The sequence below is a fragment of the Crinia signifera genome, chromosome 5 (assembly GCF_055691185.1).
Source record: "Crinia signifera chromosome 5, ASM5569118v1, whole genome shotgun sequence".
Lineage (NCBI taxonomy): Eukaryota > Metazoa > Chordata > Amphibia > Anura > Myobatrachidae > Crinia > Crinia signifera.
Genome location: NC_139221.1, coordinates 149,043,869 through 149,115,957, shown reverse-complemented (window position 1 = coordinate 149,115,957; position 72,089 = coordinate 149,043,869). Strand labels below are relative to the sequence as shown.

Sequence of the window (72,089 nt, the reverse complement as noted above, 5' to 3'; positions counted from 1 at the left end):
AACCCGCAGGGGTTTCACCAATTGTGGTACAACTGGGCAGTGAAAATGAAAAATTATTTTTTTTACACAAAAATGCAGTTCTGGCTCCAAATTTGTCATTTTCAGAAGGTATGAAGGAGACAAAGCACCCCAAAATCTGTGCCCCAATTTCTCCCGAGTACGGCAATGCCTCACATGTGACCAAAAAATACCAGTTGGGTGCATGGCAGGACTCAAAAGGGAAGGAGTGATTTTTGGATTTTGCAGCTCAGATTCTGGTGGAATTTTGGTGGGTGCTATGTCGCATTAGCAAGACCCCCCAAGCACCAATACAGTGGAACCCCCCCACAAGTCACCCCATTTTGAAAACTACACCCCTCAGGGAATTCATCTAGGGGTATAGTGTACATTTCAAACCCCCAGGGGTTTCACCAATTTTGATACAAGTGGGCAGTGAAAATGAAAAATTACATTTTTTTACACAAAAATGCAGTTCTGGCTCAAAATTTTTCATTTTCAGAAGGTATGAAGGAGAAAAAGCACCCCAAAATCTGTGCCCCAATTTCTCCCGAGTACGGCAATGCCTCACATGTGACCAAAAAATACCAGTTGGGTGCATGGCAGGACTCAGAAGGGAAGGAGTGATTTTTGGATTTTGCAGCACAGATTCTGGTGGAATGAATGGTGGGTGCTATGTTGCACCAATACAGTGGAACCCCCCCACAAGTCACCCCATTTTGCAAACTACACCCCTCAGGGAATTCATCTAGGGGTATAGTGTACATTTCAAACCCCCAGGGGTTTCACCAATTTTGATACAAGTGGGCAGTGAAAATGAAAAATTACATTTTTTTACACAAAAATGCAGTTCTGGCTCACAATTTTTCATTTTCAGAAGGTATGAAGGAGAAAAAGCACCCCAAAATATGTGCCCCAATTTCTTCCGAGTACGGCAATGCCTCACATGTGACCAAAAAATACCAGTTGGGTGCATGGCAGGACTCAGAACGGAAGGAGTGATTTTTGGATTTTGCGGCTCAGATTCTGGTGGAATTTTGGTGGGTGCTATGTCGCATTAGCAAGACCCCCCAAGCACCAATACAGTGGAACCCCCCCACAAGTCACCCCATTTTGCAAACTACACCCCTCAGGGAATTCATCTAGGGGTATAGTGTACATTTAAAACCCCCAGGGGTTTCACCAATTTTGATACAAGTGGGCAGTGAACATGAAAAATTACATTTTTTACACAAAAATGCAGTTCTGGCTCAAAATTTTTCATTTTCAGAAGATATGAAGGAGAAAAAGCACCCCAAAATCTGTGCCCCAATTTCTCCCGAGTACGGCAATGCCTCACATGTGACCAAAAAATACCAGTTGGGTGCATGGCAGGACTCAAAAGGGAAGGAGTGATTTTTGGATTTTGCAGCTCAGATTCTGGTGGAATTTTGGTGGGTGCTATGTCGCATTAGCAAGACCCCCCAAGCACCAATACAGTGGAACCCCCCCACAAGTCACCCCATTTTGCAAACTACACCCCTCAGGGAATTCATCTAGGGGTATAGTGTACATTTCAAACCCCCAGGGGTTTCACCAATTTTGATACAAGTGGGCAGTGAAAATGAAAAATTACATTTTTTTACACAAAAATGCAGTTCTGGCTCAAAATTTTTCATTTTCAGAAGGTATGAAGGAGAAAAAGCACCCCAAAATCTGTGCCCCAATTTCTCCCGAGTACGGCAATGCCTCACATGTGACCAAAAAATACCAGTTGGGTGCATGGCAGGACTCAGAACGGAAGGAGTGATTTTTGGATTTTGCGGCTCAGATTCTGGTGGAATTTTGGTGGGTGCTATGTCGCATTAGCAAGACCCCCCAAGCACCAATACAGTGGAACCCCCCCACAAGTCACCCCATTTTGCAAACTACACCCCTCAGGGAATTCATCTAGGGGTATAGTGTACATTTAAAACCCCCAGGGGTTTCACCAATTTTGATACAAGTGGGCAGTGAACATGAAAAATTACATTTTTTACACAAAAATGCAGTTCTGGCTCAAAATTTTTCATTTTCAGAAGATATGAAGGAGAAAAAGCACCCCAAAATCTGTGCCCCAATTTCTCCCGAGTACGGCAATGCCTCACATGTGACCAAAAAATACCAGTTGGGTGCATGGCAGGACTCAAAAGGGAAGGAGTGATTTTTGGATTTTGCAGCTCAGATTCTGGTGGAATTTTGGTGGGTGCTATGTCGCATTAGCAAGACCCCCCAAGCACCAATACAGTGGAACCCCCCCACAAGTCACCCCATTTTGCAAACTACACCCCTCAGGGAATTCATCTAGGGGTATAGTGTACATTTAAAACCCCCAGGGGTTTCACCAATTTTGATACAAGTGGGCAGTGAAAAAGAAAAATTACATTTTTTACACAAAAATGCAGTTCTGGCTCAAAATTTTTCATTTTCAGAAGGTATGAAGGAGAAAAAGCACCCCAAAATCTGTGCCCCAATTTCTCCCGAGTACGGCAATGCCTCACATGTGACCAAAAAATACCAGTTGGGTGCATGGCAGGACTCAGAAGGGAAGGAGTGATTTTTGGATTTTGCAGCACAGATTCTGGTGGAATGAATGGTGGGTGCTATGTTGCACCAATACAGTGGAACCCCCCCACAAGTCACCCCATTTTGCAAACTACACCCCTCAGGGAATTCATCTAGGGGTATAGTGTACATTTCAAACCCCCAGGGGTTTCACCAATTTTGATACAAGTGGGCAGTGAAAATGAAAAATTACATTTTTTTACACAAAAATGCAGTTCTGGCTCAAAATATTTCATTTTCAGAAGGTATGAAGGAGAAAAAGCACCCCAAAATCTGTGCCCCAATTTCTCCCGAGTACGGCAATGCCTCATGTGTGACCAAAAAGTGGCAGGACTCAGAAGGGAAGGAGTGATATTTGGAGTTTGCAGCACAAATTCTGGTGGAATGATGGTGGGTGCTATGTCGCATTAGCAAGACCCCCCAAGCACCAATACAGTGGACCCCCCCCACAAGTGACCCCATTTTGCAAACTACACCCCTCAGGGAATTCATCTAGGGGTATAGTGTACATTTCAAACCCCCAGGGGTTTCACCAATTTTGATAAAACTGGGCAGTGAACATGAAAAATTACATTTTTTTACACAAAAATGCAGTTCTGGCTCAAAATTTTTCATTTTCACAAGGAATGAAGGAGAAAAAGCACCCCAAAATCTGTGCCCCAATATCTCCCGAGTACGGCAATGCCTCACATGTGACCAAAAAATACCAGTTGGGTGCATGGCAGGACTCAGAAGGGAAGGAGTGATTTTTGGATTTTGCGGCTCAGATTCTGGTGGAATGAATGGTGGGTGCTATGTGGCATTAGCAAGACCCCCGAAGCACGGTGAAATGATGAACCTAATATTCCATAGATGTGTGGTATATTTTAAAACACTCCTTTATACATAGGCCGGGTTTGTCGGGGCAAGTGTCACACTGGAAAATAGTTTGCTTTCTTATTCCCTTTTTATAGCAAACTTTGCACCTTTTTTGTGTCCTGCCCTTTTTTCCAGTGGAGGGGATTTCATCAGGAAAATGCTGCCCTGGTACAATACGGGGGCCAGTACTAGAAGTACTGGGGCCCTCTGCCTGCTGGTTCCCAAATATTAGGCCCTTTATGACTTCCTCTTGAAAGTGCATAAATGTCCCCCTCTGGCCGGTAGAACGGAATAGCACGTAAGCGTTATACAGTGCCATCTGGATGATATACACGGCCACCTTCTTGTACCAGATTTTTGTTTTCCGCAGGGCACTGTACGGCTTCAGTACCTGATCTGAAAGATCCACTCCGCCCATGTACCTATTGTAATCCAGGATACAATTAGGTTTGGAGGTGTGGGTACTGGTACCTCGTACAGGGACGGAGGTGGTACTGTCTCCGTGAATTGTTGTCAGTATAAGGACATCCCTCTTGTCCTTATATTTGACCAACAACATATTTTCGGTGCATATTCCCCTGCTTTCACCCCTTCTCATTACTTGGGCAATGTGCGTTTTTGGGAGGCCTCTTTGGTTCTTGCGCACAGTACCGCAAGCTGCTGTACGTCTTGAACCAAGGGCCTTAAACAGGGGGATGCTGGTGTAAAAGTTATCCACATAGAGGTGATAACCTTTATCCAGGAAGGGGTGCACTAAATCCCAGACAATTTTCCCACTAACACCTACGAGGGAGGGGGGGCATTCTGGCGGTAGAATTCTTGAATCCTTCCCTTCATAAACCCTAAACCTGTGGGTGTACCCTGAGGTGCTTTCACACAGCTTATACATTTTTATGCCATACCTTGCCCTCTTACTGGGAAGGTACTGGCGGAATTTAACCCTTCCTTTAAAATGTATAAGGGACTCGTCGATACAAATAAATTTTTCAGGGATGTACACCTCTTCAAATTTGGCACTGAAATGATCAATGACCGGCCTGACTTTGAATAGCCGGTCAAAGGTGGGATCATCTCTGGGTGGGCACTGTGCATTATCGGTGTAATGTATAAATTTAAGAATTGTCTCAAATCGAGTCCGGGGCATGGCCATACGGTAAAATGGAGTACTGTACAGAACATCTGTACTCCAATATTGCCTAATTTCTGGCTTTTTTACTATGCCCATATGAAACACCAGACCCCAAAACGTCATCATCTCTACTGCATCTACAGGGGTCCACCTAGCAAATGATGACGTGGGGTTTTGAGCAATAAACTGCTGGGCATATAAATTAGTTTGGTCCACCATTAAATTTATAAAATCATCAGAGAAAAATAATTTGAAAAAGTCAATTTCTCTGAGACCTGTGGAATCAAATTGGATTCCTGGCATGGCCAAAAACTCAGGAACCTGGGGCTCAAAATTGTCTGGTGGTGGGGTCCATACTAGATCAATTATTGGGGGGGGAATCTCAGCTGATCTACGGGGGCGTCTTTGAGGGGGTCCCTCATCAGCAGAGGAGGAAGAGGAGCTTAAGGCAAATCCTTCAAATTCCCCGCTTGCATCACTGCCTGTGTCAGAGTCAGAAGCAAGCATGGCATATGCCTCCTCCACTGAATACATTCTCCTGGATGATTGGGAGGACATTTGGGAGGACATTTGGGAGGACATTTGGGATGCCATTTTTATTTTTGTGTTACCGGTAGTGAAATGTTTCAACACGTGTATAGTGTAGGGGGGGGCACAAACTTTATTTCAATCCGGGGGGTATGTAGTGTGTAGTGTGTATGTGGTGCAGAAAAAAAAAAAAATGCTTTATACCAATAAAAAAAAAAAAAATGAAGGGGTTAAAAAAAAAAAAAATTGAAGGGGTTAAAAAAAAAAAAAAGGAAGGGGTTAAAAAAAAAAAAGGTCCTGCGCCAAAAATTGAGCACAGATGTTGGTCAGTAACGTCTGTCACTGAACAGCGCTCAAAGGCAACAGGAATTTGATCAAAAAAAAAATAAAAATAGATCAACCCTGTGCCGAAAAAGATGATCAGTGATGTACGTCACTGATCAGCGCACAGCGGCCACAGGACACCCACAAAATCACAGTGTGTGTAAAAAAAAAAATTAAAAAAATACCCCACAGCACACACACAAAAAAAAAGGTGATCAGTGATGCGACACTGATTACCAGTGAGGTGCAGCAGGTGCACAACCTTTGGTGCAACTGACAGGTATATATAAAAAAAAAAAAACCTCTGTACCCCCAAAAAAGTTGCTGATCACCTCAGATATAGTGATCAGCACAAAAGGCGGGGACAGCAGACACAAAATTTAGCACTCTCTATCACTATCTCTCTCTATCTCTCACTATCTAACACTATCTAACACTCTATGACACTGCAGCAGCAGCACTCACAGGTATATCTATATATAAAAAAAAACCTGCGCCCCCAAAAAGTTACTGATCAGTTAATTTATACTGATCAGCACAAAAGGAGGGGGCAGCAGTCAGTTATATAAAAAATATATAGCACAATCTGTCACTATCTCTCTCTATCTCTCTCTCTCTATCTCTCTCTATCTCTCTATAACTATCACACTGCAGCAGCACAAAATATAGCACTCTGTCAGTAGGCCTCTCTCTCTATCTCTCTCTCTCTATCTCTCTCTCTCTATCTATAACTATATCACACTGCAGCAGCACAAAATATAGCACTCTCTGACACTATCTCTCTCTCTATCTCTCTCTATCTCTCTCTATCTCTCTCTATCTCTCTCTTTCTATCTCTCTCTATCTCTCTCTCTCTATCTATCTCTATCTATCTCTCTATCTATCTAGCTAATACTAATACAGTGCAGCAGCACAATATCACAGTATGGCACAATTAAAGCACAGGATCCAGGATCCAGGAAGCAATCAGCAATCAGCAGCGATCAGGTAAGTATTGCAGCAAGTATTTCTGGTCAGTATGGCGGCAGGGGGGTACGGTGACCGCACTGCACGCTTTCCAGACCGGAATGGCGTCTGCAGTGCAGTCACCGTTAGTTTAAATCTCCCTCCTTGGCTGTGATTGGTCCGTCGGTCCGACGGACCAATCACGGCCTTTGGGGGCGGGCGGGGTGAGGTGGGGTGACACCAGTGTCACCCTTACACCCCGCGGTGATTGGTGCTGTACTTTACAGCACCAATCACCTCTGATCCCGTGTCACCGGCGAACGTTATTCGCCGGTGACACAGGAAAACGCTGTGAATGGCTGTTCACACTGAACAGCCAATCACAGCGATCGCCGACGGGGGGGCGGCATCGCAGCCCCCCCGGGGCATGCACGGACATGTCTGCTGTCAGGGACAGCAGACATGTTGAAACTGTCACCGCGTCTATAGACGCGGTGACAGTTTAAATCCATGACGTACATTTACGCCATGTGTCGGGAAGTGCTTCCCGACCATGACGTAAATGTACGTCAAATGTCGGGAAGGGGTTAACAAGTAACTGCTACGTGTATGCGTGGCAGAACTATAAAGTAAGTGTCTCATGATTGTGCGTTTTACAGACGTGGATGTTTGCAGTGGTATTTCAGATAAAGAAACCATTACATGCACGCGGGGCAGAACCTATAAGTGTCTGCCAATTAAGGGTCAATTAGACCCCAGCCCTTCCATACGATCCTCCGTATCCATCTCCACGCCTGTAGAATAATTTGATTATATAGAAGTAGGAGCTGGATATGCTTGACACTTCAGTTGCTATATTATCACATTGAAGCTAATTGGACCACAGCGCTGGTGTTTTCCTACATTCTTTTATTGTATTTTCCCGTGTATTATATTGGGGAGATTGATGGTCCCCCAGGAAATATCCAACTGCCTGTTATTTAATTAACATCACCTTTGCGCCTGATTAAGAGTATCTGTGTATTTTTCAACGAACTCCTCAGCTACTGCACCAAGTGCTGCACCTCTTATATATCCCATCTAGACAGATACCATTCAGGCTCATTATGTTTTTCCCTTAATGCAGTGGTTCCCAAACTTTTTTGCATCACGGCACGCTAGATTATCAGAACATTTGTCAAGGCACCCATAGGTGCAAAGTTTGCTACAGAGAATTTCAGAAAACAATATTAAATTAAATAAGTTGTGCTTATATGTCATCCTTAGGTCCAGTTATGTGGTGAGGGACAGAATTTACTTCTGTTTATCCACATATTTAAAAACTGGAAGCCACAAGCACTGATTTTGCCTATTACATTGACCATAAATACTTTGAATCGGTTCTGGACAACCAAACCAAGGCACCCCTGCAAGTGCTCCGAGGCACCCCAGGGAGCCTAGGCGCACAGTTTGGGAACCACTGCCATAATGGATCCGTCAGTTCACGTACCTTCTGTATATGTGCTGCTATAGGGTTAGTAAAATAACAGCAGGCTGGTCCTACTATTTGACACATTCCTCCTTGAGCAGCAGTAAAGTAACCGAATATTTGGTGTATTTTAGCATGATATTTTAAGGTTTTTTAAATAATCTCTTGTACATCCAATACTTCATTGATCGGTGACATTGTCAAGCAGCTTAGTAAAAGCTTTAATAATGTAATACTTTAAAGAAACATGTATGTTTCTGTGTCCACATACAAAATACCACTCCTGAAAGTAACAAAACAATTGTCCCATTCTTTTTTTTTATTATACTTTATTGAGAAAATTGTATAAAAAAAAAAAATACATATACTTTTTTTTTAAATAAATACAATATAAAAATAGTCAAGATTTTTTTTTGTTACATACAAATATTTTTGCTATATATTTCTTGTTACCATGTTTTTCATTTTGTCTCATAAACAAATGTATCCTTTAATCCACAAATATTTGCCCTACACCAACCCTCTCTAACCCTGCTTCCCATGACCCCCTGCACCAACCTTCTCACACCCTGCATCCTCCACCCCCCTTCACCAAACCCCTCTCACCCTGCACCAACCCTCCTCACCCTGCATACTCCGCCCCCCTGCACCAAACCCCTCTCACCCTGCATCATCTGCCCCCCTGCACCAACCCCCTCTCACCCTGCATCTTCCCTCACCCTGAACCAACCCTCTCTAACTCTGCATTCCACGCTCCCTGCACCAACCCCCTCTCACCCTGCACCCCCCTCTTACCCCGTGTCTTCTCTCACCCTGCATTTTTTCACCCTACACCACCCACCTCTCACCCTGCAAACTCCAGAACCTAAATTCATCAAGCTATAAACATAATGTAAGGTAGAGTCTATAGCAAACATACATATTTCATAAATATGCATGTATGCCAGGAAGATATTATCGCGCCTCCTTACCTGTTGTTTGTAGCTGCTCCTGCCTTTGGACCTTTAGAAAATGACATCACAGTAGTCCAGAGATGTAGGTGACTAAGTTGTTGACATTACAATTCCTTTGTGGAGAAGTCCTACCTGAAAAAAATAGAAAAGGGGCGCGATAATATGTTCATATATGCATATTTATTTTTACTGTGTCTTACATCTATCTCATCCCTGCACCCTCCCTCACCGTGTGTCTTCCATCACCCTCTCTAACCCTGCATCCCACACCCCCACGCACCAACCCCTCTCACCCTGCATCCTTCACCCCCCTTGAGGAAATCCCTCTCACCCTGCACCAAGACTCTCTCACCCTGTATCCTCTGCCCCCCCCTGCACCAACCCACTCTCACTCTGCGTCCTCCACCCCCTGCATCAACCCCATCTCACCCTGCATCTTCCCTCACCCTGCACCAACCCACTTTCACCCTGTGTCCTCTCACCCTGCATCCTACGCCCCCCTGCATCAACCACCTCTCACCTTGCATCCTCAGCCCCCCTTCACCAAACCACTATTGCCCTGCACCAACCCTTTCTCACCCTGCATCCTCCGCCTCCCTGCACCAACCCCTCTCACCCTGCTTCCCATATCACCCAGCATCTTCTCTCCCTGCACAAACCCCTTCTCGCCCTGTGCAAACCCCCTCTCTCCTTGCATCCTCTGCACCATCCCTCTCACAACCTGCATCCTCCACCCCCCTTTACCAAACCCCTCTCACCCTGCACCAACCCTTTCTCATCCTGCATACTCCGCCCCCCTGCACCAAACCCCTCTGACCCTGCACCAACCCCATCTCACCCTGCATCCTCTGCCCCCCCTGCACCAACCCCCTCTCACCGTATGTCCTCCGCCCCCTTCACTTAACCGCTCTCACCCTGAACCAACCCCCTCTCACCCTACACCAACTCAATCTCACCTTGTGTCTTCCCTCACCCTGCACCAACCCTCTCTAACCCTGCATTCCACGCCCCCCTGCACCAACCCCCTCTCACCCTGCACCAACCCCTGCTCACCCTACACCAACCCACTCTCACCCTGTCTCTTTAATCACCCAGAGTCCTCTCACCCTGCACCAACCCTCTCTAACCCTGAATCCCATGCCCCCCTGCACAAACCACCTCTCACCCTGCATCTTTCACCCCCATTCACAAAATTCCTCTCACCCTGCACCAACCCTCTCTCACCCTGCATCCTCTGCCCCCCCTTGCACCAACACCCTCTCACCCTGCATCCTCAAACCCCTTCATCAACCCCCTATCGCCCTGCATCTTTAATCACCCTGCACCAACATACTTCCACCCAGTGTCTTCCCTCACCCTGCACCAACCCTCTCAAACCCTGCATCCCATGCCCCCTGCACCAACCCACTCTCACCCTGCATCCTCCACCCCCTTTACCAACCCCCTCTAACCCTGCATTTTTCTGCCCCCCTTGACCAAACCCCTCTAACCCTGCATTTCCCTCAATGTGCACCAACCCCCTCTCACCCTACACCAACCCACTCTCATCGTGTCTTCCCTCACCCTATGTCCTCTCACCCTGCACCAACCCTCTCAAACCCTGCATTCTATGCCCCCCTGCACCAACCCTCTCACCCTGCATCCTCCAACCCCTTCAACAAACCTCTCTCACCTGCATTCTCTGCTTCCTTTCACCAACCCCATCTCACCCAGCATTTTCCATCAACCTGCACCAACCCCCTCTAACCCTGCATTTTTCTGCCCCTCTTGACCAACCCCCTCTAACCCTGCAATCTACTGTATGCCCCCCTTCACCAACCCCCTCACACCCTACACCAACCCACTCTCACCCTGTGTCTTCTGTCACCCTGCATCAACCCCCTCTCACCTTGCATCCACAGCCCCCCTTCACCAAACCCCTATCACCCTGCACCAACCCTTTCTCACCCTGCATCCTCCGCCTCCCTGCACCAACCCCTGTTTCCCATATCACCCTGCATCTTCTATCCCTGCACAAACCCCTTCTCGTCTTGTGCCAACCCCCTCTTTCCTTGCATCCTCTGCCACCCTGCATAAACCACCATTCACCCTGTGTACTCCACCCCCTTCATCAACCCTCTCTCACCCTGACCCCCATCTCACCCTGAGTCTTCCCTCATCCTGTGTCCTCTCACCCTGCACCAACCCTCTCTAACCCTGCTTCCCATGCCCCTCTGCACCAACCCTCTCTCACCCTGCATCCTCCACCCCCCTGCACCAAACCCCTCTCACCCTGCACCAACCCCCTCTCACCCTATGTCCTCCGCCTCTTCACTTACCCGCTCTCACCCTGCATCTTCCCTCACCCTACACCAACCCAATCTAACCCCATGTCTTCCCTCACCCTGCACCAACCCTCTCTAACCGTGCATTCCACTCCCCCCCACACACCATCCCACTCTCACCCTGTGTCTTCAATCACCCCATGTCCTCTCACCCTGCTCCAACCCCCACTAACACTGCATCCAACACCCCCCTGCACCAACCACCTCTCACCCTGTATCCTCCACCCCCTTTACTAAACCCCTCTCACCCTGCATCAACCCCCTCAACCTACGTCCTACGATTCCCTTCACCAGCCCCATATCACCCAGCATTTTCCCTCATACTGCACAAACCACCTATCACCCTGCATCCTCGCCCCCCCCCCCCCCCTGCACCAACCCCCTTTCACCCTATGTCCTCCGCCCCCTCTCAACCTGCATTGTCCCTCAGCTTGCACCAACCACATCTCACCCTACACCAACCCACTCTCACCATGTGTCTTCCCGCTACCTGAACCAACCCTCTCAAACCCTGCATCCCATCTCTCACCCTATGTCCTCCGCCCCCTTCACTTAACCGCTCTCACCCTGCATCTTCCCTCACCCTACACCAACCCCCTCTCACCTGAATCGGTACATCTGTCAGATCAGACTTAGGTCTACAGTCATTAGGTCGACCCCGGAAGGTTGACTGGCCCCAAGGTCGACAGGGATAAAGGTCGACGTGGGTTAAGGTCGACATGGGTTTAGGTCGACACTCATTAGGTCGACATGGACACAGTTGGAGTTGAACCGCAGCCTCTCGCTTCGCTCGCAATGCTTCGGGCAAGGTGCCTCGCTACACTCGGCACTCTATTTTAATCTCCCACCCCGCCCTAGTGGATGGTAGGGCATGAAATACTGCCTGTCGGCATATGTCGGCTCAAAAACAGTGAAAAATGCATGTCGACCTAATGACTGTCGACCTAAACCCATGTTGACCTTGGCCCATGTCGACATTGACCCATGTCGACTTTTAACCCTGTCGACCTTCCGGGGTCGACCTAAGTGTGGTCTGACAGATGACCGTTTCCCATCTCACCCCATGTCTTCCCTCACCCTACACCAGCCCTCTCTAGCCCTGTATCCCACGCCCCCCTGCACCAACTCCCTCTAACCCTGCATCCTCCACCCCCCTTCACCAACCCCCTCTCACCCTACACCTTCCCTCACCCTGCACCAATCCTCTCTCACCCTGCGTCCTCCGCCCTCCTGCATAACCCTTTCTCACCCTGTGTCCTGTCTCACCCTGCATCTTCTCTCCCTGCTCCAACTCCTTCTTGCCCAGTGCCAATCCCCTCTCCTCTTGTGTCCTCCGTCACCCTGCATCCATCGCCACCCTGTACCATGCCATCTCACCCCGCATCTTCTCGCACCCTGCACCCCGCCCCTTATCCCTCTGTCTTGTCTCACCCTGCATCTTCTTACTCTGCACCACCCCCTCTCACCCAGTGTCGTCTCTCACAATGCATCAACCCACTCTCACCCAGTATCCTCTCTCCCTGCACCAACCCCATCTCACCCTGCGCCAACCCCCTCTCACCATGTGTTCTCCTTCCCCCTGCATAAACCCCTTCTCACCCTGTGTTCTCCGCCCCCCTTCACCAACTCCTTCACTCCCTTCACCAACCCTCTCACCCTGAGTCTTCCCTCATCATGTGTATTCTCACCCTGCACCAACCACTTCACCATGCGTCCTCCGCCCTCCTTCATCAACCCCATCTAACCCAGCATTTTCCCTCAACCTGCACCAACCCCTCTCCCCCTGCGTTCTCCGCTCCCCTGCACCACCCACTCTCACCCTGCATCTTCTCTCCCTGCACCAACCCGTTCTCACCCTATGCCAACCTCCTAACATCACCCTGCATCCACCGCCACCCTGCACCACGCCATCTCCTCCCCATCTTCTCTCACCCTGCACCCCCCTCTTACCCGTGTCTTCTCTCACCCTGCACCAACCCACTTTCACCCTGCGTCCTCCACCCCCCTTCACCAACACTCTCTCACCCTGCATTCTAAGCGTCCCTTCACCAACCCCATCTCACCCAGCATTTTCCCTCACCCTGCAGCAACCACCTCTAACCCTGCATTCTCCGCCCCCTTCACCAACCCCCTCTCACCCTACACCAACCCACTCTCACCCTGTGTCTTCCCTCACCCTGTGTCCTCTCACCCTGCACCAACCCCCTCTAACCCTGCATCCCACGCCCCCCTACACCAACCCTCTCTCACCCTGCATCCTCCACCCCCCTTCACCAGACCCCTCTCACTCTGCATCCACCCCCTCAACCTGTGTCCTACGATTTCCTTCACCAGCCCCATCTCACCCAGCATTTTTCCTCACACTGCACCAACCACCTCTCACCCTGCATCCTCTGCCCCCCTGCACCAACCCCATTTCACCCTATGTCCTCCCTCAACCTGCACCCTCTCTGACCCTGCATCCTCCACACCCTTCACTAAACCCCTCTCACCCTCCAAAAACCCTCTTCACCCTGCATCCTCTGCCCCCCTATAACAACCCCACCCTGCATCTTCCCTCAGCCTGAAAGAATCCCCTCTCACCCTACACCAACATAATCTAACCCTGTGTCTTCCCTCACCCTTTGTCCTCTCACCCTGCACCAACCCTCTCTAACCCTGCATTCCACGACCCCCTGCACCAACCTCCTCTCACCCTGCATCTTCCCTCAACCTGCACAGACCCCCTCTCACCCTACACCAGCCCAATCTCACCCTGTATCTTCGCTCACCCTGTGTCCTCTCAACCTGCACCAGCCCTCTCTAACCCTGCATCCTCCACCCCCTTTCACCCTACACCTTCCCTCACCCTGCACCAATCCTCTCTCACCCTGCGTCCTCCGCCCTCCTGCATAACCCTTTCTCACCCTGTGTACCGTCTCACCCTGCATCTTCTCTCCCTGCACCAACTCCTTCTTGCCCTGTGCCAATCAACCTCTCCTCTTGTGTCCTCCATCACCCTGCATCCATCGCCACCTCACACCGCATCTTCTCTCACCCTGCACCCCCCTCTTACCCCCCGTCTTGTCTCACCCTGCATCTTCTTACTCTGCACCACCCCCTCTAACCCGGTGTCGTCTCTCACCATGCATCAACCCACTCTCACCCAGTATCCTCTCTCCCTGCACCAACCCCCTCTCACCCTGCGCCAAACCCCTCTCACCCTGTGTCCTCCGTCCCCCTGCATAAACCCCTTCTCACCCTGTTTTCTAAGTCCCCCTTCACCAACTCCTTCACACCATGCACCAACCCTCTCTCACCCGGAGTCTTCCCTCATCATGTGTATTCTCACCCTGCACCAACCACTTCACCCTGCGTCCTCCGCCCCCCTTCACCATCCCCATCTCACCCAGCATTTTCCCTCACCCTGCACAACCCCCTCTCCCCCTGCGTTCTCCGCTCCCCTGTACCAATCATCTCTCACCCTGCATCTTCCCTCATCCTGCACCAACCCTCTCTCACCCTGCATCCTCTGCCCCTCTGCACCACCCACTCTCAACCTGGATCTTATCTCCCTGCACCAACCCTTTCTCACCCTGTGCCAACCCCCTCTATCCTTGTGTACTCCATCACCCTGCATCCACCGCCACCCTGCACCACGCCATCTCCTCCCCATATTCTCTCACCCTGCACCCCCCTCTTACCCCGTGTCTTCTCTCACCCTGCATCTTCTCACCGTACACCACCCACTTCTCACCCTGCAAACTCCAGAACCTAAATTCATCAAGCTATAAACATAATGTAAGGAAGAGAGTCTATAACAAACATACATATTTCATAAATATGCATGTATGCCAGGAAGATATTATAGCGCTGACTTACCTGTTGTTTGTAGCTGCTCCTGCCTTTGGACCTTTAGAAAATGACATCACAGTAGTCCAGAGATGTAGCTGGCTAAGTTGTTGACATTACAATTCCTTTGTGGAGAAGTCCTACCTGAAAAAAAATAGAAAAGGGGCGCGATAATATGTTCATGACATACATGCATATTTATTGATACTGTGTCTTACATCTATCTCATCCCTGCACCCTCCCTCACCATGCGTCTTCCATGCCACCCTGCGTCCTCCCTCATCCTGAACCACCTCCCTCTCAGCCTGCATCTTCCCTCAATCTGCACCCCCCCTCATTTTGCATCTTCCCTCACCCAGTGTCCTTTAAACCTGCACCAATCCCCTCTAACCCTGAATCCTCCGACCCCCTGACCAAAACCCCTTCTCACCCTGTTTCCTCCGTCCCCATTCACCATGCATCTTCCCTCACCCTGCACCAAACCCCTCTAACCATACACCCACCCACTCAACCTGTGACCTCTCACCCCCCATGCACCAACCCTCACACCCTGCATCCTCCACCCCTTCACCAAACCCCTCTCACCCTGCCCCAACCCTCTCTCACCCTGCATACTCCGCCCCCCTGTACCAAACCCCTCTCACCCTGCACCAATCACATCTCACCCTATGTCCTCCGCCCCCCTTCACTTACCCCCTCTCACCCTGCACCAAACCCCTTTCACCCTACACCAACCCAATCTCAACCTGTGTCTTCCCTCACCCTGTGTCCTCTCAACCTGCACCAACCCTCTCTAACCCTGCATTCCACACACCCCCTCTCACCCTGCACCAACCCCTGCTCACCCTACACCAACCCACTTTCTCCCTATGTCTTCCATCACCCCGTGTCCTCTCACCCTGCACCAACCCCCTCTCACCCTGCATCCCACGCCCCCTTGCACCAACCCCCTCTCACCCTGCATCCTTCATCCACCTTCACGAAATCTCTCACCCTGCATCCTCTGCCCCCCCCCCCCCTCACAAACCCCCTCTCACCCTGCGTCCTCCACCCCCTTCATCAACTCACTCTGCATCTTCCCTCACCCTGCACCAACCCACTTTCATCCTGTGTCTTCCCTCACCCTGTGTCCTCTCACCCAGCACCAACCCTCTCAAACCTGGCATCCCATGCCCCCCTGCACCAACCCACTCTCACCCTGCATCCTCCACCCCCCTTCACCAACCCTCTCTCACCCTGCATTCTCCCTCACCCTGTACCAACCCCTCTAACCCTGCATTCTCCGCCCCTATTGACCAACCCCCTCTGACCCTGCATCTTCCCTCAACCTGCACCAACCCCCTCTCACCCTACACCAACCCACTCTCAGGGTGTCTTCCCTCACCCTGTGTCCTCTCACCCTGCACCAACCCTCTAAAACCCTGCATCCTATGCCCCCCTGCAACAACCCACTCTCACCCTGTATCCTCCACCCCCCCCCCCTTCACCAACCCTCTCTCACCCTGCATTCTCTGCTTCCCTTCACCAACCCCATCTCACCCAGCATTTTCCCTCACCCTGCACCAGCCCCCTCTAACCCTGCATTCTCCGCCCCCCTTCAACAACCCCCTCACACCATACACCAACCAACTCTCACCATATCTTCCCTCATCCTGTGTCCTCTCACCCTGCACCAACCCTCTCTAACACTGCTTCCCATGCCCCCCTGCACCAACCCTCACACCCTACATCCTCCACCCCCTTCCCCAAACCCCTCTCACCCTGCCCCAACCCAATCTCAACCTGTGTCTTCCATCACCCCGTGTCCTCTCACCCTGCACCAACCCTCTCTAACCCTTCATCCCACGCCCTCTTGCACCAACCCCCTCTCACCCTGCATTCTTCACTCCCCTTCACGAAATCTCTCTCACCCTGCACCAACTCTCTCTCACCCTGCATCCTCTGCCCACTCCTGCACAAACCCCTCTCACCCTGCGTCCTCCACCCCCTTCATCAACCCCCTCTCACCCTATATCTTCCCTCACCCTGCACCAACCCACTTTCATCCTGTGTCTCTGCCCTCACCCTTTGTCCTCTCACCCAGCACCACCCTTATCAAACCCGGCATCCCATGCCCCCCTTCACCAACAAACTCTCACCCTGCATCCTCCACCCCCCTTCACCAACCCTCTCTCACCCTGCATTCTCCGCTTCCCTTCACCAACCACATCTCACCCAGCATTTTCCCTCACTCTGCACCAACCCCCTCTAACCCTGCATTCTCCGCCCCCCTTCACCAACCCCCTCACACCCTACACCAACCCACTCTCACCCTGTGTCTTCTTTCACCTTGCATCCCACGCCCCCCTGCATCAACCCCCTCTCACCTTGCATCCTCAGCCCCCCTTCACCAAACTCGTATTGCCCTGCACCAACTCCTTCTCACCCTGCATCCTCCGCCTCCCAGCACCAACCCCTGTCACCGTGTTTCCCATATCACCCTGCATCTTCTCTCCCTGCACCAACCCTCTCTCACCCTGCATTCTCCACTTCCCTTCACCAACCCCATCTCACTCAGCATTTTACCTCACCATGCACCAACCCCCTCTAACCCTGCAATCTATGCCCCCCTTCACCAACCCCCTCACACCCTACACCGACCCACTCTCACCCTGTGTCTTCTCTCACCCTGCATCCCACGCCCCCCTTCATTAACCCCCTTTCACCTTGCATCCTCAGCCCCCCTTCACCAAACCCATATCACCCTGAACCCAACCCTTTCTCACCCTGCATCCTCCGCCTCCCTGCACCAACCCCTGTCACCCTGTTACCCATATCAACCTGCATCTTCTCTCCCTTCTCGCCCTGTGCCAACCCCCTCTCTCCTTGCATCCTCTGCCACCCTGCATAAACCACCTCTCACCCTGCGTACTCCACCCCCTTCATCAACCCCCTCTCACCCTACACCAACCCAATCTCAACCTGTGTCTTCCCTCACCCTGTGTCCTCTCACCCTGCACCAACCCTCTCTAACCCTGCATTCCACACACCCTTGCACCAACCCCCTCTCACCCTGCACCAACCCCTGCTCACCCTACACCAACCCACTCTCTCCCTATGTTTTCCAAAACCCCGTGTCCTCTCACCCTGCACCAACCCTCTCTAACCCTGCATCCCACGCCCCCTTGCACCAACTCCCTCTCACTCTGCATCTTCCCTCACCCTGCACCAACCCATTTTCATCCTGTGTCTTCCCTCACCCTGTGTCCTCTCACCCAGCACCAACCCTCTCAAACCCTGCATCCCATGCCTCCCTGCACCAACCCACTCTCACCCTGCATCCTCCACACCCCCTTCACCAACCCCAGTTCACCCAGCATTTTCCCTCACCCTGTACCAACCCCCTCTAACCCTGCATTCTCCGCCCCCCTTTACCAACCCCCTCTGACCCTGCATCTTCCCTCAACCTGCACCAACCCCCTCTCACCCTGCACCAACCCTCTCAAACCCTGCATCCTATGCCCCCCTGCACCAACCCACTCTCACCCTGCATCCTCCACCCCCCTACTTCACCAACCCTCTCTCACCCTGCATTCTCCGCTTCCCTTCATCAACCCCATCTCACCCAGCATTTTCCCTCACCCTACACCAACCTCCTCTAACCCTGCATTCTCTGCCCCCCTTCACCAAAACCCTCACACCCTGCACCAACCACCTATCACCCTGAACATCCTCCGCCCCTGCCTGCACCAAACCCTTTTCACCCTATGTGCTCCGCCTCCTCTCACCCTGCATTGTCCCTCACCCTGCAGGAACCACCTCTCACCCTGCACCAACCCACTCTCACCCTGTGTCTTCCCTCAACCTGTACCAACCCTCTCTGACCTTGCATCCTCCACCCCCCTTCACCAAACCCCTCTCACCCTCCACCAACCCTCTTCACCCTGCAAGAACCCCCTCTCACCCTACACCAACCCAATCTCACCCCGTGTCCTCTCACCCTACACCAACCCTCTCTCACCCTGCATCTTCTGCCCCCCATGCACCAACCCCCTCTCACCCTGCATCCTCCACCCCCTTCATCAACCCCTTCTCACCCTGCATCTTCCCTCACCCTACACCAACCCACTTTCCCCCTGTGTCTTCACTCACCCTGTATCCTCTCACCGTGTGCCAACCCTCTCAAACCCTGCATCCCATGCCCCCCCCCTGCACAACCCCACTCTAACCCTGCATTTTTCCGCCCCCCTTGACCAACCCCCTCTAACCCTGCATTTTCCCTCAACCTCCACCAACCCCCTCTCACCCTACACCAACCCACTCTCACCGTGTCTTTCCCCACCCTGTGTCCTCTCACCCTGCACCAACCCTCTCAAACATTGCATCCTATGCCCCCCTGCACCAACCCACTCTCACCCTGCAACCTCCGCCCCCTTCACCAAACCTCTCTTACCCTGCATTCTCCACTTCCCTTCACCAACCCCATCTCACTCAGAATTTTCCCTCACCCTGCACCAACCCCCTGTAACCCTGCAATCTATGCCCCCCTTCACCAACCCCCTCACACCCTACACCAACCCACTCTCACCCTGTGTCTTCTCTCACCCTGCATCCCAACGCCCCCTGCATTATATCCCTTTCACCTTGCATCCTCAGCCCCGCTTCACCAAACCCCTATCACCCTGAACCCTACTCTTTCTCACCCTGCATCCTCCGCCTCCCTGCACCAACCCCTGTCACCCTGTTTCCCATATCACCCTGCATCTTCTCTCCCTTCTAGCCCTGTGCCAACCCCCTCTCTCCTTGCATCCTCTGCCACCCTGCATAAACCACCTCTCACCCTGTGTACTCCACCCCCTTCACCAACCCCCTATCACCCTGCACCAACCCCCATCTCACCCTGAGTCTTCCCTCATCCTTTGTCCTCTCACCCTGCACCAACCCTCTCTAACCCTGCTTCCCATGCCCCCCCTGCACCAACCCTTTCTCACCCTGCATCCTCCACCCCCCTTCACCAAACCCCTCTCACCCTGCACCAACCCTCACTCATCCTGCAAATTCTGCCCCCCCCTGCACCAAACTCCTCTCACCCTGCACCAACTACATCTCACCCTGCATCCTCTGCCCCCCTGCACCAGCCCCCTCTCACCCTATGTCCTCCGTCCCCTTCACTTACCCACTCTCACCCTGCATCTTCCCTCACCCTGAACCAACCCCCTCTCACCCTACACCAACCCAATCTTACCCTGTGTCTTCCCTCACCCTGCACTAACCCTCTCTAACCCTGCATTCCACACACCCCTGCACCAACCCCCTCTCACCCTGCACCAACCCCTGCTCACCCTGCACCAACCCTCTCTAACCCTGCATCCCACGCCCTCCTGCACAAACCACCTCTCACCCTGCATCCTTCACCCCCATTCATAAAATCCCTCTCACCCTGCACCAACCCTCTCTCACCCTGCATCCTCTGCCCCCCCCTGCATCAGCTCCCTCTCACCCTGCATCCTCCACCCCCTTCATCAACCCCCTCTCTCCCCCCGCATCTTCCCTCACCCTGCACCAACCCACTTTCACCCTGTGTCTTCCCTCACCGTGTCCTCTCACCCTGTACCAACGCTCTCAAACCCTGCATCCCATGCCCCCCTACACCAACCCACTCTCACCCTGCATCCTCCACCTCCGTTCACCAACTCCCTCTAACCCTGCATTTTTTTGCCCCCCTTGACCAATCCCCTCTAACCCAGCAATCTATTTCCCCCTTTACCAACCCCCTCACACCCTACACCAACCCACTTTCACCCTGTGTCTTCTCTCACCCTGCATCCCACGCCCCCCTGCACCAAACCCCTCTCACCCTGCATCCTCCAACCCTCTCTCACCCTGCATCCTCTGCCCCCCTTCACCAACCCACTCTCACCCTGCAACAACCCCCTCTTACCCTGAGTCTTCCCATATCCTGTGTCCTCTCACCCAGCATCAACCCCCTCACCCTGCGTCCTCCGCTTCCCTTCACAAGCCTCCTCTCACACAGCATTTTCCCCCACCCTGCACCAACCCCCTCTCACCCTGCATTCTCCACGCCCCCCTGCACCAACCCCCTTTCACCCTATGTCCTCTGCCCCCTCTCACCCTGCACCAACCACCTCTCACCCCTACACCAACCCACACACCTGCACCAACCACCTCTCACCCCTACACCTTCCCACACCAACCAACTCTAACCCTGCATGCCACGCCCCCCTGCACCAACCCCCTCTCACCCTGCATCCTTCACCAAACCCTCTCACCCTACACCAACCCATTTTCACCCTGTGTCTTCCCTCACCCTGTGTCCTCTCGCCCTGCACCAACTCTCTCTAACCCTGTATTCCATGCCCACCTACACCACCCCCCCTCTCACCCTTTATCTTCCCTCAACCTGCACCAACCCTCTTTGACCCTGCATCCCATGCCCCCTGCACCAACCCCCTCTCACCCTCCATCCTCCACCCCCCTTCACCAAACCCCTCTCACCCTATACCAACCCATTCTCACCCTGTGTCTTCCGTCCCCCTGTGTCCTCTCACCCTGCACCAACCCTCTCTAACCCTACATCCCACGCCCCTCTGCACCAACCCCCTCTCATCCTCCGCTTTCCTTCACCAACCCCTCTCACCCTGCATCTTCCCTCACCCTGCACCAACCCTCTCTGACCCTGTATCGCATGCCCCCTGCACCAACCCCCTCTCACCCTCCATCCCCCTTCACCAATCCCCTCTCACCCTACACCAACCCATTCTCACCCTGTGTCTTCCCTCACCCCGTGTCCTCTCACCCTGCACCAACCCTCTCTAACCCTACAACTCATGCCCCCTGCACATACCCCCTCTCACCCAGCATTTTCCCTCACTATGCACCAACCCTCTTTAACCCTGCATTGTCCGCCCCCCCTGCACCAAACCCATCTCACTCTGCATCCTCCGTCACCTTCACCAACCCCCTCTCACCCTGCATCTTCCCTCACCCTGCACCAACCCACTCTCACCATCTGTCTTCCCTCACCCTGTGTCCTCTCACCCTGCATCTTCCCTCACCCTGTACCAACCCCCTCTCAGCCTACCAACCCACTCTCAACCTGTGTCTTCCCTCAACCTGTGTCCTCTCACCCTGCACCAACCTCCTCTCGCCCTGCACCCCCCCGCGCGCACCAACCCCCTATCACCCTGAGTCCTCCGCCCCCTCTCACCCTGCGTCTTTCCTCACCCTACACCAAACCCCTCTCACCCTGCATCAACCCTCTCAAACCCTGCATCCCAAGCCCCCCTGTACCAACCCTCTCTCACCCTGCATCCTCCACCCTCTTTCAACATACCCCTCACACCTCTGCCTTCCCTGCACCAACCCCCTCTTACCCTGCATCCCACGGCCCCCTGCACCAATCCCCTCTCACCCTGCATCTTCCTTTACCCTTCACCAACCCTCTCTCACCCTGTGTCCTCTGCCCCCCTGCACCATCCACTCTCACCCTGCATCTTCTCTCCCTGCACCCCCTTCTTACCCCACGTTTTCTTTAATCCTGCATCTTCTCTCAACCTGCACCTCCCCCCTCTCACCCTGCAAACTCCAGAACCTAAATTCATCAAGCTATAAACACAATGTAAGGAAGAGAGTCTATAGCAAACATACATATTGATAAATATGCATGTATGCCAGGAAGATATTATCGCGCCTCCTAACCTGTTGTTTGTAGCTGCTCCTGCCTTTGGACCTTTAGAAAATGACATCACAGTAGTCCAGAGATGTAGCTGACTAAGTTGTTGATATTACAATTCCTTTGTGGAGAAGTCCTACCTGAAAAAAAAAACCATAAGAAAGAGGCGCAATAATATGTTCATTACATACATGCATATTTATTTTTACTGTGACATACATCATAACACACATAAATGCAGTACTGTACAGACAACACAAGTCATCCTTATGAGTACCTGCCCCAGTGACTGCGAGTACACGCTACAGCACATATTTTACCCTGAACTGCGGACCTGAGACTCAGTTTTACAAACTGAGCAGGTCCCCGGAAACATGCTCTAATGCAGCCAGTCCTGAGGAGCTGGTAGGGAGTTTCACCTACCCAGCATCTCGCCACAGCCAGAACATCTCAGCCACCGGTTCCTGATTTCATCCCACCAAGCACCTTGTCTTATTACAGTAATAATATTGATGTCTATATTATATAGCTTAATTTCTTAAATGTAAATTTATTTTTTATATACAAAAGGCTAACGACTCACGTTGATGAGGTGAAGTACCGACAGTGGCCACTAGAGGCCACTCAACGGACCAAATTACTCCTTTGTGTTCTAAAATATGTCATAACAGAAAGTGAGAGCAATTTTTGCATGGACACTGATCTGTTTTAAACTTGCTGGATATGGAAAGAGGTAGCTATGAAGACAGATTGGAGGTAGGAAAAGATATGGACTGGGTGTGGGGTGGAAAGTTTGTGGCCTAAAACTGTCACAGCTCAAAGTTAATATACATTGAAGAAGCCATTTTGACTTGATATTGTCCATAACAACCAATCAGACTCTAGCTTTCATTTCTCTATTGCATTCTAGAAAATGATAGAAAGATTCTGATTGGTTGCTATAGACAACAGCACCACTTTACACTTTTAAAAGCTTTAGTAAATTTACCCCTAAGAGTGAGGGTTAGGGTATCTGAACTTAAGGGCCTTATTCAGATATGAACTCAGTACAAATCTGTCTGGAAAATGGGCAAAAACATGTGCACTGCAGGAGGATCAGATGTTACCTGTGCAAAGAGTTAAATATGGGTGGGGTGTGCTGAAACTGAAATCTAAATTGCAGTGTAAAAATAATGCAGCCAGTATTTACCCTGCACAGAAACAAAATAACTCACACAAATCTAACTCTCTCTGCACAGGTTACATCTGCTCCTCCTGCAGTGCACATGGTTTTGCCCATGTGCTGAGCTCAGATCTGAATAAGGCCCTAAGGGTGAAGGATAGGACATTAGTTTTAGGATTAAAGTTAAGAGTTACGTACTGTCGATATAAAGACTGGTATCCATTACCTTAATTGTTTCACTGAGGGCTATCCAATTAGCCCTGATGCTGGCATCTTTATCACACAAGGCCTGCATTTATCGGGGATTATGCTGAGGCACGCAAAGCATAATCCTTAGTAAATAGCAGCCGGAGCTGCTGTAATGCATGGGATTGGAGATTTATCCCCTGAACCTATACTTGTTCAAGTAATTGCTGGTTCGGTACTTGTTTCCTAGCACGGCCACAAATCTTATGGATCGTGTACCTTTAGTTAAGGTACACGATCCATAAGATGGACCCGATTTCCTTTGAAATCAGGTCCATTTGGCCGGCTAGGATAAAATATCGGGGGCATCGCGTCGGTCGGGACCGTTAACAATGGTCCCGACGCGACCGACGCGATGCCCGCGATTTCCCCATAGGCTTCAATGTTAAAAAATATTTTAACATTGAAATCGTGTCGGGAAAGGTAAAATATCGGGGGCATCGCGTCGGTCGGGACCATTAACAATGGTCACGACGCGATGCCCCCGATTTTTCCATCGGGTTCAATGTTAAAATATTTTTTGACATTGAAATAGTGAAAAAATGTGAAAAATGTGAAATGGGCCAATATGACCCATTTCACATTATAGATGTCCCCGTCGTCACCCCACGATAGACGCCAACCCGAAGCGTGGCGAGCGCAGCGAGCCCGCGAGGGGCGGCGGTGCGCGTCCTCCGACCTTTTCATTCCCCTACTATCCACGTCGGCGTGGAGTTGAGAATAGAATAGTGTGGCGAGCGCAGCGAGCCACCGAGCCCGAAGCGTGGCGAGCGGACGCGGATACCTTCAGTTATACGCGTCCCCTCGCGGGCTTCACAGGTGTCCGTGGCGACGCGGACACCTGTGAAGTCCGCGAAGGGACGCGTTTACCTGTGATGGTATCCGCGTCCCCTCGCGGGGCTCGCTGCGCTCGCCACACTATTCTATTCTCAACTCCACGCCGACGTGGATAGTAGGGGAATGAAAAGGTCGGAGGACGCGCACCGCTGCCCCTCGCGGGCTCGCTGCGCTCGCCACGCTTCGGGTTGGCGTCTATCGTGGGGTGCGGTGTACGCCGTTAAATTTGGGGGGGTTGGGAATATTTTTACATTGAATACAATGTAAAATCGGGTCCCAGGGACCCGATTTACATTTCATTAAAAAAAAAAATCGGGTCCAAAATCGGTCGGTCGCGACGTTCGCATCGCATGCGACCAAATCGCATGCGATGCGATCGACCCGATTTTTCCGACACGACCACCCCGATGTAAATCGGTGTGGCCGTGCTAGGAAACAAGTACCGCTGGTTCATTTTTGCCCAGTAAAAACAGCCTCTAATTGGATTCTGCGATAACGACCATCGGTCATAAATCGTGATATTAGGCCCTTATTATTGGCCGAAAATGCATTGGGGATTATTTGGATAACTCCTATAGAATTTGATGGCAGAAAAGAACCATATGGCCCATCCAGTCTGACCTTTATTTTTAAGGCAGTGGTTACCATACTGTGTACCACGGGACCTTAGGGTGCCATGGGACCATGGGTTGATGGTGCAGGATCAATTCAAAATGTGTTGTAAATGTAATAGGCAAAACCATTGCTTGTGGCTTCCAATCATAACATATGTAGACAAAAAGAAGCAAATCTGGACTCTTACCACATAACTGTGACAGTGCCCATACACGTTACAATAGTTGTATACAATATTGCAGGGGTGCTCAAACTATTTTGCTCTGAGACCCCATCAGACAATAAAAATAATTACAGGACCCAAGCAAGTTACTGCAGAAGGTCATCACATCGGATCCGATACGTAATCCCGGCGGTCGGGATCCCGGCGGTCGGAATCCCGACACTGGAATCCCGACCGCCGAAATCCCGACATGGGGGGGACGTGGATCGCCCCCCCTTGCGGGCTCACTGCGCTCGCCACGCAGCGGGCCCGGTGCCTCGCTACGCTCGGCACGCTATTTTATTCTCCCTCTATGGGTGTCGTGGACACCCACGGAGGGAGAAAGTTTCGGGATTTCGGCGGTCGGGATTCCAGTGTCGGGATTCTGAACGCCGGGATCCCGACCGCCGGCAAATTGGCCGCATCCCATCACATCACGTGTGTAGTCAGCAGACAGCACATACATGGCAGCATTGTGGCAGCACAAAAAAAGAACAGACAATTCAACAGATTTTTCAGACTCCTTGACTGAGATTAGAGAAGTCATCAGCCTCATGGTCAGCAACATGGAGTCGCGACCCCATGCTGAGAAGGTCGGGACCCACTTTGGGGTCAGGACCCACAGTTTGAGAATCGCTGGAATATTGTATACAATTAGGGTTACCACCTAGTCCCTTTAATTCCGGACACATATTAATTACACAGGTTCTGTGGCTGGCTGACTTCAAGACTCCACTTCACCTGATTTTAAACTGCCACAGAACCTGTGTAATTAACATGTGTCCGGAATTAAAGGGACTAGGTGGTAACCCTATATACAATATAGCATCTCATTGTATCTCGGTTTTGTGATGAGATGAGATCTAGTACAAAAAGTATGTGCTGCACATACTTTTTGTACTAGATCTCATCTCATCACAAAACCGAGATGCGATGAGATGCGATATTGTATACAATTGTAACATGTATGGGCACCTTAAGATATATATAGACAACTGCGAGTGAGAAATTCCTTTACACGGACCCCCGTTCTCACCGCAAGGCAAATTCCCGCGTGAATAAGTTCTACTTGGTAATTTGCCTTTTAACACGGGTTTCTATGCAGTGAGAACGGGTCAACCCGTGTCTGCATACCCGGATCTCAAACACAGGTAAAAAGAAAGGTTTTACCCATGTATGAGATCCGGATATGCGACCCATTCACAATGCAAATGCAAATTTCCAGGTTGCATACCTCCCAACTTCCGTCCGGAGGAAATAGGGACACTCGCGCGGCTTTGCCCGAAAAGGGGGCGGGGCGTATGCAAATGAGGGCGCGGCTTATGCTAATTAGCCGCGACCTCATTTTCATACGAGAATAGACGTTGTGTGCATGCGCACAGCGTCTATTCCAGGGGTCTTCAACCTTTACGACAGTGTGGGCCACATTAAAAAATTCAACGAAGCCCGAGGGCCACTAATCTCTACTGCGGTATTTAGCACAGCTCTTCCTAGACAGACATCACAGTCCCCATAAAGCACAGCCCTTTATAGATAGACAGCACAGCCCCCGCATACATAGTTGGCACAGCTGCCCATACACATAAACCCCACCTCCAAAATATAGTCAGCACCAGGGCTATTTCTAGACAATTAGGGTCCCAGTGCGAACAGAAAAAAAATGCAGCTCCCCCATACATAATATATTGAAGAAATTGCGCGCCCCAAAAAGGTGTGTCCTAATTCTAAGGGGCATTGTCTAATTATAAGAGTGTGAACTAGCAGGAAAACCATTACCTGACATCTCACTTTTGCAACCTGCATGACCAGACATTGGTTACAGCAGGAATGGTTGTTGTCTTTCCTCGCTTAAGTTGGATGGCTAAAGGCCGCACAGTGACATATAAACATGAAGGCCCACACAGTGACCTAGTACGCCTCACAAATCAAGCCCAAACAATGACAGGCTACTTAAATCAAAATACACTGTTTATCCGTAATGCCCATTACACATTATGCCACACACCATGATGCCCATTACACATTATGCCACACACCATGATTCACCTCTGGCGTGTCCCACGTGCAAAGGAGACTAGCGCGGAAGGTTTTTTTTTACATGGCAATGACAGGTGGCGGGCCACTCAAAACAACTCAGCGGGCCACTTGTGGCCCGCGGGCCATGGGTTGAAGACCCCTGGTCTATTCTACTAGATTGGGGGGTCTCCCAACTGCCACCCCCCGCAGCGGGACAATGCCTGCCGCGGGTGGGACGTCGGGACAGGACCCGAAAATCGGGACTGTCCCGACGGAATCGTGACAGTTGGGAGGTATGAGGTTGACATGCTAGGCCCGGGAATTTGCCTGCAGTGAGAACAGGGTATTTGAAACATATTATACTCTAGGGCAGGCTTTCCCAACCACGGTCCTCAAGGCACACCAACAGTGCAGGTTTTAGTGCTATCCAGGCTTCAGCACAGATGGTTTAATCAGAATCACTCAGGTACTAATTAAGTCACTTGTGCTCAAGCCTGGATATCTACAAAACCTGCACTGTTGGTGTGCCTTGAGGACCGTGGTTGGGAATGCCTGCTCTAGGGCACCGTAGTTGTGGTTTGGGATAGAATTAGGGCTAGGGTATTAGGTTTATAGCGTTATGCAAGTAACCAGACAGGGTATGGAAGGTGTAGAGCGGGCGTGGCCAGACTTTTGTAATCAGGGATCTACTTTTTGTACACTAATGGGCCCCACACATCAGCAATCACAATTAATGGATTTCCAGATCCAGGGATTTTTTGGCCAGATAAATGGATTGTACAATCTATTTGACTTGCCCACACATTACAGATTTATTTCAGTGATCGGCAGATTTTTCCATCTAAAGATTGCATCTTCATATCTGGAAATTGTCCAATCGATTGTCATTTCAGCTGTTCATAATGTAAATAGATGAAGACGACGAATTGGGAATGCCCACACATATAAAAAAAATCTGCAGATAATACCAGATTATTAAGCATGTTTAAAAATCTGATTAAGCAATTGATTGGCGATCTCTATTCATTTTTGATTGGGATTGCCAAAAGGGGGATCCCACACATCTAAAATTAATTGTGGCAATCATCTCCAGATCTCAGGATTGTCACAATTAATTGCTGATGTATGGGGACCATTACTTACTGGTGATCTACCGGAGTTTCCCCTGTGACAAATATTGCCCTCCCAGTGAAATACGCCCCCTTACGGAATCGGTACATCTGTCAGAATGAACTTAGGTCTACAGTCATTAGTTTGACCCCACTAGGTCGACTGGCAGGAAGGTCGACCTGATTTAAGGTCGACATGGGCCAAGGTCGACATGACTTAAGGTCGAATTTGCATAAAGGTCGACATGAGGAAGGTCAACTGGTCATAAGGTCGACATGGGTTTTTCACTGTTTTTTTTTAGCCGAATGTCGACACAGTCGACATGGACACAGTTGTCAATGAGAATCGGACCCTCGCATCGCTCGCTTCGCTCGCTGCATTAATAACCTCCTCCACGCCCTAGTGGATGGTAGGGCATGAAATACCGCCTGTCGGCACATGTCGGCTCAAAAAACAGTGAAAAACCCCATGTCGACCTTATGACCAGTCGACCTTCCTCATGTCGACCTTTATGCAAATTCGACCTAAAGTCATGTCGACCTTAAGTCAGGTCGACCTTCCTGCCAGTCGACCTAGTGGGGTCGACCTAATGACTGTAGACCTAATTTCATTCTAATAGATGACCGCTTCCCCCCCTTACACATTATGGGACACGGTATGAGCCAAACATCTCGTTATGCCACATGGTATGAGCCAAAAGTCTCATTATCCCACAGAGTATGAGCCCAAAATCACATTGGGGGTTATTCTAGTCCATTCTTTCTGACAAAATCCTTCTTAGAGGGACAAAACCATGTGCACTGCAGGGGGACAGATAGAATTAGAGAGAATTAGATTTGGTTGGGTTTTACTTCAAAGTGAGATCTATATTGCAGTGTAAAAACAAAGCAGCCAGTATTTACCCTGCACAGAAACAAAATAACTCACCCAAATCGAATTCTCTCTGCACAAGTTACATCTGCCCCACCTGCAGTGCACATGGTTTTGTCCATCTAAGAAGGATTTTGTCAGAAAGAGTGAACAAGAATAAGGCCCATAATTCTGTTATGCGGTGGGAGGTGGAGGGTGTCTCTTTGCAAGTGTAAGTTCATTCATCCCATTTGCCTGTGATGGAGTATTGTCCTGTCCAAAAAAAAATAATATATATATATAGGTGCTTTAGCGCCTACATCCAGAGCATTCTCATTTTGAATGCAGAGCGAGGAGGATACTGCAGAGAGAGCGTCCTGATATTGTTCTTGATAAGAACCTACACTAGACTCTCAACTGAGAAATTTCCATTTAATTGAGCCCCATCAAGAAGGACTTGGTGATATTTATTTTATTTGCATCAGCTGTGATCAGCAGAAATTTCAAATAGGACCAGCCACACAAAATCCACTCACCCATTGGTTCTTACCCCTGATGAAGTCTTAGAGACGAAACGCGTCGGGTTTCTTCACCAATAAAAGAACTATTTACCCAGAGATGGACTGAGCTTATTCATTGGGAACATCCTCAAATACAAGAACACTATTTCAGAAATGTGTATTCTGTTTTGAAATTGTTATATTGGGAGGTACAGTTTCTATACTAGGTAGCGCACCCCAATCACCCCCCACTTCCCTGATATATATATATATATATATATATATATATATATATATATAGGTGCTTTAGCGCCTACATCCAGACTGCAACCCTTCTTAGCGGCTTACAGGCAAGGCTGGATTCAGACGCTTTTGCGTCTGAATTTAGCGTGTACATGGGGAACACAGCGGTGTGCCGGGGTGTGTAGTTTAGAAGTCCCGGCACTTCAGCGTTGTGCCCGGGGTGTCTCCACTTGCCCCCGTTGTCAGCGCTGCCCAGGCACTGCCTATTTCACTGTGGAACTACAAGTGACCTGTCACAGTGACCTGTCAGCGCCTGGGCAGGGCGCTGCTGCTGCCCGGCCGCTACACTGTTAACGTAGCTGTCAATACGTAGCTTACAGCTAGAGCGGCACGAGCACAGTCAGGCAGAGCGAGAGCGGCATGCGCACAGTTAAACAGAGCTTCTGGCAGGCTGCCAAGTTTCTGTAACAGACTGTGCGCGCGGCGGCGCAGTGAAACTACACAAGTACTATATATATATATATATATACACATATGAAAAACCGCACACAGTAATGATGTATCCACTGGGGTGCCAGATCAATCACATAAACAATTGCATATGTAATATATCCACACAAGGTAGAAAGTGGTCCGCACACCAATTTAGAAGAAAAAGTTGTTTATAAACGGCAAAAAGGTTCTAAGCACATGGCAACATATTAGAAAAACATTAAGGAAGGTGCAGGTTACTTATCATAGGTCCATCACTGTTGCAACTATCGTTTATCTGGACACCCGTCACCAACTTCCAGCAAGATACCCGACAGCCTGTTTCGGTGGTGCTACCACCTTTATCAAGGGTACAAAGTGAAATGCTTCCTGCGTTCCATGGTCCCGCAGTTACCTTGAATAAGGGCGTAGTGACAATCAGCAGGTGAGGTATGTTTGAATGCTCCATTTATTTGGCAGCAGATGCATTTCACTTTGTACCCAGCAGTGAGGTGATTGGCACTCCAGATAAAGCTTTGTAGTTTTTATGCTGCGGTGCCTTCCACAGGTAAATATACACAATTAACACTCATGGTTAAGCATTTAGAGATCAACAGGCAGCAATTATATTTAGTGCATAGTAGTAAAACATCAAAATCCCAAACGACCTAGGCACTTACAGTGGGGATTAGACTGTGGGGTAGGTTTAGGTAGGGATGGCCATTGACCATCGATGATTTGAAATTATCGATGGTTTAAGGCCGATGTCGAGTACTTTTGACATCGATGTGGGAGAACCAGAAGGTTTCCGTACATCGAGGAGCACCGATATTTCCAATTTTTTCTTTCAAGGTGCCAGGACACGGAGCATAGCACCACCACCCCCCCCCCAACCCCCCCCCCCCCCCCCACAGCCGTCACTCGGAAGTCCCGCCCCCGAGTTCTGATTGTCCCACAGGCCATTCAGTCATATATAAAGGATGACCATCGATAGCTAAAACTATTGATGGTTATCCATCAAATAGTTTACTACTATCGATGGCTGGGTGCAGAATCACCATCAATATACACACACACACACAAGTACAGACTAACTAATTTGAATAAGTAATTAATTTACCTGGTTTTTGTAGAATATACAGGTCAGAAAAAGGTCAGAAAAAGCTGGACATGGTTGACAGGAGGGATCAGCCTGGAAAACATCTCCTCCCATTGATGGCTGGTCCTAGCGGATGGTTCAGCCAATGTACAATTTTGGCTAAAATGGGCTATCAATTATACTCAGGGACTACACTTTCACTATATTTAAGGGAGGGGATTTGATGAGTGTCCCGAATACTCGGATAGCCCCACCCCCATACTCAGCCCTCTGACACCAAACTCAGCCCTGTTGCAGATCTCTCTCTGCATGTGTCGTGGCCCGACCGCAATCCTGCACATCGATTGCACACAGTCTCCAGACCCAATTACATCGATACTGTCCCGCTATTGGAGGCTGACCCGCAGTTTGGGTGGAGCAGGAGATTATATTGGTGATCGCTGAAGAGATGCCTTGCACCTGTGCTCAGCATCTCTTCACTACAGGCAGAAGAACAGGGAGTAGGGATGGCCATTGTTGACCATGGATGATTCAAAATCATCGATGGTTTATGGCTGATGTCAAATACTTTTGCCATCGATGGGGGAGAACCAGATGGTTTGCTTTTTTTTGTTGTTTGTTTCAAAGTTCCGGGGCACGAAGCAAAGCCAAGCCCTTGTGTTCTGATTGGTCCACCAGCCAATCAGTGAAACACAATGGATGACCATCGATAGTTAAAAATACCGATGGTCATTCATTGCATGTTAACACTATCCATGACCAGTTGCACAATTGGCATCGATGGCAACCATCGATGGCAATGGCAACGATGGCCATCCCTAAATGTCAGGGAGAGAGCTCGGCTCTTTCCTAGTCACTAGGAAAGTTCTGGGAATGCCCCCAAAAATGATAAAAAAAACAGGTGGTCGAGGCAGTAGACCATGCCCCTTTAACGATGCCCCGCCCATTTCCCATTTAGCCCCTCCTCTTTTCACGACCAATTTTTAACATGCAATGTTGAGAGCTATGCACAGTGATCACCTGGGGGGGGGGGGGGCAGCCCTCCACCAATAGCCGCGACACTGGGGACAGCTCTACCTCTCTCTCCTATTTGGCAGCGCCCGCCCACAACCCCTCGGTAGCAGTATCAGTGGGGGTACCTGCTACCTCTCCCTCACCGTGCTGGGCAATATACTGACAGTCAATGGCTGTATAATCTTCATGAAGGGGGAAAGATGGGACAACTCCACACAGCCGCCTCCAGCGCATCTCTCAGCCCAACCGTCCTCGCTCGCGCATCTCTCAGCCCAAGCGTCCTCGCGCATCTCTCAGCCCAACCCCGTCCACTCGTTGTCACGTGACAAAAAGGTGAGTGATGACGTCAAGCAACAGCCGCGAGGGACGCGCCTCCCCCAGCGCTTAGGTGCGGGGCTTACTGACGTCGGTGTGGTGCGCGGGCCGAGCACAGTGAGTGTGAGTGTACTTGAACAAGTGATGAGTAGCAGCAGCGGAGGAGTAGCTTGCACCCCCCAGCAACACTAGAACAGCTGCTTCCACCTGCCCAGCAGCAACGGACAGCCCCTGCTACCCAGCGGCAGCACAGCAGCATCAACTACTCGGATGGCCATCGACCATCGATGATTATAAATCATCGATTGTTTATGGCCGATGTCGAATAGTTTTGCCATCGATGGAGGAGAACCAGATGGTTTCCCACCATCGATGTCAAGCTTAAAATGAATAGTTTTGTTTTTGCTTTTTCCCCAAGGTGTCGGGACACGGAGCATAGCTCCGCCCCTGGCACCCGCGAAGCACCGCCCCCACATTTTGATTGGCTTGCAGGCCAATCAAAGAAAATGGATGACCATCGATATATAAAAACATCGATGGTCGTCCATGAATATTTATACACTATCGATGCAGTGTCTGCGCAGTGATCGCGGAAGCACATAGTCCAGCCAAGCCCAGTGATAGTGTTAAGCCGGGCCCTGCGGGACACGATCGTAAGATCATCAGAGCTCGCCTCGTTATCCCTCCCGACTGTCCTAAACACGGACTTCCCACCCGTAATGTGGCGTAGTGGCGTATTTAGCAGGGACGTGCAGTCAGGGGAGGCAGTGCTTGAGCATGTAATACCCCTTGGCAGAGAGCATGAAACACACTTGGCATCGAGTATGAAGCCCCTGGCATTGAGCAGGAAACCCCTAGCAATGAGCATGTAGGTAAGCGACACTAATGTGGCATAACAATGTGTATTGGGCATTAGTGTGTGGCACAATGTGTAATGGGCATCACGGTGTGTGGCACAATGTGTAATGGTGCGGTGTGTCTAAGGGGCTCTAGCTGTTGCAGTGTGTCTAAAGGTGTGTACACACAGGGGCGATGTTGGCTAAAATTGCTGGCAATATGGTCGCTGAGGAGCTCAAGAGGAGCAAATAACCTTGTGAATCCTACAAAAAATGAAGTAACATATTGATCCAGCGCTGTAGTCAATCCCTGCTTGTAAAAATAATTTTTAAAGACTTAAGAAGCCCATACAAGCTCCGTTCTGTGCGTCCCTTCTGTACTTTTAAAGTACACATCGTATCGCATCGCATGCATTGTGCATGCAATGCGATACAATGTAAAGATAGTAAAAAAAGTATGTGCAGCACATACTTTTTGTACTATACTATAAGATAAGCAGGAGCGCGCATCTCATAGTACAGAACGGAGCATGTATGGGCTCCTTTAGTCCTGCCTTACTATAATATTTAACCATCCTAGCATCTTGCAATATCACTGTCTCAGTGGACATCAGGGGCGGATTGGCCATTAAATCCACCGGGAAGATTCCCGGGAGGCCGATTACAGTGAGGCCGGAAGATGTGGCCGGGCCCCTCATCACACATTGTATTATAGGCACTATGCAGGCGACAGCATGAGCCCGTGTCCCCAGGCGGCCCCGCCTCCTCTGACTGCATAGAGCAGGTGTGGCCAACCTGCGGCTCTCTCCTTAATGAGCCGCAGGCTGGCCACCCCTGCTCTATGCTGTCAGTGGAGGCGGGGCCGCCCGCTACGTCGTCGCAGATGCACGGAACGTTGTTCGTCGCGTCCTGATCACTGTGGGTGTGGGCACAGTGAGCGGCTGCATATGGGGGCTGGCCGCGGCATGCGGAGCACCCTCCCCCCCCTTCCCCATATCTGGAGGACGCCCGGCGTCACCCACCTCACTGCGCAGCGTGCGGTCCATCATCCATGGGATCCTGCTTAGTAAGTTACCCTGGGAAGGTGGCTTTGTTGGGGGGCCAACAGGGGCTGTGTTAGGGGGAGGGGGGGAGTATTAACATCTAAGGAGCCGCAGGAAAGCTGCGTTGGGGGGGGGGGGGAGGGAGAGGAGGAGAAGGAAGGAAAGGGGGTTGCATATCTATGTACAGTAGCTGCACCATGTTGTGTTGGTGGAGGTAGTGGATGGTTGTATATAAGAGACAGAGTGTATGTATGGATATACAGTATGTATGCATGTATGAAGGAGGCAGTGTATGGATGGATGAGAGTGGTGGTGTATGTACTGAATGTACAGTATGAGGGTGGTGGTGTGCTTACTGTATGTATGAGGGTGGCGGCGTATAAATGTATGTATGAGGGTGGCGGCGTATAAATGTATGTATGAGGGTGGCGGCGTATAAATGTATGTATGAGGGTGGCGGCGTATAAATGTATGTATGAGGGTGGCGGCGTATAAATGTATGTATGAGGGTGGCGGCGTATAAATGTATGTATGAGGGTGGTGGCGTATAAATGTGTGTATGGCGTGGCGGTGTATGTATGTATGAGAGCGGCAGGGTGTATGTATGTATGAGAGCGGCAGGGTGTATGTATGTATGAGAGCGGCAGGGTGTATGTATGTATGAGAGCGGCAGGGTGGATGTATGTATGTATGTATGAGAGCGGCAGGGTGGATGTATGTATGTATGTATGAGAGTGGCAGGGTGTATGTATGTATGAGAGCGGCAGGGTGTATGTATGTATGAGAGCGGCAGGGTGTACAGTATGTATGAGAGCGGCAGGGTCTATGTATGTATGTATGAGAGCGGAAGGGTGTATGTATGTATGTATGTATGAGAGCGGCAGGGTGTATGTATGTATGAGAGCGGCAGGGTGTATGTATGTATGTATTTATGTATTAGAGCGGCAGGGTGTATGTGTGTATGTATGTATGAGAATGGCAGGGTGTATGTATGAGAGCGTGAGGGTGTATGTATGTATGTATGAGAGCAGCAGGGTGTATGTATGTATGAGAGCGGCAGGGTGTATGTATGTATGAGAGCGGCAGGGTGTATGTATGTATGAGAGCGGCAGGGTGTATGTATGTGAGGGTGTATGTATGTATGTATGAGAGCGGCAGGGTGTATGTATGAGAACGGCAGGGTGTATTATGTATGTATGAGAGCGGCAGGGTGTATGTATGTATGTATGTATGTATGAGAGAGGCAGGGTGTATGTATGTATGTATGAGAGCGGCAGGGTGTATGTATGTATGTAAAAGAACGGCAGGGTGTATGTATGTAAGAGAACGGCAGGGTGTATGTATGTAAAAGAACGGCAGGGTGTATGTATGTAAGAGAACGGCAGGGTGTATGTATGTATGTATGTAAAAGAACGGCAGGGTGTATGTATGTAAGAGAGCGGCAGGGTGTATGTATGTATGAGAGCGGCAGGGTGTATGTATGTATGAGAGCGGCAGGGACCTAGGGTTACCACCCGTCTGGGATTACTCCGGACAGTCTGGTCTGATGCCGCCGGTTACTTCCCATGCACTGAAGGGACCCCGCCGGCAACTTCCCATACGCTGGAGGGACCACCTGTCTGCCTGGGCTACCGGACCCCGGGGTGATGTGACCGAGCCAGCCCAGATAGTATCTGTCTTTCCCGCGGCCCGCGCTAACCCCCCGGTGCCGCATCTTATCCGCAGACTCTCCTCCCATCACCTGGACAGCCCTGCCCCCTGACTTATTTTTCACCCACTATGACCCATTGACCACTATCTGTTTTTTACCATCTCCATCACCCTCTATGCTCCCTACGGCAGAAATGCGGTAAAATGCCCATTTTTGGGGATTTTACCCTATTTTTTAATTTACTAAAGCCCTACCACCAGTAGCCTAATGCAGTGATAATACCAGCTATACATGGCGTTACCCTGTAGAGGCCCATCGGCTTCTAACCGCAACACTGGGAGCATTCGTAGAGGGACTCCCGGATCACAGACCTGGAAGTCCAGGCACCAGAGTGCATCACAAAGGGCATCTCTTTTTGGGAGAGCTGTCCTTTGCATTACAAATCACATATGTTAGTGTATATGCGAAAAGTATTGGCACAATGGATGGCGGGATGTACCGCAAGTGGTTGGTACATCCTGCTCCCTGTCTCCCTCTGCCTTCTGTCACACTTTTACCTGTCCTTAGGTCTCCTCTATTGTATCACCTCACCAGTTTCTTTCTCCAGTGACTCCTGCTGCCTGTATGCTGACAAGTGTGTGTCCAGACTGACGCTTGATGTTATGGGCGTGGAGAAGAAGCAGTGAGGTACCTGTAACATTACCACCATTTGCTGACCATTTGCTGACCAGCTGTACAACAGTCGGGGACACTGGTCATCACAGGAGCAGGTGAGCAGAATATAGTGACTGGGGAATTTGTCCCCCTCTCTCTCCCATATGTCTCCCTCACTCTTTGCCTATGGTAAGAAAATGTATGAATGTTTCTGGATGCACCCACCTCATAGCAGTTACCCACTCGCTCCTTTGTCACCCTCTGATTCCTTTTTCCACCAATATCTCCCTGTCACCCACTAGTGACCTGGAAACATGCCCCCCTTTCTCTCCACATGTCTGCCTCGCTCTTTGCCCCTGGTCTTGACTCTCTCTATTTCTCTCTGTGTCACTGGTCTCTCTTTTTCTCTGCGCCTCTGCCCCTGGTCTCTCTCTCTGCCTCTCTGCCCCTGCTCTCTCTCTCTCTCTCTCTGCCCCTGGTCTCTCTTTCTCTGCCTCTCTGCCCCTGCTCTCTCTCTCTCTGCCCCTGGTCTCTTTCTCTGCCTCTCTGCCCCTGGTCTCTCTCTCTCTCTCTGCCCCTGGTCTCTTTCTCTGCCTCTCTGCCCCTGCTCTCTCTCACTTTCTCTGCCTCTCTGCCCCTGGTCTCTCTCTTTCTCTGCCCCTGGTCTCTCTCTCTCTCTCTTTGCCCCTGGTCTCTCTCTCTCTTTCTCTCTCTCTCTGCCCCTGGTCTCTTTCTCTGCCTCTCTGCCCCTGGTCTCTTTCTCTGCCTCTCTGCCCCTGGTCTCTTTCACTGCCTCTCTGCCCCTGGTCTCTTTCTCTGCCTCTCTGCCACTGGTCTCTCTCTCTCTTTGCCCCTGGTCTCTCTCTTTCTCTGCCCCTGGTCTCTTTCTCTGCCTCTCTGCCCCTGGTCTCTTTCTCTGCCTCTCTGCCCCTGGTCTCTTTCTCTGCCTCTCTGCCCCTGGTCTCTTTCTCTGCCTCTCTGTCCCTGGTCTCTTTCTCTGCCTCTCTGTCCCTGGTCTCTTTCTCTGCCTCTCTGCCCCTGGTCTCTTTCTCTGCCTCTCTGCCCCTGGTCTCTTTCTCTGCCTCTCTGCCCCTGGTCTCTTTCTCTGCCTCTCTGCCCCTGGTCTCTTTCTCTGCCTCTCTGCCCCTGGTCTCTTTCTCTGCCCCTGGTCTCTTTCTCTGCCTCTCTGCCCCTGGTCTCTGCCTCTCTGCCCCTGGTCTCTCTCTGCCCCTGGTCTCTTTCTCTGCCCCTGGTCTCTCTCTCTTTCTCTGCCTCTCTGCCCCTGGTCTCTCTCTGTTTCTGCCTCTCTGCCCCTGGTCTCTCTCTTTCTCTGCCTCTCTGCCCCTGGTCTCTCTCTCTTTCTCTGCCTCTCTGCCCCTGGTCTTTCTTTCTCTGCCTCTCTGCCCCTGGTCTCTCTCTCTCTCTCTCTCTCTGCCCCTGGTCTCTCTCTCTTTCTCTGCCTCTCTGCCCCTGGTCTCTCTCTTTCTCTGCCTCTCTGTCCCTGGTCTCTCTCTTTCTCTGCTTCTCTGCCTCTCTGCCCCTGGTCTCTCTCTCTCTTTCTCTGCCTCTCTGCCCCTGGTCTCTCTCTCTTTCTCTGCCTCTCTGCCCCTGGTCTCTCTCTCTGCCTCTCTGCCCCTGGTCTCTCTTACCCTCTTAAATACACATCAGGGTATGGCACTGGACTGGATAGGTGCTCTCCATGTACTGCTGCTCTGCTGCTGTACACTGTTGCGACCAATCAACAGTGAACTGAATTACAGGCAGCGATGCTGGCAGTATAAAGCACGTTCCCAGCAGCAGGCCCAGAAGTGTCCCAAATTTATAGTTTTCAGGGAGGCGCGGAACACCCTAGCACCGGCCCTGCCCGGGGTAATGCTGCAGGTGGAGGTGTTGATGATGCTGCAGGGGGGTTATATACATATATATATATATAGAGGGGGGGTTGGCGGCACTCGTAAATAACTGGAGACCACACTGGGACTTTACCCCGACGTTTCTGTGCCGTCTGGCACTTTTATCAAGGTGCAGGAACAACTGACATTACATACAATAGACATTTAAATACCCTTACCTGATCCGTCCGTGCCGCCCGCTGCGTCCTCCCGAGACGGCGTCTGATGATGACGTCACGCGCCGGGTGCCGCGTCGGGACGCACGGAGAGACCGCATGTGCGTCAGGTTGCCTAGGTGACCTGGCAACAAAAGAGCCGGCACCAGCGCAACCATCTAAAAAGGAGAAAACAAATAACAATACATAAATGAAAAACATCATACATATACAATAAAACAGTGACACCATAAAACACTTCTATAAGGGCTGCAAACACCTATCGCTGTTACTGCATTAATTGCTAATACATCTAAAAACGGGAATTTATGTTCCTAAGGTCCCGGATAGCCCTAATAACCATTGTTGAGGGCAATAACAACACTAACTATCTCTTAAAAAAGATTTGTTTAAAAAACTTTTTTAACTTTAAATATCCTGCATGGAAAACATTTAGCGGCTGACTGGCATTCAAGAAATATACAATTATATTAAAAAAGATACTAAATCACAGTGCTATAACAAGATTGCCAAAAACCAGGAAAATTAGATTATACATACTAATGCCCTGTGTGGAATATGTGCTATTTTACAGAAAACATGACAACCCAAGGTGCTCGTTTAGCCCTCTAGGGCTGAGGGTTTCCAAGGTGAAAATCCAGCGGCATTCTAGCTGGAGTAATCGCAGTGATCTGTCACCCCCTCTTTTGAGGGGGGGTACATGATCAATCAATCTGTAACGCAGGGAAGAAAGGTTATGCCTTGCCTCGGCAAAATGCCGGGCTACCGGTTGTTCATGGTGACCGGTTCTTATAGCAGCCTTAATGGCTGACCGGTGTAGAGCAGCCCTATCCTTGAAGGGTCTGTCCGTTTTCCCCACATAATGCTTGCCACAAGGGCAGCTAATGAGGTATATAACGAACTTGGTGTTACACCCTAAGCGATGCCGTATAAAAAACTTTTTGCCCGAATATGGGTGGAAAAAGCATTCACCGGGTACCATAAAGCTACATGTTGTGCAACCTGTGCACTTTATGCAACCTTTCTTAGGATTTCCCCAAAATGGGACCTGTTTCTCCTGAGGCACAGAGACATCGTTCTTCACTAAGAAGTCTCTGAGACTCCTGCCCCTTGTGTAGGAGTGCATCAGGGTCTTATGATTGAGAGATGGAAGGGAGGGATCTGTGTTTTAGATGTATTAGCAATTAATGCAGTAACGGCGATAGGTGTTTGCAGCCCTTATAGAAGTGTTTTATGGTGTCACTGTTTTATTGTATATGTATGATGTTTTTCATTTATGTATTGTTATTTGTTTTCTCCTTTTTAGATGGTTGCGCTGGTGCCGGCTCTTTTGTTGCCAGGTCACCTAGGCAACCTGACGCACATGCGGTCTCTCCGTGCGTCCCGACGCGGCACCCGGCGCGTGACGTCATCATCAGACGCCGTCTCGGGAGGACGCAGCGGGCGGCACGGACGGATCAGGTAAGGGTATTTAAATGTCTATTGTATGTAATGTCAGTTGTTCCTGCACCTTGATAAAAGTGCCAGACGGCACAGAAACGTCGGGGTAAAGTCCCAGTGTGGTCTCCAGTTATTTACGAGTGCCGCCAACCCCCCCTCTGCATTTTTGGCTAACAACCAAGGCTCAAGCCAGGCGGGCACCGGAGTATTCAAGTAACCATTTTTAACCCATTAAGGATTGTTTCTTTGGAGTGCCTCCTCACGAACTTGTATATATATATATATATATATATATATATATACACACACACACATACCTGCTATCTCCCTGTCACACCAGCTTCCCCTGTCCGCTGCTCTCTCCCTGTCACCATAGCCTCTCCAGTCACCCCAGCTTCCCCAGACAGTCACCCGCTATCTGCGTCACCCCAGCTTCCCCAGTCACCCGCTATCTCCGTCACCCCAGCTTCCCCAGTCACCCGCTATCTGCGTCACTAATGGATGTGTGACGTGTAATCGGCATTACATTGTATTTTTTTTGCGGCCCTTATGAGGCCACTTCCAGAAATTTTCCAGGGCCACTTTTAGTCCCCAATCCGCCCCTGGTGGACATATTATAAAATAAAGATTGAAAAATCGTGTTATAGGTAGATACTCCCATTCTAGTCCTAGCCAGATTCCAGGCTTTACAAGTTGAAGTTAGCAACAAATTACTGGATAAATTCGATGGGTATTTTGATGGACTCATATGCAACAATCTTGTTAAAGGTATTTCAGAGGAAAAAGCTTGTTCAAGAGCCAAGTTTACATAGTTCTCTGTCGAATGTATCCAGTCTATCGCATACCTAATGTAGGGTACACACCAGGACGACCACCGTCGTCCACGACCGATAGACGACCATGGAACGATTTCCCTTGGACTTCCCGGGAGCTCCCAGGCAGTCCACAGCAAACGATTAGCAAAAATTGTGTTTTTTTTGCGGAACGATCTAGATCCGATCCTGATGCGCCCGCGATGGTCGTTAAGACGGTCGGATCGCTGGTTTTTGTTTTTTTGCAAGCACACATGCGACCGTCGTCAGATTGGCCTTTGAAATTTGAATGAAGGGGCTGGACTAGCAGAGGGGGATAGGACTAGCAGAGGGGGATAGGAATAGCAGCAGCCATTTTAAACCAGTGTATTTCTGCTTTGTTACTAGTGAGGCTTGGTTTATACCTGCTGAACGCTGGACATAGCTATTTACACATTACTTTGTTTTGCCTGCCATTACAAAGTGTCTTTTAACCCTGCACTATGGAGAATGCAGTGATGGGTAGTCACCAGCAACAGTACCTGCTCTATTATGCAGTGCTGAAGCTCAGGCGTCAGAGAGCCCAGCGCAGGAGAGAAAGATCATGCTGGACAAAGCAGTGGCTACTTCAGCGTCAGACTCATTCGCACATGCCACTGCTCAGGGACATCAGGGAAAATAACCCAGACGATTTTCGTAACTAAGCAATAAAATAAATATAACCAAGCGCAGTGCACTAGTGACGGTCCCAGCTTCCGTTTAAGAGGGATACTCAGCCCTCCCAGAATACAAAAAACATACACACCAAGTAAACGGCGCTAATGGACCACACTAATTAGTAATCAAGAAAAATTTATAAATTTATTAAAAAATTAAATAAAATATACACAACAATACAAACAATACCACCGGCCGGTAGAGCTATTAAAATGTGCACAGTAATTTCTGGCCATAAAAAAGACAAGAAAAAAAGGCTTCTTTCATTAAGCTATGATGTATGCCTTAGACTCAGTGTTCCATTACCATTAGAAATAGGTTTGCCCAATTAGGCTGCAGCATATAATGAATTTGAGGCTTGGTAACTTTGAATCCTCTGAATATTTAGACAGTCCCAGAGAACTTTTGAAACACTTTGATAAGCATAGATGTTAACTGCAAGCGTGTTAGTCAGTCACACAGTAAGGCTCAAATGCAAAACGGCCTTTAGAACTGCTCCATATAAAAACTGCAGGTGCTCATTCATTCAGGCAAAGCAGCATATTTGGGTAAAGGATAATGTGATACTTAGGCTCTTCAGCGAATGCAGCGCTTTGTTGCCCACAAATGGGTGAGGGTTTGCTGGCCTGAAGCGGGTCCCCAGCTGCTGGTCTTCCCGATTCTGCAGCTTCTCTCAAGGACTCACAGCTCCGGCAGATAGCTCCCCAGCTCACGTGGTGTTGGTTTGTTTGCGGAAGTGACGCTCGATGACGCGTTTCCCCGCCTTCTGGTCAGCGGCTTCATCAGATTTTCGTAACTTCTTGAGGATGGATGATGCCACATTCCAGGAATTGCTGCGTCTGGTGACTCCCCACATCGAGAAGCAGGATACCAAGTATCGCATGGCTATCCCTGCTGAGGAACGGCTGGTGGTGACCCTGAGGTTTCTGGTGACAGGACGGTCTCTTGCTGACCTAAAGTTTGGATCCCTCATCTCCCCGCAAGCTTTGGGTCTCATCATCCCGGAGACCTGCAAAGCCATTGTGAAGGTGCTGAAGTACCAGTATTGCAAGGTAAGGATGAAATATACACCGTACACTTTATTGTGCAAACAAAATATTTTTATTTATAATTTAGGCCTAGGACAGAAACAGGTTTTTTAGGCCTTTCATAGGTAAAACATGTAAAATAGTAAATAGATTGTGTCAACACAAATATATTATAATACCATATATAAAAGATATTGTACAAAAACACACACTATATATAAAGATTTAAGTATGTATGACCCAGTTTAAACTTTCCCAATAAGTACGGGCTACTGTGTGGCAGAGGATGTCTGCCGCAGATAAGTAAAGGCTGCGGCCCATATGGCGCAGATGCAATGGCCCCGGCCCCATTGATGTGCGCCATACGACATGTGAGCAGTGGCCATCACATACCTGCAGCTGAGACCATGTCTGCCGCACAGTACCCCATACTATTGGTAAAGAAAAAAGGGCAATAAATGGAGTTTGCTCTCCAGATTGAGGAGAATCCTGTTCTCCCTCTGGTAATGCAGGTACAGGTAGCAGCATATAAAAAGAAAAAAAACACACTCTGGTAACTTCTGGAACAGGCCCTTACAACAGTAGGGATAAGGTACTGTGTGGCAGAGGATGTCTGCTGCAGATATGTAAAGGCTGCGGCCCACATGGCGCAGATGCAATGGCCCCGGCCCCATTGATGTGCGCCATACGCCATGTGAGCAGTGGCCATCACATACCTGCAGCTGAGACCATGTCTGCCGCACAGTACCCCATACTATTGGTAAAGACAAAAGGGCAATAAATGGAGTTTGCTATCCAGATTGAGGAGAATCCTGTTCTCCCTCTGGTAATGCAGGTACAGGTAGCAGCATATAAAAATACAAAAAAAGACACTCTGGTAACTTCTGAAACAGGCCCTTACAACAGTAGGGATAAGGTACTGTGTGGCAGAGGATGTCTGCTGCAGATATGTAAAGGCTGCGGCCCACATGGCGCAGATGCAATGGCCCCGGCCCCATTGATGTGCGCCATACGACATGTGAGCAGTGGCCATCACATACCTGCAGCTGAGACCATGTCTGCCGCACAGTACCCCATACTATTGGTAAAGAAAAAAGGGCAATAAATGGAGTTTGCTCTCCAGATTGAGGAGAATCCTGTTCTCCCTCTGGTAATGCAGGTACAGGTAGCAGCATATAAAAAAAACAAAAAAAGACATTGTGGCCCTTGTGTGGCAGAGGATGTCTGCTGCAGATATGTAAAGGCTGCGGCCCACATGGCGCATGGCGCAGATGCAATGGTCCCGGCCCCATTGATGTGCACCATACGCCATGTGAGCAGTGGCCATCACATACCTGCAGCTGAGACCATGTCGATGGTAAATGATAAAATAGCCTATTTTTTAAGACAGATCCTCAAAAACAGGAGACTCTGGATCTTCTATCAGTAAAGAACTGTAGAATTGACGGTACTGGGGGGGTTGAGAAGGCTGTGTAGGTGTTGACTGGGTATGTGTTGGAATTGTGCTCGACTGGCCTGCTACGGTGGCAGGCGGAGTAGGCACTGGTGATTCTAATGACAGTGGTGTGTCTGGTGCACTACCCATGCCAACTATTTTAGTGCCACTGTTGAGATACCCTAAACTGCCATTATACACCAACTCCATGCATAACTTTTCAAAAGTAAGTTGCTGGTCCGGAGCCATGTTGCGAACACACTCTGCCACATAAGTGAAGTAGTTGTCATGTTTGTCCGGGTTTCTTTGCAGGACTTGCTGTGCCCGCATCATAAATTCTTCATGTGCTGCTGCTTCTCCTTTTTTTCCTTTGCCACGCATTTTTTTGGCACGGGGGAGTGGTGGAGTGGGTTCCAGGGTGGGTGGCGGAGTGCGTGCCGGAGTAGGAGCTTCGCTCGATGTGCATGCATTATCAGATAGGACAGATAGGTCTGGGGTTGCAGGTGGGTAGTCACCAAGCTGTAAAAAAATTGAACATGTTTACTAATCAATTCTATTTACTTCTAATTTCAGTTCCCTACCAGCGTGAATGAATGGAAAGTCATCGCAGAGGAGTTTGAACAGCGATGGAACTTTCCAAATTGCGGTGGAGCCATTGATGGCAAACATGTCCGCATAGACCAGCCTATTAATAGTGGTTCCTACTATTTTAATTACAAGGGCTATTTTAGCATTGTACTAATGGCTGTTGTTAATGCGAACTATGAGTTTATCTTCCTGGATGTAGGAAGGAATGGCCGTGCATCGGATGGTGGCACTTTCAAGGACACAAAGTTCTACGAAAGGCTCATAGCGAACACCCTTCACTTGCCGTCTGTCCAGGAAACTAAACAGGGGCTTAACTTTGTGTTTGTGGCAGACGAGGCTTTTGGCCTGCACGAGCATGTCATGAAGCCATATGCGCAAAGGGGCCTGAACCATGACAAAAGGATCTTTAACTACAGGCTATCCAGGGCACGGCGTGTTGTGGAAAATGCTTTTGGCATCCTGGCTAGCCGGTTTCGCATTTTCCACACTGCCATTAACCTGAGGGTGGACAAAATTGACTGGGTTGTCACGGCGTGCTGTGTCCTGCACAATTTGCTCCGCAGAAAAGCCACACAGCAAAGGGCTACAGGCACAGCACTCCAAGAAGACCAAGAACTGCCAGAGGAGGTAGTGCAGATATCCTCCTTGCAAACCCCAACACAACACTACACAGGGAGTGCACGAGCCAAACAGGTGAGGGAAGAGTACATGGCCTACTTTAATGGGGAGGGCGCTGTGGATTGGCAGGAGGAATCAATTAGATAGCCAAAAAAATAGACTCACCGATGCAGACTGCGAATTCTCCTCCTCCTGCGCCGTGACTTCTTGGTTTTCCTGTTCGACCATCAGGACTACTCCTGTCCTCATTGACTCCTGGCTGAGGGTGAACGTCAACCTATCATAGTACCAGAGCGATGTTTGATACATCTCGTCGACTCCAGCACCAGACTTCTTTGCAGCCTCCACCTTCTTGTGTTCCTTTAAGAACACTGTGCGCAGATTCTGGATGCGTTTCCTCACCCATTCAACATTGACCTCTGGGTGAAATGGGAGACTGTAGCGAGCCAAGTCCTCCAAGGCTTGGTTTCTTTTCATTTGGTTTGAATATTCTTTGGATTTTGTTCGCCACAGGCATTCGTGTGAACGATATTTTTCTATAAACCCTTCTAAAAACTCTTGTTCCTTTGCGTTGGACATTTGGACTGTAAAAAGATAAAACCATTTTAGTTGTTATAGTTATATCCATGTTTTGTTTCATATTAAAATTTTTATAGTTATATCCATGTTTTGTTTCTGATTTAAATTTTTATAGTTATAGTTACCAGTTTACCTAGTTCTTATGTTTTAAGTATTTAAAATGTTAATAAACTTTTATGAAAACCACTATACATTTTATTGTGCATATTGCTATTCACACACACAGGTGAATGGGGCCTAGCAGAGAGGAGTGCATGGAATACTGCAATGGTGGACAATGGTTATATGTATATATCTATATATACACAAACACAGGTGAATGGGGCCTAGCAGAGAGGAATGCATGGAATACTGCAATGGTGGACAATGGTTATATGTATATATCTATATATACACAAACACACACACAGGTGAATGGGGCCTAGCAGAGAGGAGTGCATGGAATACTGCAATGGTGGACAATGGTTATATGTATATATCTATATATACACAAACACAGGTGAATGGGGCCTAGCAGAGAGGAATGCATGGAATACTGCAATGGTGGACAATGGTTTATGTATATATATATCTATATATACACACACACACACACAGGTGAATGGGGCCTAGCAGAGAGGAGTGCATGAAATACTGCAATGGTGGACAATGGTTATATATATATACACACATGGGGCCCACCCGAGCAAACAGTGACATGGTCGGGTGCACGGTTGACAAACCAGTGCTCTATACACACTATATACATTGGTGGCAACAGTGGGCATGCATAGGAGAGCATTGGAAGTGCAAACATACCAGGTTGTTGTTCTGGGAGATGAGACAAGAAGGAGAGTCCAACTGCTGCGCCAGCACTGTTTGCTATGTGGAAAAACATGGCGCCGGGGAAGTTTTTAGGAAATGCCACTCAAATAGGCTGGATCAAACGACGGACGCACCGACGGACGGACGACGGAGGTGGCAAAAAACACTCACGATCTGCATACGATTGACGGTCGGTCGGCCTGGGATTGCCGGATCCTACCTGCAGCACGTAGGACCAAAGATGCGACCAAACGAGTGGCGTGTACGCGCATCGGATCGGAATCGGATCAAATAAATGTCAAAAACACACGATAGTACATACAATCTGCATACAACCGGTCGGAATTGGATCTAAATTGACAGAATCGGGCCCTAGTCGTCCTGGTGTGTACCCAGCATAAGATTCGCAGCTAAAGTATAGCTCTTAATACATGGGAGATTAATACCTCCTAACATGGTCTGTTGAGTTAATTTAAACATTAATATTCTAGGTATTTTTTCTCCCATGTAAATTTACTACTAGCTTTATTTAGAATTTGTATATCTGAATCTTTAATCAAACTGGGTAGCATTTGAATAACATATAATAGACGTGGAAGCGAGATCATTTTGATTAGATGGCACCTGACAGAGGGGGGGGGGGGGGGGGGGAGTTCCCGGACAGAATATAATTAAATAAAGTAAGTAAATGTGATGTTAAATGAGGTAATAATAACTTATAATGTTCTGCATGTAATCCGTCTGGGGATTTACCTTTGGCTAATTTTTTTATAACTGATGTGTGTTCCGCTTCTGTCACCGGGTCTACCAGCATATCACTTTCTGGCTGTATTAGTGTGGGGAGTCAGGCTCTTCTTAAAAAATACATCCCTAAAGCTGGATGATCTTGGGGTGAGGAATATAAATTTGTATAATATTTTAAGAAGGCGTCTGCTATATTTCCTATGCTTCTATTCTGACCGCCCTCCTTGGAACAAGGCACCGGACCAAGACCCAGGGACCTACCGACGGGCTCAAGATAGGTAAGTATCAGTATGTATGGGCTTTGGATGTATTAAAGTTTTATTTTTATTGTGTGTCTGTGTGTGTTTATTTCAATATTTTTTTTTACTGTGGAACTACAAGTGCCAGCGGGCCCTTTAATGCCCCACAGGCTGGGACTTGTGGTTCTCCAAGTCCCAGCTTGCGGGGAGGCTTGCTGGGACTCATAGTTCCACAGTAAAAAACAATAGTTTTTTATTCTATTTTTTTTACACTCAATCAGCCCAGTGGCCACCGCTCCAGGGCCACCGGGGACAGCACCAGGCTTCAGCCTGGTCAGGTAAGTCCTGGAGGGGGGGGACCCCTTCATTGGGGGGTCCCCAGGACCCCTGGCCAGGCTGACTGGTCAATAGGGATGAATGTTTTGGCCGCGGGACCTTATATAATAAGTGTCCCCCGGCTGTGACATTACCCTGCTGGCTGTTTTGGCCTGGGGCTGGTTCTTTATATACGGGGGACCCATAGTCATTTTGTCCCCCATATTTTGGGAACCAGCCCGGACCTGGGCCTGTTTGTAAAAAATTGGGGAACCCCTATTTGCCGGGTTTCCTGATTTTTTATTACCGTTCCCAGCTCCTTCAGCCTGGTGCTGGTTACAGCCGTGGGGGGGGGGACCCCACGCTGTATTTTTTATTTATTTTTATTTTTTTCCATTTTGTTTTTACACACTGCAGCCTGCACGGATCTGACTGATTCGTGCAGACTGCCTGAAAAATTTGTATTAGCGGCCGTATATATGTGCCGCTAATACGAATTACGACATCGGAGGGTTACAAAGCAGTCGTATATGACTGCTTTGTAAATTCCCCTCCGGAAGACGACTTTGCATACTGCTGAAACAGCCGTATGCAGTCGTAGTAAGAATACAATTACGAAATTTCGTATTTGTATTCTTTGTAAATTTCCCCCTAAATGTTATTCTAAACAACGTTATCCTAGTGTATGGCTCAAAAACCATATATTTGCAATACTGTGTCACGTTTACATGTGCTCCTGTGAAATTAAATATAAAAAAAAACATAAGTAAATATACTGTTTCTGTGCCAAACAGTGGCCCTTATTCTGATTGACGCGGACTTTACCGCATACTTTCGGATCGCGTGTTTTCGGCGTCTGCGCATGCGTGGAGAACGCAACGCGCATGTGCCACGCCTTGACTCCGTACCAGTTCGGCCAAATCCCGTCCAAAACTGTTCCCCGCAATCAGTCGGGAAATATGGGCGTATTATGGGCGTCATGCGGAATGACACATGGGCGTAGTTTCAAAGTGGGCAAAACGGGGCGGAAACATGGGCGGATACGGGGGAGTACACTTATGTTGGGGGGCGTACATTCGGATAGCACTCCGAATGCACGCGATCAAAAAGGGCAGAAATGTGCGGTGTCCACAAGTGTACTATTGCTTAGCGGACACCACTCGTTCATGCGGTAGGCGAACGTACGCCTAATGACTACAAGCATTAACACCTGAACCCAATAGAATCGACTCCTTTACGCATTACTCACTAATAGGACGCTTGTCAGTGCTTTAATTGAAACCATTGCACTTCAATTGCTGTAAGGGTTAATGTGTGCAATGCATGTGTTAGGCATGCTTGTAAGGATATATTGGCATCTAATTGATTCCAATTCCAAATAAGAAGTTTTTTATGAGGATAGGTAATTGAATAAGTGGGTCATGTGATGTATTGCAGAAGATACATAATAGTGGGTTGTTTGGCGTAAATACTCCGCTTACGTGCGGTAGCACCGCTTGGCTCCCGTTCGGATGCGGTATTCCCGAGCATACTCTGTAATACTCTGTAATACCGTGCAGAATCTGAGTGTTTCTCCCGCACACGCATGGTTTGTATGTCGTCCGTAAACACGCCCTGTTCTTAAAGAGTGAGTCCGTCCGAATGCGGAGGACCCGTGGGCGTTTCTACGGACGATGGCCGCACGCGGCAGAACACCGTGGCGTGCGGACCGCACCGTAAGAATGCGGGAATATCCGCACCGATCAGAATAAGGGCCAGTGTTATCATTGTGCTTAACTCTAAAGGCCATATACTTGCACTATCTTATCGTTATCAGTCCCCTTCCTTAGGTGTAAGGCCCTTGAGAAGAGAGTCCACACAGGCTTGAGCTGATGTAGGCATTTCAAATAGATACCGTGTTTCCCCGATAATAAGACACTGTCTTATTTTTTTTTCTTGAACAAAAAACACCATAGGGCTTATTTTAGGGGTAGGGCTTATTTTAATGAACATTGACAGCAAATGTCAAGAAACATGCCCCCAGTCCTCCTTAATAAACATGCCCCCAGTCCTTCTTGATACAGGTAAACATACCCCAGTACTCCTTAATAAACATGCCCCCAGTCCTCCATTATATCTGCAAACATGCCCCCAGTCCTCCATTATATCGGCAAACATGCCCCCAGTTCTCCATTATATCGGCAAACATGCCCCCAGTCCTCCTTACAGTAATAAACATGTCCCCAGTCCTCCGTGATAAAGGTAAACATACCCCAGTACTCCTTTAAGTCTCAATAATGTCCAGCTCTTCTTTGCTGTGACACAGCTCCGTTCTGCAGCTGCGTTATGTGCGCGGTGACGTACCGCACCGCAATGCATCCATGGGAATAGAAGCGGCTTCAGAAGAAGCCTGTGCTTTTACCTACACAACGGAGGTGAGGGGGGTTAGGGGTGGTGAGTGGGGGATCAGGGGGGTTTAGCAGGTGTAGAATCTATTGTCTGAACGCCAGATAATGAAATTTTACTAGGGCTTATTTTCGGGGTAGGGCTTATTTAGGACCAGTGTCCAAAATCAAGGGTAGGGCTTATTTTCGGGGTAGGTCTTATTATCGGGGAAACAGGGTATGTTTTACCAATATGTGATATCCGGAGTTTGGCCGGGTAAAGGAGGACGAACCTAATACCCTCTTCAAAAAGGGATTTGCAGATTGGAGAGTATTCTTTTTTTTTTTTTTGCAAACATCTTTATTATTGTCACACATAAAAAATATACAATGAGTACAAAATTACAGACAATCAATAAAAAAAATTTCATTTATACATATTGTTTTACATATGGCTTGTTAGATTTTTATTTTTTTGTTTCTTGTCATCTTACTATGATATATTACCTAGGTTTAATAGCCCTGTGTCTAGTTAATTATTCTTAACTATGTCTGTTTCCCTGCTAGTTCTCCCTCTTTTTCCCTCTTTACTTTACCTTCTCCATCTTTGTCGTGCGAGATATGTATGGCTCCTTTATAGGTATCTTATTGTTACATTATCCTGGGTCCTGATATTGGTATTAAAATGGTTCTGTTCCCAATTGTAGGGTCTCTGTGGTATACCACGAGGTTGTTCTTACTACTTGTCTTAGGGACTCTTTTATTGTTGGATCTAGTAATTTTACATGTGGCAGCCATATAGAGAAAAATTTATTTATCTTAGTTTCCTTGTTTAGTGACATTTCTAACCAGTCCATTTGGAACAAATGTGATATACGAGGTTCTAATAATTCTATATTTAATGTGTTGACTGAGATCCATTGGGATAATATAGTTTTACGTGCTGCTGCAAATATTTTTGCTATCAATATTTTTTGTCCCTTAGATATCCCTGTTGCTTGTGTTTGTGGTTGTATATCCCATAGTGCCCATTTTGGTGTTATTGAGATATGTATATTGTATCTAGTCCTCACAAGACTGTTAATTTCCTTCCAGAATGTATTTACTTCTTGGCACTGCCACATGCAGTGCATTATATCTCCCTCCGATTCTTTACACTTAAAGCATGCTGAATCGGACGCTATTCCCATCTGCCATCTACGCTTGGGGGTATAGTATGCTCGATGTAGTAATTTATACTGCATCTCTGTGTATGTAGTGGATACTAACGTTTTATTTAGTCGCACAAATGCCATCAGTATCGTTTGAGGTGAGGTATCTTGAAGGTCGGTTGACCATTTTGTGTATCCAGTTTTTACTCCTTCTATGGCTATTTGTTTTTTTAAATATGGATATATTGCTGAAGTTTTATTTAGTTTATTATTTGACCTTTTTATCATGATGTCTAAGCTATTCTCCCTATCTATTTCTGTCATTTTAGCTAGCATATTTGCTGCATGACTTCTCAATTGGAAATATACATACATAGGTATTGCAATGTTCACATACTTTCCACACAGTGTTTGATACGACATTACACCAGTACCTCTTACATCCAGGATATGGTATAATAGGCATAATCCTGCCCTGTTATACCCTCCAACAAGCTTAGCGTCTTGTAGTATTGGTATATCTATTGTACATTATAAAGTAAAGGTTGGAACACTGTATTATGTGTTGATATTCCTATTCTGGAACGTGCTAGTCGCCAGGCTGTACAAGTCGACGTCAGTAATAAATTGCCAGACACTGTTGGCGGATATTTTGATGGTTTCATATGTAACAAACCCGTTAGGGGTATACCAGGGCAGAGTGCTTGTTCTAATTCCAAATTAATTTTCAGTCAGATGTATCCAGTCTACTGCATATCTCATATTTGCTGCTAGTGTGTAACTCTTTATACATGGGAAATTTATTCCACCTAGTGATACCTGCTGGGTTAACTTGAACATTGAAATTCTTTTAGTTTCATCGCTACCTGATATGAAAAATCTTGAAATACAGATGGAGCGGGAGACATCTTTGGCCGGCGCTCGCCAGATCCCTTGCACTGGCTAGCGCCGGCGATAGATACTGGGACGCGCGTGCGTCTCACACGCACGTGCGTCCCAGTTTCCCGTTGGCGGGGTGATGGGAACCCTGTCCGTCTCCGCTTCAGGACGACGGACAGGGTTAGGGGGGGTGCGGCAATGCGGCGAGGACCCAGGGCGACCATCAGTGAGGCTGCGGGGACCCGGGGGGAGCCCTGTTGTAAGGGGATGAGCGTGCAAAAATGTCTCCATCTGTAAAAGCAGTTTATCTCCTTGATAGTACAGATCTCCTTTCTTCCTGTATGCATCCAAGACCATCCCTTTATCTAGATAATTCAAGAATTTGAAAATCACAGGGCGAGGCCTGCGACATTCCACTTGGTTATTCCGCTTGGCCGATTCTATGTGCCCTCTCAATCAATATGCCGCTTGGCCGATTCTATGTGCCCTCTCAATCAATATGGCGCCAGATTCCGGTAAACACTTTAATTCGCTTGGGAGCCATTTTAATACTAGCTCCATCAGTTGTCTTTGTTTTATAGATTTTGGTAGGCCGATCAAGTGTAGATTATTTTTTCTATTCAGATTTTCTTGGTCTTCTAATTTACTCTGGATCACTGAGATTGCTGCCTCCTGTGATGCTATGGTAGTTTTAGCTTCCAGCAGCTCATCCTCCAAATTAGAGAAAATAGGGGATGTGTATGTCTAGCCACACACAATCAGAGAGCACCAGACAATTGGATTTGGTATAAATTGTAATTAATTTATTTAAATAAGCACAAAATAAAAACTAAAACCAAAACAAACTTTAGACACAACACAGGGCGATGAAGATTTCCAATGGGCTTTCATAACTGGCTTCAACGCCCAACACAAAATCATCGAAAACTCATTTAGAAAAAATTGGAAAATCTTATTAAAAGATCCGATTATAGGTGCCCACCTCCCAAAAAAACCCAAATTCATATATAAAAAGGCACCCAACATTAAAAACAAACTAGTAAGGAGTGCTTTTAATACAGTTAACCCCTTCCCGACATTTGACGTACATTTACGTCATGGTCGGGAAGCACTTCCCGACACATGGCGTAAATGTACGTCATGGATTTAAACTGTCACCGCGTCTATAGACGCGGTGACAGTTTCAACATGTCTGCTGTCCCTGACAGCAGACATGTCCGTGCATGCCCCGGGGGGGCTGCGATGCCGCCCCCCCGTCGGCGATCGCTGTGATTGGCTGTTCAGTGTGAACAGCCATTCACAGCGTTTTCCTGTGTCACCGGCGAATAACGTTCGCCGGTGACACGGGATCAGAGGTGATTGGTGCTGTAAAGTACAGCACCAATCACCGCGGGGTGTAAGGGTGACACTGGTGTCACCCCACCTCACCCCGCCCGCCCCCAAAGGCCGTGATTGGTCCGTCGGTCCGACGGACCAATCACAGCCAAGGAGGGGGATTTAAACTAACGGTGACTGCACTGCAGACGCCATTCCGGTCTGGAAAGCGTGCAGTGCGGTCACCGTACCCCCCTGCCGCCATACTGACCAGAATACTTGCTGCAATACTTACCTGATCGCTGCTGATTGCTTCCTGGATCCTGTTCAATAATTGTGCCTTCCTGTGAAATTGTGCTGCTGCAGTGTACTAGCTAGATAGATAGAGAGATAGAGAGATAGATAGAGAGAGATAGAGAGAGATAGAGAGAGAGAGATAGAGAGAGATAGAGAGAGAGATAGTGTCAGAGAGTGCTATATTTTGTGCTGCTGCAGTGTGATATAGTTATAGATAGAGAGAGAGAGAGAGAGATAGAGAGAGAGGCCTACTGACAGAGTGCTATATTTTGTGCTGCTGCAGTGTGATAGTTATAGAGAGATAGAGAGAGATAGAGAGAGAGAGATAGAGAGAGATAGAGAGAGATAGAGAGAGAGATAGTGTCAGAGAGTGCTATATTTTGTGCTGCTGCAGTGTGATATAGTTATAGATAGAGAGAGAGAGAGAGAGATAGAGAGAGAGGCCTACTGACAGAGTGCTATATTTTGTGCTGCTGCAGTGTGATAGTTATAGAGAGATAGAGAGAGAGAGATAGAGAGAGATAGAGAGAGATAGTGACAGATTGTGCTATATATTTTTTATATAACTGACTGCTGCCCCCTCCTTTTGTGCTGATCAGTATAAATTAACTGATCAGCAACTTTTTGGGGGCGCAGGTTTTTTTTAATATATAGATATACCTGTCAGTGCTGCTGCTGCAGTGTCATAGAGTGATAGATAGTGATAGATAGTGAGAGATAGAGAGATAGAGAGAGATAGTGATAGAGAGTGCTAAATTTTGTGTCTGCTGTCCCCGCCTTTTGTGCTGATCACTATATCTGAGGTGATCAGCAACTTTTTTGGGGGTACAGAGGTTTTTTTTTTTTTATATATACCTGTCAGTTGCACCAAAGGTTGTGCACCTGCTGCACCTCACTGGTAATCAGTGTCGCATCACTGATCACCTTTTTTTTTTGTGTGTGTGCTGTGGGGTATTTTTTTAATTTTTTTTTTTACACACACTGTGATTTTGTGGGTGTCCTGTGGCCGCTGTGCGCTGATCAGTGACGTACATCACTGATCATCTCTTTCGGCACAGGGTTGATCTATTTTTTTTTTTTTTTTTGATCAAATTCCTGTTGCCTTTGAGCGCTGTTCAGTGACAGACGTTACTGACCAACATCTGTGCTCAATTTTTGGCGCAGGACCTTTTTTTTTTTAACCCCTTCCTTTTTTTTTTTTTTAACCCCTTCATTTTTTTTTTTTTTAACACCTTCATTTTTTTTTTTTTTTATTGGTATAAAGTATTTTTTTTTTTTCTGCACTACATACACACTACACACTACATACCCCCCGGATTGAAATAAAGTTTGTGCCCCCCCCTACACTATACACGTGTTGAAACATTTCACTACCGGTAACACAAAAATAAAAATGGCATCCCAAATGTCCTCCCAAATGTCCTCCCAAATGTCCTCCCAATCATCCAGGAGAATGTATTCAGTGGAGGAGGCATATGCCATGCTTGCTTCTGACTCTGACACAGCCAGTGATGCAAGCGGGGAATTTGAAGGATTTGCCTTAAGCTCCTCTTCCTCCTCTGCTGATGAGGGACCCCCTCAAAGACGCCCCCGTAGATCAGCTGAGATTCCCCCCCCAATAATTGATCTAGTATGGACCCCACCACCAGACAATTTTGAGCCCCAGGTTCCTGAGTTTTTGGCCATGCCAGGAATCCAATTTGATTCCACAGGTCTCAGAGAAATTGACTTTTTCAAATTATTTTTCTCTGATGATTTTATAAATTTAATGGTGGACCAAACTAATTTATATGCCCAGCAGTTTATTGCTCAAAACCCCACGTCATCATTTGCTAGGTGGACCCCTGTAGATGCAGTAGAGATGATGACGTTTTGGGGTCTGGTGTTTCATATGGGCATAGTAAAAAAGCCAGAAATTAGGCAATATTGGAGTACAGATGTTCTGTACAGTACTCCATTTTACCGTATGGCCATGCCCCGGACTCGATTTGAGACAATTCTTAAATTCATACATTACACCGATAATGCACAGTGCCCACCCAGAGATGATCCCACCTTTGACCGGCTATTCAAAGTCAGGCCGGTCATTGATCATTTCAGTGCCAAATTTGAAGAGGTGTACATCCCTGAAAAATTTATTTGTATCGACGAGTCCCTTATACATTTTAAAGGAAGGGTTAAATTCCGCCAGTACCTTCCCAGTAAGAGGGCAAGGTATGGCATAAAAATGTATAAACTGTGTGAAAGCACCTCAGGGTACACCCACAGGTTTAGGGTTTATGAAGGGAAGGATTCAAGAATTCAACCGCCAGAATGCCCCCCCTCCCTCGTAGGTGTTAGTGGGAAAATTGTCTGGGATTTAGTGCACCCCTTCCTGGATAAAGGTTATCACCTCTATGTGGATAACTTTTACACTAGCATCCCCCTGTTTAAGGCCCTTGGTTCAAGAGGTACAGCAGCTTGCGGTACTGTGCGCAAGAACCAAAGAGGCCTCCCAAAAACGCACATTGCCCAAGTAATGAGAAGGGGTGAAAGCAGGGGAATATGCACCGAAAATATGTTGTTGGTCAAATATAAGGACAAGAGGGATGTCCTTATACTGACAACAATTCACGGAGACAGTACCACCTCCGTCCCTGTACGAGGTACCAGTACCCACACCTCAAAACCTAATTGTATCCTGGATTACAATAGGTACATGGGCGGAGTGGATCTTTCAGATCAGGTACTGAAGCCGTACAGTGCCCTGCGGAAAACAAAAATCTGGTACAAGAAGGTGGCCGTGTATATCATCCAGATGGCACTGTATAACGCTTACGTGCTATTCCGTTCTACCGGCCAGAGGGGGACATTTATGCACTTTCAAGAGGAAGTCATAAAGGGCCTAATATTTGGGAACCAGCAGGCAGAGGGCCCCAGTACTTCTAGTACTGGCCCCCGTATTGTACCAGGGCAGCATTTTCCTGATGAAATCCCCTCCACTGGAAAAAAGGGCAGGACACAAAAAAGGTGCAAAGTTTGCTATAAAAAGGGAATAAGAAAGCAAACTATTTTCCAGTGTGACACTTGCCCCGACAAACCCGGCCTATGTATAAAGGAGTGTTTTAAATTATACCACACATCTATGGAATATTAGGTTCATAATTTCACCGTGCTTCGGGGGTCTTGCTAATGCCACATAGCACCCACCATTCATTCCACCAGAATCTGAGCCGCAAAATCCAAAAATCACTCCTTCCCTTCTGAGTCCTGCCATGCACCCAACTGGTATTTTTTGGTCACATGTGAGGCATTGCCGTACTCGGGAGATATTGGGGCACAGATTTTGGGGTGCTTTTTCTCCTTCATACCTTCTGAAAATGAAAAATTTTGAGCCAGAACTGCATTTTTGTGTAAAAAATGTAATTTTTCTTTTTCACTGCCCACTTGTATCAAAATTGGTGAAACCCCTGGGGGTTTTAAATGTACACTATACCCCTAGATGAATTCCCTGAGGGGTGTAGTTTTCAAAATGGGGTGACTTGTGGGGGGGTTCCACTGTATTGGTGCTTGGGGGGTCTTGCTAATGCGACATAGCACCCACCAAAATTCCACCAGAATTTGTGCTGCAAACTCCAAATATCACTCCTTCCCTTCTGAGTCCTGCCACTTTTTGGTCACACATGAGGCATTGCCGTACTCGGGAGAAATTGGGGCACAGATTTTGGGGTGCTTTGTCTCCTTCATTCCTTGTGAAAATGAAATATTTTGAGCCAGAACTGCATTTTTGTGTAAAAAAATGTAATTTTTCATTTTCACTGCCCACTTGTATCAAAATTGGTGAAACCCCTGGGGGTTTGAAATGTACACTATACCCCTAGATGAATTCCCTGAGGGGTGTAGTTTGCAAAATGGGGTGACTTGTGGGGGGGTTCCACTGTATTGGTGCAACATAGCACCCACCATTCATTCCACCAGAATCTGTGCTGCAAAATCCAAAAATCACTCCTTCCCTTCTGAGTCCTGCCATGCACCCAACTGGTATTTTTTGGTCACATGTGAGGCATTGCCGTACTCGGGAGAAATTGGGGCACAGATTTTGGGGTGCTTTTTCTCCTTCATACCTTCTGAAAATGAAAAATTTTGAGCCAGAACTGCATTTTTGTGTAAAAAATGTAATTTTTCTTTTTCACTGCCCACTTGTATCAAAATTGGTGAAACCCCTGGGGGTTTTAAATGTACACTATACCCCTAGATGAATTCCCTGAGGGGTGTAGTTTGCAAAATGGGGTCACTTGTGGGGGGGTTCTACTGTATTGGTGCTTGGGGGGTCTTGCTAATGCGACATAGCACCCACCAAAATTCCACCAGAATCTGAGCTGCAAAATCCAAAAATCACTCCTTCCCTTTTGAGTCCTGCCATGCACCCAACTGGTATTTTTTGGTCACATGTGAGGCATTGCCGTACTCGGGAGAAATTGGGGCACAGATTTTGGGGTGCTTTTTCTCCTTCATACCTTCTGAAAATGAAAAATTTTGAGCCAGAACTGCATTTTTGTGTAAAAAATGTAATTTTTCTTTTTCACTGCCCACTTGTATCAAAATTGGTGAAACCCCTGGGGGTTTTAAATGTACACTATACCCCTAGATGAATTCCCTGAGGGGTGTAGTTTGCAAAATGGGGTCACTTGTGGGGGGGTTCTACTGTATTGGTGCTTGGGGGGTCTTGCTAATGCGACATAGCACCCACCAAAATTCCACCAGAATCTGAGCTGCAAAATCCAAAAATCACTCCTTCCCTTTTGAGTCCTGCCATGCACCCAACTGGTATTTTTTGGTCACATGTAAAGCATTGCCGTACTCGGGAGAAATTGGGGCACAGATTTTGGGGTGCTTTTTCTCCTTCATATCTTCTGAAAATGAAAAATTTTGAGCCAGAACTGCATTTTTGTGTAAAAAATGTAATTTTTCATGTTCACTGCCCACTTGTATCAAAATTGGTGAAACCCCTGGGGGTTTGAAATGTACACTATACCCCTAGATGAATTCCCTGAGGGGTGTAGTTTGCAAAATGGGGTGACTTGTGGGGGGGTTCCACTGTATTGGTGCTTGGGGGGTCTTGCTAATGCGACATAGCACCCACCAAAATTCCACCAGAATCTGAGCCACAAAATCCAAAAATCACTCCTTCCGTTCTGAGTCCTGCCATGCACCCAACTGGTATTTTTTGGTCACATGTGAGGCATTGCCGTACTCGGAAGAAATTGGGGCACATATTTTGGGGTGCTTTTTCTCCTTCATACCTTCTGAAAATGAAAAATTGTGAGCCAGAACTGCATTTTTGTGTAAAAAAATTTAATTTTTCATTTTCACTGCCCACTTGTATCAAAATTGGTGAAACCCCTGGGGGTTTGAAATGTACACTATACCCCTAGATGAATTCCCTGAGGGGTGTACTTTGCAAAATGGGGTGACTTGTGGGGGGGTTCCACTGTATTGGTGCAACATAGCACCCACCATTCATTCCACCAGAATGTGTGCTGCAAAATCCAAAAATCACTCCTTCCGTTCTGAGTCCTGCCATGCACCCAACTGGTATTTTTTGGTCACATGTGAGGCATTGCCGTACTCGGGAGATATTGGGGCACAGATTTTGGGGTGCTTTTTCTCCTTCATACCTTCTGAAAATGAAAAATTTTGAGCCAGAACTGCATTTTTGTGTAAAAAAATGTAATTTTTCATTTTCACTGCCCACTTGTATCAAAATTGGTGAAACCCCTGGGGGTTTGAAATGTACACTATACCCCTAGATGAATTCCCTGAGGGGTGTAGTTTTCAAAATGGGGTGACTTGTGGGGGGGTTCCACTGTATTGGTGCTTGGGGGGTCTTGCTAATGCGACATAGCACCCACCAAAATTCCACCAGAATCTGAGCCGCAAAATCCAAAAATCACTCCTTCCGTTCTGAGTCCTGCCATGCACCCAACTGGTATTTTTTGGTCACATGTGAGGCATTGCCGTACTCGGAAGAAATTGGGGCACATATTTTGGGGTGCTTTTTCTCCTTCATACCTTCTGAAAATGAAAAATTGTGAGCCAGAACTGCATTTTTGTGTAAAAAAATGTAATTTTTCATTTTCACTGCCCACTTGTATCAAAATTGGTGAAACCCCTGGGGGTTTGAAATGTACACTATACCCCTAGATGAATTCCCTGAGGGGTGTACTTTGCAAAATGGGGTGACTTGTGGGGGGGTTCCACTGTATTGGTGCAACATAGCACCCACCATTCATTCCACCAGAATCTGTGCTGCAAAATCCAAAAATCACTCCTTCCCTTCTGAGTCCTGCCATGCACCCAACTGGTATTTTTTGGTCACATGTGAGGCATTGCCGTACTCGGGAGAAATTGGGGCACAGATTTTGGGGTGCTTTTTCTCCTTCATACCTTCTGAAAATGAAAAATTTTGAGCCAGAACTGCATTTTTGTGTAAAAAAATGTAATTTTTCATTTTCACTGCCCACTTGTATCAAAATTGGTGAAACCCCTGGGGGTTTGAAATGTACACTATACCCCTAGATGAATTCCCTGAGGGGTGTAGTTTGCAAAATGGGGTGACTTGTGGGGGGGTTCCACTGTATTGGTGCTTGGGGGGTCTTGCTAATGCGACATAGCACCCACCAAAATTCCACCAGAATCTGAGCTGCAAAATCCAAAAATCACTCCTTCCCTTTTGAGTCCTGCCATGCACCCAACTGGTATTTTTTGGTCACATGTGAGGCATTGCTGTACTCGGGAGAAATTGGGGCACAGATTTTGGGGTGCTTTGTCTCCTTCATACCTTCTGAAAATGACAAATTTGGAGCCAGAACTGCATTTTTGTGTAAAAAAAATAATTTTTCATTTTCACTGCCCAGTTGTACCACAATTGGTGAAACCCCTGCGGGTTTGAAATGTACACTATACCCCTAGCTGAATTCCCTGAGGGGTGTAGTTTGCAAAATGGGGTCACTTGTGGGGGGGTTTCTAACTTTTAGCATGTTATGGTGCCTAGAAACCTACATGGTGCCTAAAAAATAATCTCATAAAAAGGAGGCTCCAAAATCAAGTAGGTGCTCCTTCTATTATGAAGCCTGTGGTTTGGTCACCGTGCACACTAGGGCCACATATAGGATATTTATGAAAACAAAAGAATTGGGGGAATCAATTTTTAGTCACATTTCTCTAGTAAAATGTACTGTGTTCCTTAGAAAAATGTATTAAAATTGCAAATCTGCAAAAAAAAAGAAATTTTGAAATTTCACCTACACTTTGTTTTAATTCCTGTGAAACACCTAAAGGGTTAACAAACTTCCAAAATGCTGTTTTGAATACTGTGAGGGGTGCAGTTTTTGAAATGGCATCATTTATGGGGGTGTCTCACATACAAGTCCCTCAAAGTCACATCAGAACTGAACTGGTCCCTAAAAAAATCAGTGTTTGAAATTTTCTTGAAAATTTGAGAATTTGCTATTCATATTGTAAGCCTCCTAGTGTCCCAAAAAATTAAAAGGAAGTTGAAATAATGATGTCAACATAAAGTAGACATATGGTCTATGTTAGTTATTCACTATTTTGAGTGGTAAGATTATTTGTCTCACAAGCAGAAAATTTAACATTTTGCAAATCGCTAAATTTTCCATTTTTTCACGATATTTTGGTATTTTTCACAAAAAACCACAGACTGTATCGACCCAAATTTACCACTAATTTGAAGTACAATGTGTCACGAAAAAACAATCTCAAAACCACTGGGATAAGTAAAAGCAAAAAAAAGTTATCCCCACTTAAGTGAGACATGTCAGATTTGAAAAAAATGGCTCTGTCAGGAACGCAAAAACTAGCTCTGTCAGGAAGGGGTTAATCCCAGTGGCAGGATCCGGACGAAGGGTTTCCACAGATGTGGTTTATGTAAAGGCTGTCAGACAATTAAAAGCAACGGTCACTCAAAAACAACCGATCTGATAATAAATGGAAACTCCTTCTCAATAGAAAATTTCATCACATGCAATACCCCCAATGTCGTGTACGCCATCGAGTGCTCGTGTAATCTTTTTTATATACTGTAGGCCGTACATCCAGACCTTTCAAGACCCGGATTACAGAGCATTTGAATAATATAAAGAAAGGTCTTGACACACACAGTCTGTCCCAACATTTTAAAACTGTTCATAAGTCAAATCCTAACCATATTGTCAGATTTCTGGGCATCAAAGAGATCAAGGATGACCCAAGAAAAAAGAATAAGGCATCGCAACTGGCAAAAGAGGAAATGAAATGCATTTTTAATCTTAACACATTACATCCTAATGGTCTTAACAAAGATTTCGAGATTAAATGGTTTTTATAGCTTTTTTAAAACACATGCTTTTTTAAGTCCCCCTTATTTTTAAAGTTTCCATCGTACAAAATTTTATCTGTTTATTTAATACTGTATGGATTCAATTCTAATCTGTTCCCCCTTTCTTTCTATTTCTCATAAATTATTTACTGGAGGAAAACACGCTGCACGTTCTGCACTTTATATATAATACTCTGATGCCATGAACCTTCATGTTTATCTACACTCCGATATTGACATAACGTGAAGTGGAAGGGAAAGGATCTGTCAGAAATCTCCTGCCATTCCCGAGCATCTATAAAGAAACCGGAAGTGTGGCACGGACATATCGTCCTGCGGAGACGGAAGTGGGGCATGAATAACGATGACAACTTCCGGTATACACGACGCAGAACTTTTGGCGCGATCAAACGCACCGTTTCGATTGGCTACTTACTCCCTTAAATAAGGAAGCAAACAGCACGCTACTACATCCTTGATAAAGACCGTAGCAGGCGGTTGAAACGCGTTGGCTCCAAGCTGCTACCTGCCGATCTGGGGACCTTTCTGCCAGGACTTCAATGGTGTCTACTTGCCTGAAGTAGGGAGTTTCCGGGACTTCCACCTTTATGCTCGTTTGAGAACTTTTCCACCAAGTTCTCCACCGTTTCTGGTAATTGATTGAATCCCCATATACGGCTCATTTTACCATCTTGTCATAGAACAAATGTTTTTACTTGCCTTTTTAAAATATATTTTGTGACCCAATAAAAAAGATTGTATTACACTATATCTGGTTCCATTTTACTCCTATATGGTCTCCCGACTTACGGATAACTATATGGAGAAAGGAAGGATACCTATATAATCCAGTAGTCGGTGAAATATAATATCATTTCGGAGAAGAGGAAATGCTAATCCCTCACAAGGAACGTATGGTACCTCTTCCACTACTTTGAAGTGTGGTGCAGGGTCGCACACCTTTTTCTATGTTTATGGGATAAGGATACACAGTGGTGAATATACATCTAACTTTCCTGAGGCGGAGAAGAGGAACGCTCCTTGTAAGATAGGGAAGTTGTTTTTCATCCATACATCTATTCTGAAGCTCGCAGGAGGATTTTTGGAATGCAACATATGTGTCTAGTACACATTACCTTTTGAAAATTCTGTTCTTGTGGTACGGGGTTACCACACGCATTCCAAACCCACCTGCAGAACTCCAGCGCTTTGATTCGGTTCACCGTCCCTCCTTTTTTGTCAAAAACTATATCATTGATACAACATACAATAAAAATATATGATATTATAAAAAAGGTACATTACACTCCTTTGTGATCTATAGCAGCAGGTGATAGTCCCGATATTAGGATAACTCCTCTTTAGGGCAGAATGTTGGTAATATCAAGCTCAATTTTTATGAAGATGGCAATTTTTAGTGAAAACAAACCACTTAGGTAATGAATAGCCGATGATTACGTATATGCTCAGTCTTGTATGCAGACTGCTCTAGCTACTCCGCCGGCTGTCGCCGCCTGTTGACGACCAGCCGGTTTGTGTGTGAGTGGAGAGCGAGCTGTCCGCCTCCGGCAATAGCTCAGATGGAACACGCTGAATTGCCGGGGACTAGGAGCGGTCCAGTGAATACTGCAGGTAAACTCACCTAGGGTTTGTATGCCGATGTCCGGCTAGCGTGTTCAATGCTGTTGACGCTGGGGAGACCTTGATTTTGCAGATAATCGGCTGAAAAGATAAAAGCGCTTCTGGAGCTTTATGTAGATGCTGCTGGAGCTATAATCACTACAGGAGTGGACCTTATCTCTGTAGCTTGACGCGTTTCTCCGCTGTCACTGTGTGTAGCGGTTTCTTCAGAAGGGTATGAACAGAGAACTTTGTTGGAGGTTTTTAAAAGCACCAGTATCCAATCGTATTGAGTCACTAATTAGTGACTGCAGGTGATTAATTAACCCTCCATGATTTGGGTTAAGAAGGGAGTGTTCAATTTTCCAAGGGTGACAGGATATCAGATCATATAACGCAATATTCAGTTGTAAATAATAATTTTAGCAAATAAATACATATGAACAAAATATATACAAAAATTATATATACAGAAAATATATTATACAGAAGAAAACCAGACAATAAAAAAAGGGAAAAGAAAAGGAGGAATGGCATCCTATTAGAATATATAGAGAGAGCGAGAAGGCAATACAAATGACACACGTGGAGATCATGTTGGTAATCATGTTGGTAGACAAGTATTAGACAGAGCAGTTATATTTAATGAGGGACACGGTGGTTCAACTCATAAAGCTCTAGTCTAGCAATATGCATTATAGCAGGACACAGTGTAATCCCACACTCTCCCAGTATCAAGGATATGTAAGTGAAATTGATTTTTTCACACATCAATATTTTACCAGGGCCGGATTTGTGCCTAGGCCCATGAGGCACCGGCCTCAGGGCGGCACCAATTAAGGGCGGCAGGTAGGCTGACATTCAGCAGCACGGCAGAGCGGGTGGGCAGTGGCGAGTGACGAGCGCCGCCGCCACCCCAGACATGAATTATCATATGTCGGCGGCAGCGCCGCTCGTCACCCGCCACTGCCCACCCACTCTGCCATGCACATTACATCACCGCTTAGTGGCTGGGTCCGATGGTCCCCCTGCACGTCCGGAAATGGCTCAGGCTCACTGCTGCCGGCTCCCGCCCATTGGCTACTCTACACACACACAATCTATTGGCTGCTGTGTATCCAGCAGCTGAGCTGAGTGGCGCGCAGATCCTCCCTGCGCTCAGTCAGTCACAGTGTGTGAGCCGGAGAGAGACTGACGGAGACACTGTCCTAATCACTGTACTAATAAGTGCCTCCCTCCGGGTCCTCCGTTGAGTGAGCAGTCAAGAGTGCTTAAAAAAATATTATGGTGGGCTACAGTTAAATTTTAATGAAATATATAAATAACAATGTATATACATATATGATTACATTAAAATAGGGGGGGGGGGCACAAAAATGTTGTGCCTAGGGGCGGCCTGACCCCTAAATTCACCCCTGTATTTTACAAAGACACTAGTAATAATGTTCTTTATTATAATTAGTAAATTCTTTAGATATACCACATTTTTGTGCAAATTATCCAATATATATTGATTCTATGCTCCTGCATAGACCAATAATCTTTTACAACTATCTTATGATATTTGAAATATACATGAATCAAATCATAAATAGATCCACAGAAATACAAACAAATATATTATTGGTCTTAGGGTCTAACTTTTAAACCAGAATAAAACGTCAAAAATGAAAAAAAAAAAAAAATCACATATATGTATGTATGGGAAAGGATACTGCATATTAGATATTATTCAGCTCTATATTTCGTATATGTCGTGAAAGGCTGTGTGTAGTGACACGTTTAAGAATATTTCTTCTGTGTTCCAGAAACCTCACGTTCAATGAATGGGTCGTGCGGCCTACATACTGGGCGCCGCACGAGCAAGTAATCAAATAAATGACATATGTAGAGGTACAGTTCATAAATTTCTCAATTGTATGTACTGTGCCAATACTTGGGGAGGAAAAATGCGTGCTGTTATTGATAAATTTACAAGTTATACATTTTAATCGTTGACATTTATAACAACCTTTACGGCAATTAGTGGATGGATTTATATTTCTAGGGTCTGGGGGAAAATGGCTTGGTGCAACATTTTTTTTTATAGTGGTGTTTCTTTTAAAGACCACCCTTGGAGAATCCTCCAATGAATCTGCCAAGAATTTGTCACTTTTAAGGATTTTAAAGTCCTTGTGTATGATCTGTTTCAGCTGTTTTGAGTAAGTATTACATTTAGAGACAAAAATCGGTGTCGGATTCTCTAAAAAATCTGAATTTTTATGTTTAGTGCTATTAATCAGAAGAGAGTCACGATTAACTTCTAGTATATCACTCTTAGTTCTAGATAAAAGTTCCTCAGGGTATCCTGCTTCCCTAAAAGCTATAGTGAGTTCTTCTATTTGTCTCTCAAATTCAGAGTTATCGGAAGTATTGGCTCTTAGGGATATTTTCAACCCATGGCCGATGATGGCTACTTTGAAAATTCAAGTAGTTGTGGCAATCTACTTCTTTACAGTAGGTTGAAGTATGGATGACTCCATCTCTGACCGAGAGAGCAATATCCAAAAAATTGATTTCTGAAGTATGAACAGTGCTGGTGAAATTTAAACCATAAGTGTTAGATATAAGAAAAGTAAAAAATTAGATGTTCACTGCTCGATCTCCATTAATCTAGGGCCATATTCACCGAGCTGCGTGATTGTTGACTCAATCGCTTCTTTGAGGCCAGCTAGTCTTCATCAAGCAGTGGTGACAAAATAGCGGCAATTTCTTGAGCCGTAATGGCCGCGGTTGCACCATAAGTGGGAGAGTTTATACTTTTGGAGGTGGCAGGGTTAATAGGGGAGGCAGGTGGGCTAGCCATATATGATGAGTGCTGCTTTGTATATTTTCATTTACCAGATTTTCCGCTTCTAGCGTTTTTTCCCACAAATGTCTCCATTGTTTTCGGTTTGTATATTAATAGGCACTCAGGAGAGATTCCTTCTGCCAACCGGTGTAGGATACTCCACAATTTAAGCATGCAATAAAACGCAGAGCTAAGGGGAGTCACTCCTCCCAAAGTCCCCCTCGTTGTCAGGCCTGTCCTGTGGCTTTGACTCCACTATTTTGACTGAACAGTTCTCTATTCACTACCTTAAAGGCAGAGAGATGAGATCTGCCTGTCCTTCAATTGCCGTTTCACTTATTTTTTACATAGCTTTGCTTCTCCCAGCCTAGCATAAGGCTGGCCACAATATCTCCGTAATGAAAAAAAAAAGAGAAAAAAGGAAGGGCCAGTCACATACCAAGTCCTCCTCGCCAGGCCTCCCCTGCTCTCCTCCTCTCCGGGCCTTCCATAATCTCCTCCCTGGCAGGCACCGCTTCGCTCTCCCTCACCTCAGCCACCACCTTTCTGCGTCCACTGCCCTCCGTGCTCAGTCCCGTCGACTCCCAAGATGCACCACGCTTCTTTCGTCACCTCTCCTGTCTCAGCGCCGACGATCCCGTGAGACCGGCACGCTCACACGCCAGCGTCCAAGGTAAGCTGCTGCCGTTCTGCTGGCTCGGTGTATGGAGCCGCCGAGTAACCGCCTTCACCCACTAGAGGCTTTCTCCAGGCTCTGGATTCCGTGGGGTATCAGGGTGTTCGTGGGGGAGCTGGGGATCACCCTCTTTCTGCCCACTCTATCTCGCTGGCTCCCAGGGTGTCTATGGGAGCTGTGTCTCCGGGTTTAGCCACTAATTAGACCGTGGTCAGAGCCGGAGCCGAGAGCTCAATCTGAGATACGGCCTCTCTATTGGTCCGCCCACCGGAAGTTCCGCCTGTCTGCTGCCCAATTGTCCCATTCTAACAACTTTAGTGATCAAATATAACAAAATAGTGAGAATGAAAGTACCATAGTAATGAAGGAACACCTTCTGCTCATTGGTACAATTGCAATTCCCCAATTTGTTACATTGACTGATTCATACTGCCATGAAGGCAACTATAACATGGTTCTGTTGCATTCCACGCTAAGGTAGGCTATGGAGAGGTGATACAACTGGTTGGGTGTCTTTAACCATCCATAAAGGTAATGTTAGTTGCTTCCCACATGTTCCTTGTGGACCTGTGTTACACTAATCACATTAACCTTGCTGTAATTAACCCACAATGATATAACTGAGGAAACTCTGGTTATAACTTTCTCCTGTCTTGGGCAATAAGATTCTTGGGGATGTGGAAATAAAATATTATTTACTCATGGGGCCTGATTCTGGATGACTTGCTAAGCAGCAGGATTTCGTTGCTGAGCGAGCCATGTAACATCCCCAACGAATTTCCCCTCTGCACTGCAAATGGATGTTTTGCATAAACATCCATTTGCAGGGTAGTGCACGTGCCTAAAATCATTCGATGGTCATCTATCAAATCGTACAGCCAGCTTATTCCAACCCATTATTTAAATTGAGAGATTTGAAATCTCCCGTGCTGAATCTCCCATTATGATTCTCTGACACAAATCTCTTTGTATGTGGCTCATTATCTGAGAGAATGAAATCTTCCATGCTGAATCTCTGGCACAAATCTCTGCGTATGTAGGGCCCTTAAGTGTTTTGCTCTTTTCCATGAGCGCCTAGCTGCTGGCTGTGTCCCCCTTCGGCAGTGTCTCCTTTTCATCGCAGACGAGGGCTGGGGGGGTGCACAGCAGATGACCTCCTTGCCCCCATCGCAGCGGTTCCGGATTCAAGAACAGCCTGTGCCGGTGTAAAAGGTAACAAACGCCAGGTCGCACCCGGGTTAAAGCTAGGTCAAAAAACCCAAGTGCGACCTGGCGTTTTGGTGTAAAAGGGGTATTAGTGTACACAATCAGTCGCATGGGCCCGGCCGCTGGGAGGTGCAGCAAAGTGATATCACAGGCCGGACCTGCCGCTAGCGCAGAACCACATAGTCCTGCCAGGTCTGGCTTAAATACTGTCACTGACAGACAGTGTTCAAGATGGATCTGGCAGGACTACGTGCTTCCACGTTTACTGCGGGTCCGGGCAGGATTATCACTGCATAGTGCTGTTGCTAATCCAAGACTCTAATAGCAGCATCCTGCGCTATTTCTCCTGGCTCAGGGGCAAAAACAGGAATCTTATAGAGGGTGTTTCCATGTGTGTGTGTGTGTATGTATAGATAGATAGATAGATAGATAGATAGATAGATAGATACAGAAAGACAAGGGAAGTCAGCGCCAATTATACAGTGAGACAGGAGAGAGCTGGAAATTATTTTCTATTCTTGACAGATTACTCCCCCTGTGTGTGTGGGGTGTCTGCACAGGTCCTGTGAAGGTGGTGGTGTACCGCCTCTAGAGAAATAGTTATTGTAAAAGAATGTTTAGACCCCGGCGACTATAGTAAAAAACTAAGAATAGATATGTTTAAAATAAGGTTGGATAAACATTTATTGGTTAAAAACATCCACGGGTATGAGTAAGAAACAATCTGTCTTTAAAATATCAGAACATACTATACAACAAGGGATTAGCTACTATAAACATAGGTTGAACTAGATGGACTCAAGTCTTTATTCAGCCTCACCTACTATGTAACTATGTTATAAAATATAGACAAAGTTTATTTTTACATAAATACGGGTAAAAAAGTGGAGTAAATGAGGATAAGTAAAAATATATATGTGTATGGGAATATAAAAACACACAATATGAGCGACTACTAGGTATAACAAAATATAATATGGCAAAAAAAATGCATGTGAGATATACGTGAGAGTACAGTTTATAACAGGTTATGGGTACAGTTTACGATGAGAGTAAAATAGAAATAATAGAATAGCTTAACTTAGTGCAGAGAATAGGATTTCAGAAGCTGCCCACAAAAGGACTTCCTTAAGGGGTGGAGACAGACTGGTGGGAGCAGGTACTTATGCTATGGCAGACTGACAGCACTTCCTGTTACTAATTATCTATGTAGAGAGATTGTTCAGAGATGAACAAAGGCAAAACAAAGTGGGTTTTTGGGGCACACTTGTAAGGGTTAGATGAAAAGGTGAAAGTGTGTGAGTTAAAATTTAGCTTTTATTACACCTATTAAAAGGGTGTCCACTAAGGAGTTTCCCTCTTTTTCCCCGCCTTAAATTCTGCCTCACTCTCCAACTCTCCCATCCAATTAATATATGAATATACCATCTTGCACATGCAGTCTGATTGGGACATCTGCAAGACTAACATTTTGTGTGCATACTATTGTGAGTAATTTTTTCATTAATGGTAGAGGTGGATACCGTACAATAATCATTTTCGCCGCAGTTACAGTGCCAAATACCGGTCCTATTAAAGTACAATATATTATATAAGTGACGTGTTTTTTGTCTTTGTGTGTTTTTCTCCCCATCCTTTTAATAGGTGTAATAAAAGCTAAATTTTAACTCACACACTTTCACCTTTTCATCTAACCCTTACAAGTGTGCCCCAAAACCCCACTTTGTTTTGCCTTTGTTCATCTCTGAACAATCTCTCTACATAGCTTCATTGCTTAACACATTTGGGAGCACCGCCAACCCAGTACCTCATAGAACTTTTCTTGTAACAGGTCGTATGTTGGTTTTACAAACACAATAAATCAAATGATCATACAATAATTTTCGCCTGTGACAATCCCCTTCCCTTTGTACAAAAACTAATTATCTATACTGGGCACATAAGCATACTTCCATTAAGATAATCTAGTGATCGGTTCTATGGGGGACTTATAATAGTCAGCATTGATGTTATATTATATTCATTATAATATAATTCTAGCCATTCTAGCCATTCTAGCACTCGGGTCGCATAGTACTATTGCACCCATTTTATAAATTTTGGCCCGATCCCCAGTGCTCTCATTGCCTCCCATAGATAATGCCACTCAATGGCGTCAAATGCCTTGACTGCATCGAGTGACATCACTACCGGCAAGGGATGCTCTGTATGCGGGGCTTGCAGATGCATATGGAGTTTCCATAGATTAATTGATGTTGATTTCCCCGGCATAAAGCCGGTTTGATCTGCATGAACTATTTTACAAATGTGTCTATTCAGTCTAGCTGCTAGGACCTTAGCGATAATTTCGCTTCAGTGGCTATCAGCGAGATTGGTCTATAGGATTCTAATAATAGTGGGTCTTTTTCAGCCTTCAGTAGTACAATTATTTTTGCTTCTGACACGGAGTTGGGAAAGCTATCCTCTTTATAGCTTGCATTAAATGTCTCCATTAAGATGGGGGCCAGGATTTCTGAGTATCGCTTATATATCTCAGCCGGGATGCCGTCAAGT

General features: G+C 47.4%; 1 long non-coding RNA gene across 1 annotated transcript; it reads left to right on the top strand.

Annotated features, from left to right (window-relative positions):
- The first annotated feature begins 33,052 nt into the window (after nucleotides 1-33,052).
- LOC146079571 (uncharacterized) lies at nucleotides 33,053-63,938 on the top strand. Its single transcript, XR_014474618.1, has 3 exons — nucleotides 33,053-33,309; nucleotides 37,429-37,591; nucleotides 63,360-63,938. It is a non-coding gene; the product is annotated as an uncharacterized LOC146079571 (long non-coding RNA).
- The last annotated feature ends 8,151 nt before the right edge of the window (nucleotides 63,939-72,089 follow it).